Here is a 72,089-nt window from a genome sequence, read left to right as displayed (position 1 = left end):
AGTTGCCTTTTGATGCAGATCAGCAACTCATCTGCTGTATGGCTTTTCTCCCCAAGTTTTTCAAGCTGTAAAACTGCTTGCTGTCGCTTTGCCTTGCATAAGCTAAAAGAATGTGTGGAATCAATAATGTAGCCTGTGCTTGTTGGGAATGAGGTTATGTCAGTTGAGCAGGATCCGGAGAAGGTGTGGGAGAGGACAGATAACTGCTGTGGTGGTGAAAACAGAAGTAGCTCCCTTTCACAGAGGCCTCACCACTGTCCCAGATGCGGTGGTGCATCGCTGCTGCTGAAAACATTCTCTCAATGAGCTGTGAAACTCATGTATTGTCCATAATTGCTACTGCAGGCATCGATTGTGCAGTGCACTTTGGAACTCAAAGACAAGTCAAGAGAGCGGCCTACATGCTCGTGCATGTGAAAACAGTGAGCAGGACATTTTTTGGCAAGAAATAATGGCAGTTTGGTATCTTTCAGTAAAGCTGAGCGCATGCCGTTATCCTTTCTCGAAAGCCAGCAGAATCCACAAGCTTTTAAATAAAACAGCGACTACACCATCAGCAACTTGACAATATATGAGTTTAGTTGGCAAGCAAGCGGATGTGACGCGCCCCCTGGGCTGTGGGGTACTCGGTGCCGAGCCGGTCGTTACTAGGAGAGATGTCACAGTGGCGGTGACCCGGTCCGTGACCCAGGGCGGTCAATCAAAAAGGGGAATATTTACAGGGGATTTATATTTCTTGTATAGAGTTCGTGACGCCACCTGTGATATGCGGCTATATGGAGCCGCCGCTGCGGTGCAGAACCTCTGGAGCTGATGTTAGTGCAGCGGAGTTGGTTCAGCTCTCCACAGGTAGAGCTTAGCTCCAGGCCAGTGTAGATGTTGTAGATGTCGCTGGGCGTTGTAGTGCAGTGTAGTGCAGGGGGTGATGGTGCAGCAGTAATTCACAGAGACAGTGGGGTGCAGTCTTCAGAGTTTACTCACCGCTGTTAAGTTCCTCAGGTTGCACTGTACAGATTACAGCCTCCCACGACGCGCTGCGTTCACCAGGCAGGGGTTCAGCAATCCCTCAGGTAATTCCAGAGCACTTAATGGGACCCCTTTCTATGTGCCTTCCTCAGCCGTCTTCCTGTGCTGGCTCTCACCCTCCTGCCCTGCGCCTCACAATCAGTGTCCCAATCCGGTAGCTTCAGGTCTTGTCGGGCGACCTGCAGTCCCCTGGACCCTCTGTGGCCACCTTTTCGGCAATGTAATTGTGGCTGTGGCCACTGCACCTTGCAAGTACAGCAGCCTCCAGTGTCTAGCTGAGCCTTGTAGTTCTCCACTAGTTTAGGGGCCGGTCCCCTCTGCGGCTTGATCCTTCCACACCAGGTAGATTCTGGCGTACGGGTGGCCTCCAGCACTGCCCGTACCCCAAGGATCCCCTCGATCCTCTTGGAGCCTTCCTTCCTGCTCCACTCCTCTCCTTAGTCCTGGGCCACTCTGCTAGGCCCACTCTGGAGCAGAGCTCGTGCAGAGCTCCTGCTCCCCTCACTTTCCTCCTCCAACTGAACTCACTCTCTCAAGATGGCTTCCCATTTTATACAACTCCTTCACAAGTGCTCCCCTGATCTGCTTCCTCCACCCACACCCACTACATGGTTCCCCCTCACTTGGTTCCCCTCCACTTCAGCCAGGGACCAGGGACTGTGCTCTCCCTTAGGAGCAATCTCGCCCTGCCCTACTGAAGTGGATGTGTTGGATGCAGGTGTTAGGGTCCCGGACAGCACTCTATCCTTACCTGAGAGTGGGATACCACACCTCTGGGTGAGATGCAGTACCTCTGTGGCGACTGAACCCGTAGGGGCGCCACATACCCCCTTGGTAAAACACAGCACGTCCGCGGGCTGGAAGAGAGTAAAAACAGGGTATTTTAAAGACATGCAAATCTTACATGCATCACATTTATTGACCATGAACATAACATTTCTTCCCTTTATGGGAGGCACTTTTTCTTGAACGTTACTGGTCATGTTATTATCAAAATATTATAATACTTTTTAAAGAACACATTTTTCTTCTTTACACTCATAAAACATTTTTCATATAAAACATTTTTAGCAGGTTACAGTATGATCTGCAACCGGGTGTCCATTTTCTTCAGCAAGGTGCAAACTAGCAAACATGAGCATGAGGGACCCGTCCGAAAACCCTCAACGTAGGCCCTGGGTGTGGCTGCAGGGCATAGGTGATCCAGGTGTTGGACCACTTCTTCGGCCACGCCAAACGGGTTTTTGTTCTGAGGTCATTCGTTGCATAAAACCAATAAGGGGCACTTTAAGAAGTGCAATTATTTACAACTAAAAGATTTTAGGGAGATCACCGTCCTCTACCTCAATGTCTTTATACCCTTACCGGGTACACTTATAAAACCTGTAAAGGCACACACAAACAAATAAACTTTTGCAGTTCACTTTGAAAACGCAACTTTTCTGTTTTACCCCTATGGGTAACTATATACAGTTTCTGTAACTTAGCCAGTTCAACAATGGGGGGCTCCCTCCGGGGAGGAAACTCCTGGTTCCTACAGGCTGACCCAGCCGGGTCTTCTGCCTTGTGCTGCGGGGGCATGTCTCTCTTCTTTGCCACTCGGTACACCTGGAGGGCATACCACCCGCTCTCGCCCTTGTGGCGGGTAAATGTGACATAATCGCCGGGGTATAGGTCTCGGCCGGGATGCCCCTGTTGGAGGTGGGGTTCTACATCCAGCCGGTTGACGAAAACGTCCCGATCAGTGTGGGGCTCTCTTACAAAGCCCCACCCGGCGTCTAAATCAAATTTAACTATGATCCCCTCCAGACGGGGACTGGGTGTGGTGGACTTTGCCTGGCGGGCCCGGGCCTTGGCCGCCATGTTTCGGGCCTCCATAAGTTCCACCGCACCTGCCGGTCGTGATGCTCCTTCTCCAACTGCAGGAGCTCCCTCCTGCAGTGCTCTTCCCTCCGGAGGGCCTGGGTCTGCGTCTCTCACGGGAACCCCATGATGTCCCCCTTCCGGTTGTCCCACCAGAACTCCTCTCCTCCTGGGCAGGCAACCGGGGGTGCAGGTGTGGGCGTCAGAGGGAGTCCCTGCTGGTCTTCATTCCTGGCGGACCAGTCGTAAGTGGGGCCCCCATATGCCCACTCAGGTGCGGGAGCAGGTGGCTCTGGTAGGGGGCCCAGGAGCAGGTCAGCTGAGCAGGCGCCCGGGTATGGAGATTCCGCCAGAGAATCAAGGACCTGGTCGGCGTAGCAGGCACCCGGTGTAGGAGACTCTGGGCCTTGGAGCAAGTCTGGGGAGTGCGCGCCCGGGTACGGAGGCTCCGCCAGGGGGCCCAGGAGCAGGTCAGCGCTGTCTGTGCCCGGGACAGGCAAACTCTTCTTACCTGCTCCCGCGGCCGCTCCTGTGCTGCTCTCTGCCTCCTGGTCCTGGTTAGGCTCCGCCGGGGCTGGGGCGCTGCCGGTGGAGTCCGGTACTTGCTGCCGTCTGGTCCTCATTTTCTCCAGCAGCTCCTTCTTCCAGCCGGCGAAGGCTGCTTGCTGGGCCTCTCCCACCCGCCGACTTAGCTCGCACATCTCGGCGTGGAGAAACTCCGCATCCTCCAGGGATAGCTTGTAGACCACCTCCTCTAGGGTAAGAGGTGTCTCGATCTGCTGCAGGCCGCAGGCTGAAGTTCCAGGCTCACCTCCCTCTATCTTGCCGGCCGGGTGCGGTCTGTCTGGTCTGCTTGAGACCACACCCTGTCTCACAGTTTTCTTCTTTCCTCTACCCTTTCGGGGTCGGTCCCATGGCTGCTTGCTGTCTGCCACACCTGGGGGCAGCTCCCCCCACCTTGATGGACACATCTACATACATGGTCCTTGCTGCTTGGGGTGTGCTCCGCTTTTGGCGCCATTCTGGGACCCGGCCCACGATGGGAGGTTCTATGTTGTCCTTGATAACGCACATAATGGCGCCCGTTCTTCTGGGGTGGGCGCCACATTCAGTATAGAACACAGTCTCTAGGCGCACAATACCCGTTGATAACGGGTGGGTTCATATCCTGTTCGTGACGCCAAAGAATAGATGCGCCCCCTGAGCAGTGGGGTACTCGGTGCCGGGCCAGTTGTTACTAGGAGAGATGTCACAGTGGCGGTGACCCGGTCCGTAACCCAGGGCGGTCAATAAAAAAGGGGAATATTTACAGGGGTTTATTGTTCTTGTATAGAGTTTGTGACGCCACCTGTGGTATGCAGCTATATGGAGCCGCCGCTGCGGTGCAGAACCTCTGGAGCTGATGTTAGTGCAGCGGAGTTGGTTCAGCTCTCCACAGGCAGAGCTTAGCTCCAGGGCAGTGTAGATGTTGTAGATTTCGCCTGGCGTTGTAGTGCAGTGTAGTGCAGGGGGTGATGGCGCAGCAGTAATTCACAGAGACAGTGGGGTGCAGTCGTCAGAGTTTACTCACAGTTGTTAAGTTCCTCAGGTTGCACTGTACAGATTACAGCCTCCCACATCGCGCTGCGTTCACCAGGCAGGGGTTCAGCAATCCCTAAGGTAATTCCAGAGCACTTAACAGGACCCCTTTCTATGTGCCTTCCTCAGCCGTCTTCCTGTGCTGGCTCTCACCCTCCTGCCCTGCGCCTCACAATCAGTGTCCCAATCCGGTAGCCTCGGGTCTTGTCGGGCGACCTGCAGTCCCCTGGACCCTCTGTGGCCACCTTTTCGGCGATGTAATTGTGGCTGTGGCCACTGCACCTTGCAAGTACAGCAGCCTCCAGTTTCTAGCTGAGCCTTGTAGTTCTCCACTAGTTTAGGGGCCGGTCCCCTCTGCGGCTTGATCCTTCCACACCAGGTAGATTCTGGCATACGGGTGGCCTCCAGCACTGCCCGTACCCCGAGGATTCCCTCGTTCCTCTTGGAGCCTTCCTTCCTGCTCCACTCCTCTCCTCAGTCCTGGGCCACTCTGCTAGGCCCACTCTGGAGCAGAGCTCGTGCAGAGCCCCTGCTCCCCTCACTTTCCTCCTCCAACTAAACTGACTCTCTCAAGATGGCTTCTCATTTTATACAACTCCTTCACAAGTGCTCCCCTGATCTGCTTCCTCCACCCACACCCACTACATGGTTCCCCCTCACTTGGTTCCCCTCCACTCCTGCCAGGGACCAGGGACTGTGCTCTCCCTTAGGAGCAATCTCGCTGTGCCCTATTGAAGTGGATGTGTTGGATGCACGTGTTAGGGTCCCGGGCAGCACTCTATCCTTACCTGAGAGTGGGATACTGTGGCGCCCTGCTACGCACAGGTGCCACAGAACCCAGTAGTTTGCATGGATGGACTTCTCCACAAGAGGCCCTCACACATTCACACACCTCCACCCTACTACCTCAGACCACCAGAGGGAGCCCTGATAGGGATATATATAGGGAGTGTGGAGCCAGGCAGCTGGGTGTTCAGATTAGTGTTTAGTCTGAGAGCGTGCTGACACTGAGAGCAGCGAAGATGCAGCTCGTCTACTGCTGCTGTAGTGAGGGCCCTGAGTGTGGCCGACGGCAAGGAGGAAAGGAAAGAGAAGTTGAGGGGGCAGAGGAGCGTACCAGGCTCACCCCAAAATATACAATGGACACCGGGTCCGCGCCTACAGGGACCCTTTATACCCAGTAGGGACCACTGGATACCTGGAGGACTACAAGTCCCAGGCCGACCAACGCTGACTACTGTACCAGGGCTAGGAGTCACGGAGGCCCCAGCGACCAGGGAGAGTGATCTCCAAGAGAAGGCCCTGCCACCAGGTCAGCAGGTGCAAGAGAAAGAGACAGTAATTGTTAGAACCTTGCTGTTAGGTTTTTTTTCCTTTGCTGGTCACATGACCTTGTTGGCCTATTTAATCCTGCTCCGCCCTTCTGGCTTTGCTGGACTTCATTGTATATCTACTTTCTAGCTAGCCTGTGCTCTGTATCTAACTCTGTTAGTTTGCTTGGTCTACGGACCTCTAGGTTCTATCTATTTTGTTTGTTCGTCTGTCTGCTGCTATTTCTGTTAGGAGGTGTCCCATATTCCTCCCAGTCCTTAGTACTTGTAGGGATTCCCTCCCCAAATCTATAGGTCTCCGTACAGACTAGATTAGGACTTTAGCAGGTCTGATCGCAGGATCAGGTTCCCTGTTACATCGTAGGGATTCAGCTGAGTCTTATAGTAGGGACACATCTCCTCTCTTTCCTTAGCTTTGGTAGCAGAACATAACAGTAAGTCCAGCCTGTAAATTCTCTAAGGAAAGATTTTTTTTTGTTCCATCATGGTGTCGGTTCAGGATTTGGCTAAACACCTGCAGGGACTCTCTCTGGAAGTGGCCGAGCTCCGTCAGCACGTGAGTAACTGTCCTGGAGCATATTTCTTGGAGCCTAAGGTATGTTTGCCGGATTTATTTTTTGGTGAACATCGAGAATTTTTTTCATTTAAAAATGCTTGCTTATTGTATTTTCGTTTGAGACCCAAGTCCTCTGGGGATGAATCCCAGCGCGTAGGGTTCATAATGTCACTTTTGCGCAAAGAGCCTCAGGAGTGGGCCTTTTCTTTGCAACCTAGTGATACATGCTTCAGATCAGTGGATAGTTTTTTTTCTGCTTTAGGACTATTATATGATGATCCTGACCGTGTGGCATCAGCTGAGACTGAGTTGAGACGTTTAAAACAAGGATCAGGTAATATGGAAAAATATTGTACACATTTTCGTCGTTGGTCCACTCAAACAGGGTGGAACGATTCTGCTCTGAAAAGTCTATTTCTTGCTGGGCTCAGTGAAAAGGTTAAAGACCTGCTAATTGCTTATCCTACACCTGAGGATTTGCAACAGGCTATGCAATTAGCTATACGGGTGGACAGAAGACTGCGTGCTAGGGTTAATGAGAGCAAATCCTCTGCTATGTCAGTTTCTGGTTATGATAATGTGTGTACTAACAGTGGTGAACCGATGGAGATTGGATCGGTGGCACCTCGCTCTCAAGAAAAACACCGTCGTTTTTCAGAAGGCTTGTGTTTCTATTGTGGAAAATCTGGTCATTTGATTAAAGGCTGTGAGCTTCGTATGAAGAAAGAAAAAAAAATGGTCAGTCACGCCCGTATTGCCTGTTTAAATTCCAAGGGTATATTTTTAGCTGCTTCCACGATTGCTCAGGAAAAATTAATGGAATTTCGGGTGCTTGTTGATTGCGGGTCTACACTGAATGTTATTGATGGGGGATTCGTGGAAAAACTCAATTTAAAACCTGAACCTTTATCATCCCCCATTGCTGTGGTTTCTGTGGATGGCTCCCCTTTGAAGAATATTACTCTCAAGGTCAGTGAATTTCCTCTCACTATTAATGGTGTTCACCATGAGAAATTGGATTTGGTAGTGTTGAATAACTTGCCTTCTCCAGTAATATTGGGTTTGCCCTGGTTAAAATTTCACAATCCTGTACTGGATTGGTCTACCAGTGAAATTAAATCCTGGAGCCATAAATGTTATGACAAGTGTTGTAACGGGCGTATTGCAGCTTTGGATAGGGGAGAATTGCCTGTTCCTATTCAGGATTTTTGGAGAGTTTTTTCTGAGAAAGAATCGCAGGTTTTGCCTCCCCATAGAGACTATGATTGTTCTATTGAATTTGTCCCTGGAGCGACTCTTCCTAAAAGTCGTTTATTTAACCTTACTATTCCTGAGAGGAAGGCTTTGGAGGAATACATACAGACAAGTTTGGCCGCCGGTCACATTAGGCCCTCTAAGTCTCCTGTGGCGGTTGGATTTTTTTTTGTAAAAAAAAAAGGACGGCGGTTTACGTCCTTGTCTGGATTTTCGTGAGATTAACAAAATTACGGTACGCAATCCTTACCCACTGCCATTGATTCCTGATCTGTTTAACCAGTTATTGGGGGCCAAGTGGTTCTCTAAAATTGACCTTAAGGGGGCATACAATCTGTTGCGCATGAAGGAGGGTGATGAATGGAAGACTGCTTTTAACACTCCTGTGGGTCATTTTGAGAATCTGGTTATGCCTTTTGGTCTTACTAATGCTCCTGCATTTTTTCAGAATCTGATTAATGACATCCTTAGACCTTTGATCGGTAAAAATGTGGTTGTGTATTTGGATGACATTTTGATTTATTCGCCAGATCTGGAGTCTCATTGGCGGAGCGTGCGTGAGGTATTACAGTTATTAATGGACAATTCGCTTTTTGCTAAGCTGGAGAAATGTGAGTTCGCTGTACAGAGAATTAGTTTTTTGGGCTACATTATCTCCAGCAAAGGTTTTGAGATGGATCCGGTTAAGGTTCAGGCTGTGCAGGAATGGCCTAGGCCTATTGGTTTGAAATCAATACAGAGGTTTTTGGGTTTCGCCAATTACTATAGAAAATTCATAAAAAATTTTTCTAGTATTGTCAAACCTCTGACTGATCTCACCAGGAAAGGTGCTGATGCGGTTCAGTGGTCTTCTGAGGCCATTGAAGCTTTTGTGTATCTCAAGGAGAGGTTCACCTCTGCTCCCATCCTTATGCAGCCTGATGTTACTAGGCCGTTTTTGGTTGAGGTTGATGCTTCCTCTGTGGGGGTTGGCGCAGTATTGTCTCAGGATAACGGGGATGGATTACATCCCTGTGCATTTTTTTCAAAAAAATTTTCGGAGACTGAATTGAATTACGATATTGGTAATCGGGAATTATTGGCTATTAAACTCGCATTTGAACACTGGCGCCACTTCTTGGAAGGTGCGGAATTTCCCGTTCAGGTTCTTACGGATCATAAAAATCTGATATATCTTGACGCTGCCAAGCGCCTGAATGCCCGTCAGGCTAGGTGGGCACTGTTTTTCTCGCGGTTTAATTTCTCCGTTACTTACATCCCTGGTACTAAGAATGTTAAGGCGGATGCCTTGTCTCGCAGTTTTTCTCCCATAGTCGGTGCTGAGAAAGAGGAAAACATTTTACAAGAAGGTGTTGTGATAGCTGCTTTAGACTCCGTTTTGGAAGATGAGATTCTTAAAGCTCAGGAGAATGCCCCATCTAACACTCCTCATGGGAGGTTGTTTGTGCCTGGGACCTTTAGGAGAGATTTGTTTGTTGAGTGTCACGAATCTCGGTTGGCAGGTCATCCCGGAATCTCTGAGACCAAGAGACTGGTGGGTCGCAGTTTTTGGTGGCCTGGATGGCAGAAGGAAGTCATTAAGTGGGTGCGCCAATGTACTATATGTGCTAGATCTAAGTCCTCACATACTCCTGCTGCGGGGTTGCTTTGTCCTTTGGAGGTCCCCAGTGCTCCTTGGACACATTTGGCTATGGACTTTATAACTGACCTTCCCCCCTCTGAGGGTTTTACTGTCATCTGGGTGGTCGTGGACCGTTTTAGCAAGAAGTGTCACTTGGTTCCCTTCGTCAAACTGCCCTGCGCTAAAACTCTCGCTAAGGCCTTTGTCAAGGAAATTGTCAGACTTCATGGCGTTCCTACTGACATTGTTTCTGATAGGGGTCCTCAGTTCGTGGCTCGTTTTTGGCGTGCCTTTTGTGACAGGTTGGGAATTCATTTGTCGTTTTCGTCCGGATATCATCCTGAATCTAATGGCCAGACAGAAAGGAAAAACCAGGATGTTGAGCAGTTCTTGCGTTGTTTTGTGGCAGACAATCAAGAGGGGTGGTCTGAGTTTCTGCCACTTGCCGAATTTGCTCTGAACAATCATACATCTTCTTCTGCTGGTTGTTCGCCTTTTTTTTGTTGTTCTGGGAGACATCCGTCGTTTGGGTCGTTCTCCAAGTTGGGATCTGCCGTGCCTGAGGAGGAGAATTTTTCCGGTGATTTGGAAAGAGTTTGGACGGATGTGCGTGGTAATCTTCAGGAGGCCAACAGAAAATCTAAAGACTACTTTGATAGGAAACGACAGGAGGTTTTGTTCGCTGTTGGTGACATGGTTTGGTTGTCCTCTAGGAATCTGCGGTTGAGGATTCCTTCTAAGAAATTGGGTCCCAAGTTTGTAGGGCCCTTTAAGGTGCTTCAGGTTGTCAACCAATCTGCTGTTAGGTTGGAGGTTCCTACCTCCTGGAGAATTAATCCGGTCTTTCATGTCTCTCTGTTAAAAAAAGCTGTTGTGTCGGATGGTGACGCCTCTGCCTCTGTTCCTCCGGTGGTGGAGGACGGGGAATATGAAATTTCTCGCATCCTTGACTCTAGACGGTATAGAGGTAGTTTGCAGTATCTTGTGGCCTGGAAAGGTTTCGGACCCGAGGATAACTCTTGGGTGAGGTCAGATGATGTTTCCGCGTCCAGACTTATCAGAGCGTTTCACAGGAGATTTCCTGATAAGCCTGGTCCTAGGGGATCCGGAGGATCCTCTTAGAAGGGGGGGTACTGTTAGAACCTTGCTGTTAGGTTTTTTTTCCTTTGCTGGTCACATGACCTTGTTGGCCTATTTAATCCTGCTCCGCCCTTCTGGCTTTGCTGGACTTCATTGTATATCTACTTTCTAGCTAGCCTGTGCTCTGTATCTAACTCTGTTAGTTTGCTTGGTCTACGGACCTCTAGGTTCTATCTATTTTGTTTGTTCGTCTGTCTGCTGCTATTTCTGTTAGGAGGTGTCCCATATTCCTCCCAGTCCTTAGTACTTGTAGGGATTCCCTCCCCAAATCTATAGGTCTCCGTACAGACTAGATTAGGACTTTAGCAGGTCTGATCGCAGGATCAGGTTCCCTGTTACATCGTAGGGATTCAGCTGAGTCTTATAGTAGGGACACATCTCCTCTCTTTCCTTAGCTTTGGTAGCAGAACATAACAGTAATTAAGCCAGGCCTAGCTCCAGGCAGGTCAGAAGCTTAGCAAGTGGAAGCAACGGATCAGGAGGCCCTATACCCGCTCACTGGGGAGAGTCCAGAAGTGAATCATGCCTAACGAGTACCCTGGACCATACCTGCATCTACACCAGTAAAGGTACCGAAGCGAACCCCCGTGTGAGTGTCCGTCATTTCTTCCTGAACCGCCCTGGCCGTCTCTCCCCTGTACCACCATCCATTACCCCACGCTGCCCTGAGGCCCGCTCCACGTGTGGGGAACTGTTCCATCATAAGCTGCCCTAGCATCTGCCTCAGAGGACTGCTCCGCAGCGGCAGCTCCCTTTTGCCGCATTCCACAGGTGGCGTCAGGAACACTTTACAAATCCCCTATAAATAATTCCCCTTTGGGTGACCGCCCTGGGCCACGGACCGGGTCAGCCACCATGATATCCCCCAGCAACCAGAGGCCCGGCTGCCGAGTACCCCACGGCCCTGGGGGCGTGTCATCTTCTGGCGTCATGAACAGGATTCCGTGTCCGTTGCCACCGGGTACTGTGCGCCTTAAAAGACTGAAATACTTACTGTGGTGAACATTTCCCGCCATTATCCGCCATTTTCCTGTTGCCGCGCGGGAAGAAGAAGGGCGTACCTGCTGGAATCGAAGATGCGTAACCGCTGGAAGTGCGCGAATCCCAGGACACGCCCCACCATTGATGTCGAACCAGGAAGCTTCAGGTCCTGGAAGGAGTCCAGTGAACGCTCTGACGTCAGACGTGAGCGACGCAAGGTCCTGGAAGAAGACCGTCGCCCGCGGAGCTGCGGCCTACCTGATTAAAAATGAAGAAGGTAGGCTATGGTTTACTAGGGGGGCACATCCATGGCCGATGACCAGCAAGCCGCCGGAGCACCAGTTAATGCTCCTGATGCCCAACTTGCGCCCGGCGCTGCACAGGCTGCAGCGGCCGCCCCACCAGCAGGGGTCGTGTCTCCGTTGATACCCATGGCCCTGCCGTATATCCCTGGAGCGAAATGGCTTCCCCAGTATGATGGCAAGGCAGACACCCTGTCTGGGTTCAAGAGAAAAATATGCGGTGTACTGGACATGTATTCTATAACTGGTAAGCAGAGAGCCGCTGTTGTGCTGGGACAATTGACTGGTGCCGCAGAGCGGGAAGTTGAAACCTGGCCAGCCGCAGACCAGGAATCAGTATCCACTATCTTTAAGAGACTGCAAACTGTGTTTGAAAACCGCACTGAGACAAATCTCCGGATGAGGTTCTACCACTGTGTCCAGAAACCTGAGGACAGTATCCGGGACTACGCCTGGTGCTTACAGGAAGCCCTGCGGGTCCTAAAACAGGTTAGTCCAGCCAGCATACAAGAAAAAAAAATGCTGACAGAACAGTTCATCCGGGGGTTGAGGTCCCAGGAGGAGAGCAGAACTGTACGGTGGTGGGCTCTAGATCATCCAGACGCCATCTTTGACACCCTCAAGGACACGGCTATTAAGGGTCTACAGCCCCTGGAAACATCAGGAACTGCTATCCAGCGTTACCAGAGTGGGGCCACCCCAGTACCCGCAACACCCACTGCTCCTTCATTAACGGCTGAAGCAAAAACCAAACAGTGCCCCCTAGCGAGCTGGACAGCCTGCGCTCTGAAGTGTGCCAGCTAAGTAAAACCGTGGCCACTGTCCTGAGCACCCTGCAGCTACGATGGAGCCCGAGCCGGAAGGAAGGATCCTACTCGCCGACAGCCCTGAGGATGTCCCCTGGATGAGGAGAAGAAGAAGGACAATGCCACCCCGGAGGAGGACCAACGACCAACGTCGCCCTCCAGGAGAATTCATCTGCTACCGCTGCCACAAGGCAGGCCACACCGCGTGGAACTGTCCTTTAAACGAGCAAACCCTGGGGCCGAGGGCAAACACCCAGGAGTAAATCAACCAGGCCCATAAAGCTGGTACCTTTCCTGTTCATCGTGCTGGACGGCATTGCTACACCTGCGTTACTGGACACCGGCTCACAGGTAACCCTCATACCTGATGTCCTCTACAAAAGGTACTGGTCCGTAGATGAACTCCGCCCGCCAGCCCTGAACCTCTCTGTGTATTCCTCTAACGTCCTTCCTCTTAACCTAGTCGGGGTTAAGGACGTGACAGTGAAGGTGAGGAGAGCGGAACTAAAGGACTAAGGAATGATTGTAGTAGAATCTAACCCTGGTGATACAGACTTATATATGATACTTGGTACAAATATTGTTGGTAACTGTTTGGGAGAAGTGTTGTTTTTGCTCCAACAGATTGCTGACACTGCCAAACCAGGGCAGAGGAAGGTGCTCCAGAGAGAGATTCGAGCCCTCCTGTACCAGCAACAGGTAAAGCTAACAGGTGGTGAGATTGGTAATGTACGGGTGACAGACCCGATACCCATTGTGATCCCCCCTATGAGTGAGATGCTGATTTGGTGTAGGGCAGATATAGGTCTCAAGGGACAGAACTACCAGGCGGTAGTGGAGCCCATTAGCTCGGAGCACCGACCTACACTCTTAACTGCTAGAGGGGTAGTTGATGTACGCAATGGGAGGGTACCCGTACGTCTCCTAAATTGTGGGGAGGATGAAGTTAAATTACCAAGATACGCCACTGTTGCCAGGTTGTATACTGTAAATGATGAGGCCATACACACAGTGGAATCCTTGACCCCACCAGATACAGTGGAGGACAATGACTCCGAAGCTCAGCTGGAGGATTGGTGTCAACAGCTCCATGTTGGGACTGACGCCACTCCTGTCCATCATAAACAAGGTGTATACAGGGTGGTCCAGGAATACGAACAGGTATTCAGCAAACACCCACTTGATTTTGGGAGGATTAAAGGGGTACAACAACATATACCCACAGGTGACCATCCACCCATCAAAGAACGTTACAGGCCCATACCACCAGCACACTACCAGAAAGCGAAGGAAATGTTGCATGACATGAAGAAAGCAGGGGTAATAAGAGATAGCTGTAGCCCCTGGGCAGCTCCCCTGGTCCTGGTCAGGAAAAAGGATGGAAGTATGAGGATGTGTGTAGATTACAGACAGGTAAACCGCATAACACATAAAGATGCATACCCTTTGCCCCGTATAGAGGAATCCCTGGCTGCACTAAAGTCTGCAAATTACTTCTCTACCCTTGACCTCACTAGTGGGTACTGGCAAGTAGCAGTTGCTGAGGAGGACCGGGAGAAGACGGCCTTTACTACCCCGATGGGACTCTGCGAGTTCAACAGTATGCCGTTCGGACTCTGCAACGCCCGTGGAACGTTCCAGAGATTGATGGAGTGCTGTTTGGGACACCGTAACTTTGAGACCATGCTGCTATACCTGGATGACGTGATAGTGTACTCCAAGACGTATGAGGACCATTTGAAGCACCTGGCGGAGGTATTTGAAGCATTGTCCCAGTATGGGATGAAATTGAAGCCTTCCAAGTGCCACCTGCTCAAACGGAAGGTTCAGTACCTGGGGCACGTGGTCAGCTCGGAGGGAGTAGCACCAGACCCGGAGAAGGTCACTGCCATCCAGAAATGGCCGGAACCGAAGAATCTCAAGGAGGTACGTCATTTCCTGGGACTGGTCGGGTATTACCGGAGGTTTGTAAAGGACTACACCAAGAAGGCAGCGCCTTTGCAAAATCTCCTGGTAGGACAGTCCCACAGAGGCAACACCCCCCCCTTCCAGTGGGGTAAAGAGCATGCTGAGTCCTTTGCAGTGATGAAAGAGATCCTGACTGGCGAAGAAATCCTGGCCTACCCTGACTACAGCCAACCTTTCTTGCTGTACACTGATGCCAGCAATGAGGGACTAGGAGCTGTGTTAAGCCAGAAGCAGTATGGCAAAGAGAAGGTGATTGTCTATGCCAGCAGAAAGCTCCGTCCTACCGAGAGGAATCCAGAAAACTATAGCTCCTTCAAGTTGGAGCTCCTGGCCTTGGTCAGGGCCATCACTGAACGATTCAAGCACTACCTGGCCTCCACTAAGTTCACGGCCTATACTGACAACAACCCCTTGACACATCTAGAGACAGCCAAGTTGGGAGCCATGGAACAGTGTTGGATGGCCCGACTGTCAAACTATCAGTTCACCATCAAGTACCGGGCAGGCCACAAGAACGCCAACGCCGATGCCCTATCCAGAATGCCTCACCAGTCGGACACTGAAGAAGAAGAGGATGACCTGGAAGAAATTGAGCTACCTGCCTTCTACAGAAATGGGATGGTCCACGAGCAGCGCACCTCCAGGAGGTATCGTGGTAAGACACTAAACCCTTTACCTCATCACAGTTGGAAGGAGACCCAGGACAGTGACCCGGTTGTCAGCCGTATCAAAAAACTGATAACCCAGGAAGGTTCCTCCCTGGAGAAGGATGCTCCTCCACAAGCCAAGCAACTGTGGAATGAGAGAAGCCGGCTGTTCATCTATAGAGAGAAGCTGTGCCGAAGGTATGTCAACCCTAGAACCCATGAGATGGTATGGCAGATCGTAGTGCCCAGGACAGACATCCAGATGGTGTTGGAGGCCTACCACGATCAAGCAGGGCACTTTGGCTGGAAGAAGCTGGAAACCCTGCTGAAGAGTCAGTTTTATTGGGTTGGAAAGCGGAGTTCCATAGAGAGTTGGTGCCAGGATTGTGGACCCTGTAGCCTCAGAAGAAAAGACTACAGCAGCCAGAAAGCACCCTTACAGTCCATCAAGACAACCCAGCCCCTGGAGATCGTCGCTCTGGATCACGTTAAGCTGTCACCCAGCAGGTCAGGCTACTCCTATGCCCTGATCATGGTGGATCACTACTCCCGGTTCCTGATGGTAGCCCCCGTCAAGGATCTGACGGCAGAAACTGCAGCAAGGACGTTTCAAGCATACTTCTGCAGGCCCCATGGATACCCGGATAAGGTGCTGACGGATCAAGGCCCTGCCTTTGAAGCCGAGCTGTTCAAAGAGTTTTGCCATCTGTATGGGTGTAAGAAGATTCGGACTACGCCGTACCACCCTCAAACCAATGGTCTATGTGAAAAGATGAACAATATCGTCATAGACCTGCTGAAGACCTTACCTATAGAAGAAAGGAATCAGTTGCCAGACAGACTACCTGACCTGGTAGATCTGTACAATCACATACGTGTGAGTTCCACCAATTGTACTCCAGCGTACCTCATGAGAGCAAGACCCGGAAAGATGCCCATGGACCTGGAGCTTGAGGTGGTAGAACCAGAAGCAGACATGTCCACTGAAGACTGGGATACGACCCAACAGGAGCAGTACAAGAGAGTACAGGCCTGTGTCAAAGACAGTCTAAATAGGGTGAGAGATAAGCAGGAAGCACAGTACAACAAGAGTGCACCCGCAGAACCCTTAACACCTGGAGAAGTTGTGCTGAAGCGAAAGAGAAGAAACCACAAGCTTGACGACCAGTGGGAAAGAGAGCCTTACAATGTGTTGGATTCCAGGTTCGATAATAGAAAAACCTGTTTAATCAGTAAAGATGGAGGTAAGACAGTTCCAGCAGTCTCAAGAGACCATTTGAAGTTGTGCCCAGGTCTATTGTAGCCACAGGAAGAAGTACCTCTTATAGTGACTGAAGAACCCAAAGAAGATGTACTCCATACTGTCTTAGGAGATTTCCCGGCAGACTGGCCTCAACTGGATGGAGCTGTAATAATACCCGTGATGCACTTCTACCAGCAGCCAGAAGACCCTCCACTGCAAGTAAGACCTGTAAGTGCCCCAGAAGAGCCTGCTCAGGAAGAATCCCCGGAAGAAGGATCACCAGTAGAAGCAGAGCCAGTAGGCCCAGCAACCAGTGTACTTGCCAGTCCCATCGAGAGGTTAAGACAGTTCTAAAATTTGTCCACATGTAGATCTGACAGGGTAGCAGACAGTGCAAACACAAACATCAACAACACCTCAGTACTACGTAGGTCAACACGCAGTACAAAAGGCCAGGTCCCTGCCAGGTACAAGGAATAAGTAAGAAATACCTGCAGTGTAAATAGTTACCCAGTAGGGTATTGCATATTGTTTATTGTGTAAACTGAAATATATGTGTTTATTTAGTTACCCGTAAGGGTATAAAGACTCGTAGGCTGAGGTCTGTGAGCAGCCCCAAAACTGTTCCTGTACATAGTTGCACTCCCTGGAGTGCCCCTTAAGTGACCACGGAACGAAAACCCATTTGGCGTGGCCGAAGACGTGGTCCAGCACCTGGATTGCTTATGCCCTGTAGCCACGCCCAGGGCCTACGTTGAGGGTTTTCAGGCGGGTCCCTCATATTCTTTCTTCGGTGAAATGGACACCAGGTTAAGGGACTTACTGTAACTTTATTGATGTTATTATAGTTGTTGTTTTTATTATAATTGTTATTATTGTTATTTGTTAACCTGTTTTGGAAAAAAAAAAATGCTTCAGTCCAGGAGTACTGAATTGTACTAGGGGGGAATGTGGCGCCCTGCTACGCACAGGTGTCACAGAACCCAGTAGGGTGCATGGATGGACTTCTCCACAAGAGGCCCTCACACATTCACACACCTCCACCTTACCACCTCAGACCACCAGAGGGAGCCCTGATAGGGATATATATAGGGAGGGTGGAGCCAGACAACTGGGTGTTCAGATTAGTGTTTAGTCTGAGAGCGTGCTGACGCTGAGAGCAGCGAAGACGCAGCTCGTCTGCTGCTGCCGAAGTGAGGGCCCTGAGTGTGGCCGACGGCAAGGAGGAAAGGAGAAAGGAGTTGAGGAGGCAGAGGAGCGTACCAGGCTCACCCCGAAATATACACCAGGTCCGCGCATACAGGGACCCTTTATACCCAGTAGGGACCACCGGATACCTGGAGGATTACAAGTCCCGGGCCGACCAACGCTGACTGCTGTACCAGATCTAGGAGTCACGGAGGCCCCAGCGACCAGGGAGAGTGATCTCCAAGAGAAGGCCCTACCACCAGGTGCAAGAGAGAGAGACAGTAATTAAGCCAGGCCTACCTCCAGGCAGGTCAGAAGCTTAGCAATTGGAAGCAATGGATCAGGAGGCCCTATACCCGCTCACTGGGGAGAGTCCAGAAGTGAATCATGCCTACCGAGTACCCTGGACCATACCTGCATCTACACCAGTAAAGGTACCGAAGCGAACCCCCGTGTGAGTGTCCGTCATTTCTTCCTGAACCGCCCTGGCTGTCTCTCCCCTGTACCACCATCCATTAACCCACGCTGCCCTGAGGCCCGCTCCACCTGTGGGGAGCCGTTCCATCATAAGCTGCCCTAACATCTGCCTCAGAGGACTGCTCTGCAGCGGCGGCTCCCTTTGGCCGCATTCCACAGGTGGCGTCACAAACACTTTACAAATCCCCTATAAATAATTCCCCTTTTGGGTGACCGCCCTGGGCCACGGACCGAGTCAGCCACCGTGATATCTCCCAGCAACCAGAGGCCCGGCTGCCGAGTACCCCACGGCCCTGGGGGCGCGTCATCACCACTCCTCTGGGTGAGATGCAGTACCTCTGTGGCGACTGAACCCGCAGGGGTGCCACAGATGACTGGGAGCATCCGCCCTTCAAGGACAGGAAACCTAAAGATAAAAAGGGGGGTACCTCTCCCCCCATCAGTTGGTTTCCTGTCCTTGACTGGGAACCTACAGTTAAGGGTCCTCGAAAGGGACTAAAGGCCTCAAGGGGCACATTGGCAAGATGGATAAGTGATGCCATCTCTCTGGCATACTCCTCAAGTGGGAAGATCGCTCCAGAAGGAATAAGAGCTCACTCAACTAGAGCAGTGGCAACCTCCTGGGCGGAAAGATGTGATATGTAAGCGGCGACATGGTCTTCTCTCTCTACCTTTTACAAACATTACCGTCTGGATTTAGCCTCTTCCTCTGATCTCACCTTTGGGAGAAGGGTTCTGGAAACAGTGGTCCCTCCCTAGTATACAATTCTCTGCAATTTTCTACGTAGTGCTGTCATGGGGTAGGGAGAAAAACGTAGTTACTTACCGGTAACGGGATTTCTCTGAGCCCATGACAGCACCCGTATATTCCATCCCTGCATGCGTGGTGAGCACACTTATTTGTTATTTTTGTATTAGTCACAGGGTGTTCCTGATAAGCATGACAATAATGATATTTTTTGTTGTAATAACCTGGAGCTTCTCTCGTGCTCTGTAAACAACTGATGCGGAGAGAAGTACCGCCCTTTTTATCTGTAGGTTTCCTGTCCTTGAAGGGCAGATCCCCTCTCTCCGTGGTGCTGTCATGGAGATGGATAATTGATGGAAAAGGAGGAAGTGTATTCTGATTCCAACATGCAGTAGAGGAGGATGACAATCATGATGGTGGTGATGAGGACACCAAACAGGTGCTACCTAAGGGTGTGGCTTACTCTCCCCTTGCAGAGCTTGCTGAGTGCCAAAGAATCATCTGACGGCAACGTGACAAAGAACTCTCACACATCAGAAGCACATATGACAATCGTGACCAGACTTTTCAGGCACTGTAGAGCCTCCTCCACCAACAGCACATGTGGCATTACATGCTTCGGAGCTGACCGTAGTAAAAGCTGATTTGGCCACAGAGGACTTTTTTGACACACGTTACCTGTGCTCTATATCACCAATGCCAGCAACTTCTTCATGTGATGACTTCAACTGGTCGTCAGCCATGTCTGGTTCCCAAGTTTTGTTCAACACAGAATCATCATCTTCACTGTCATTGATAACACTGACATGTGCCTCTGTGTGTGAAATGGCCAGTACTCCTTGCCCCTCCACCACCTGATTTCCACGTTAAGAATTGAATTAGCTCAGAGTACTACTACCACAGACAGTGTCCCAACCACCTTGGCTCACAGAGCCTGCAACACAGCTTGGTGTTTGAATGGTTTTCTTTATCTCTTTCAGCTCCTTGTCTTCCAAGAGCAAAGGCTGACTGTTTATCTCTTCCAAAATTTTATCTGGAGGAAGTTATTCTGGTGTAGTATGTTCCATAGCCACCAGGGTTCTGCAGGTAAGAGGACTATGGGGCAGAACTGAAGCAGGTATCATTGATGGATTGTAAATTCCACAATGTACAGCATGAACTGTTATGGAGGAGGAGGTGGACTGAGGAGAATGCTGATTTCAGAGGATGGTGTCACTGTCAGAGTCTACATCATCATCCTGTGATAGAGATGAGTGATCAGACGTACAGTACAGACCAAAAGTTTGGACACACCTTCTCATTTAAAGATTTTTCTGTATTTTCATGACTTTGAAAATTGTACATTCACACTGAAGGCATCAAAACTATGAATTAACACATGTGGAATTATATACTTAACAAAAAAGTGTGAAACAACTGAAAATATGTACTATATTCTAGTTTCTTCAAAGTAGCCACCTTTTGCTTTGATGACTGCTTTACACACTCTTAGCATTTTCTTGATGAGCTTCAAGAGGTAGTCACCGGAAATGGTTTTCACTTCACAGGTGTGCCCTGTCAGGTTTAATAAGTGGGATTTCTTGCCTTATAAATGGTGTTGGGACCATCAGTTGTGTTGTGCAGGAGTCAGGTGGATACACAGCTGATAGTCCTACTGAATAGACTGTTAGAATTTGTATTATGGCAAGAAAAAAGCAGCTAAGTAAAGAAAAACGAGTGTCCGTCATTACTTTAAGAAATGAAGGTCAGTCAGTCTGAAAAATTGGGCAAACTTTGAAAGTGTCCACAAGTGCAGTTGCAAAAACCATCAAGCGCTACAAAGAAACTGGCTCACACGAGGACCGCCCCAGGAAAGGAAGACCAAGATTAACCTTTGCTTCTGAGGATAAGTTTATCCGAGTCACCAGCCTCAGAAATCGCAGGTTAACAGCAGCTCAGATTAGAGACCAGGTCAATGCCACACAGAGTTCTAGCAGCAGACACATCTCTACAACAACTGTTAAGAGGAGACTTTGTGCAGCCGGCCTTCATGGTAACATAGCTGCTAGGAAACCAGTGCTAAGGGCAGGCAACAAGCAGAAGAGACTTGTTTGGGCTAAAGAACACAAGGAATGGACATTAGACCAGTGGAAATCTGTGCTTTGGTCTGATGAGTCCAAATTTCTGAGATCTTTGGTTCCAACCACCGTGTCTTTCTGCGACGCAGAAAAGGTGAAAGGATGGACTCTACATGCCTGGTTCCCAACGTGAAGCATGGAGGAGGAGGTGTGATGGTGTGGGGGTGCTTTGCTGGTGACACTGTTGGGGATTTATTCAAAATTGAAGGCATACTGAACCAGCATGGCTATCACAGCATCTTGCAGCGGCATGCTATTCCATCTGGTTTGAGTTTAGTTCAACCATCATTTATTTTTCAACAGGACAATGACCCCAAACACACCTCCAGGCTGAGTAAGGGCTATTTGACCAAGAAGGAGAGTGATGGGGTGCTACGCCAGATGACCTGGACTCGACAGTCACTAGACCTGAACCCAATCGAGATGGTTTGGGGTGAACTGGACAGCAGAGTGAAGGCAAAAGGGCGAACAAGTGCTGAGCATCTCTGGGAACTCCTGCAAGATTGTTGGAAGACCATTTCAGGTGACTACCTCTTGAAGCTCATCAAGAGAATGCCATGAGTGTGCAAAGCAGTCATCAAAGCAAAAGGTGGCTACTTTGAAGAACCTAGAATATAAGACATATTTTCAGTTGTTTCACACTTTTTTGTTAAGTATATAATTCCACATGTGTTAATTCATAGTTTTGATGCCTTTAGTGTGAATGTACAATTTTCATAGTCATGAAAATACAGAAAAATCTTTAAATGAGAAGGTGTGTCCAAACTTTTGGTCTGTACTGTATATGACTCGCCCCCTGGGCCGTGGGGTACTCGGCAGCCGGGCCTCTGGTTGCCGGGGGATATCACGGTGGCTGGCCCGGTCCGTGACCCAGGGCGGTCAGTAAAAAGGGGGATAGATATGGGGGGATTTGGACAGTTCGTGACGCCACCTGTGGAATGCGGCTAAGGGGTGCCGCCGCTACGGAGCAGTCCTCTTAGGCAGATGGTAGGGCAGCTTGTGATGGAATGGCTCCCCACAGGTGGAGCAGGCCTCAGGGCAGCGTGGGGTGTACTGGATGGTGGTGCAGGGGAGAGACGGCAGGACAGTCCAGGAGGAAGGATGGACACTCACACAGGGGTAAGCTTCAGTACCTTTACTGGTGATGCTGCAGGCACGGTCCAGGGTACTCCAGGTGAAGGGCGAACTTCTGGACTCTCCCCAGTGAGCGGGTATAGGGCCCCCTGATCCGTTGCTTTACTCTGTAAGCTTTTGGCCTGCCTGGAGCTGGGCCTAGCTTGGTTACTGTCTCTCTCTGCACCTGCTGACCTGGTGGTAGGGCCTTCGCTTTGGCGATCACTCTCCCTGGACGCTGGGACCTCCGTGACTCCTAGCCCTGGTACTTTAGTCAGTGTTTGGTGAACCTGGGACCTGTAGTCCTCCAGCGGTTCTGGTGGTTCTCAACTGGGTGTAAAGGGTCCCTGTAGGCGCGGACCCGGTGTCCGGAATACAGTTAGGTCCATATATATTTGGACAGAGACAACATTTTTCTAATTTTGGTTCTAGACATTACCACAATGAATTTTAAACAAAACAATTCAGATGCAGTTGAAGTTCAGACTTTCAGCTTTCATTTGAGGGTATCCACATTAAAATTGGATGAAGGGTTTAGGAGTTTCAGCTCCTTAACATGTGCCACCCTGTTTTTAAAGGGACCAAAAGTAATTGGACAGATTAAATAATTGTAAATAAAATGTTCATTTCTAGTACTTGATTGAAAACAATTTGTTGGCAATGACTGCCTGAAGTCTTGAACTCAAGGACATCACCAGACGCTGTGTTTCCTCCTTTTTGATGCTCTGCCAGGCCTTCACTGCGGTGGTTTTCAGTTGCTGTTTGTTTGAGGGCCTTTCTGTCTGAAGTTTAGTCTTTAACAAGTGAAATGCATGCTCAATTGGGTTGAGATCAGGTGACTGACTTGGCCATTCAAGAATATTCCACTTCTTTGCTTTAATAAACTCCTGGGTTGCTTTGGCTTTATGTTTTTGGTCATTGTCCATCTGTAGTATGAAACGACGACCAATCAGCTTGGCTGCATTTGGCTGGATCTGAGCACACAGTATGGCTCTGAATACATCAGAATTCATTCGGCAGCTTCTGTTCTGTGTCACATCATCAATAAACACTAGTGACCCAGTGCCACTGGCAGCCATGCATGCCCAAGCCATCACACTGCCTCCGCCGTGTTTTAAAGATGATGTGGTATGCTTTGGATCAGGAGCTGTACTATGCCTTCGCCATACTTTTCTCTTTCCATCATTCTGGTAGAGGTTGATCTTAGTTTCATCTGTCCAAAGAATGTTCTTCCAGAACTGTTCTGGCTTTTTTAGATGTTTTTTTAGCAAAGTCCAGTCTAGCCTTTTTCTTCTTGATGCTTATGAGTGGCTTGCACTGTGCAGTGAACCCTCTGTATTTCATAGAATCATAGAATCATAGAATGGTAGAGTTGGAAGGGACCTCCTGGGTCATCTGGTCCAACCCCCTGCTCAAAGCAGGATTCACTAAATCATCTCAGACAGATGTCTGTCCAGCCTCTGATTGAAGACGTCCATTGAAGGGGAACTCACCACCTCTCGTGGCAGCCTGTTCCACTCATTAATCACCCTAACTGTCAAAAAGTTTTTTCTAATATCTAATCTGTGTCTCCTCCCATTTAGTTTCATCCCATTGCTTCTAGTCTTTCCTTGTGCAAATGAGAATAAAGATGATCCTTCTACAATGTGACAGCCCTTGACATATTTGTAGACAGCTATTAAGTCTCCTCTCAGTCTTCTTTTTTGCAAGCTAAACATTCCCAAATCCTGCAACCGTTCCTCATAGGACATGGTTTGAAGACCAGTCACCATTCTGGTCGCTCTTCTCTGAACTTGCTCCAGTTTGTCTATGTCTTTTTTAAAATGTGGTGTCCAAAACTGTACACAGTATTCCAGATGAGGTCTGACCAAAGAGGAGTAAAGACCGATAATGACTTCACGTGATCTAGACTGTATGCTTCTGTTAATACATCCCAGAATTGTATTTGCCTTTTTTGCTGCTGCATCACACTGTTGACTCATGTTCAGTCTATGATCTATTAGTATACCTAAGTCTTTTTCACATGTACTGTTGCTTAGCTCTATTCCTCCCATTCCGTATATGCTTTTTTCATTTTTATTGCCCAGATGTAGTACTTTGCATTTTTCCCTGTTAAAAACCATTCTGTTAGTTGCTGCCCACTGCTCCAGTTTATTTAGGTCTTTTTGAATCCTCTCTCTCTCTTCTCTAGTATTAGCTATCCCTTCTAGCTTTGTGTCATCAGCAAATTTAATCAGTTTACCCTCAATTCCTTCATCTAAATCATTGATAAAGATGTTGAACAATACAGGTCCCAGGACGGAGCCCTGTGGTACCCCACTTGAGACATTCATCCAGCTGGATGTGAAGCCATTTACAACCACCCTTTGAGTCCGATCACTAAGCCAGTTATGAATCCACCTAACAGTTGCCTGGTCCATTGCATACTTGGTCATTTTTTCAATAAGGATGGTGTGAGATACTTTGTCAAATGCTTTGCTGAAGTCAAGATATACTATATCTACAGCATTTCCCTGATCCACCCAGTCAGTGATTCTGTCATAGAAGGAAATTAAGTTAGTCTGACATGACTTGTTAGTTACAAACCCATGCTGACTCTGGTTAATCACTTCATTCTTATCCAGGTACTTACATACATGTTGTTTAATAATTTGTTCAAAGATCTTTCCTGGTATAGAAGTCAGACTCACCGGCCTATAGTTCCCTGGGTCCACCTTCTTCCCCTTTTTGAAAATAGGAACAACATTTGCTCTTCTCCAGTCTTCTGGGACTTCTCCTGTTCTCCAAGAACTTTCAAAGATTATGGAGAGTGGTTCTAAAATTTCTTCTACGATCTCCTTCAGTACTCTGGGGTGTAATTCATCTGGACCTGGAGACTTGAACTCATTTATGTTAGCTAAATATTCCCTCACAATCTTTCTGTTTACAGATAACTTGGATTCTTCTATTCCTTTAAAAGGACAGTGAAGATCAGTTGATGTTACATTTTCTTTCTGAGAGAAAACAGATGCAAAATAGGAATTAAAAAGTTTGGCCTTCTCAACATCCTCTCTTACCATTTCTCCATTTTCATCCTGTAAAAATCCTATAGCATCTTTGACTTTTCTTTTACTTTTGACATACCCCCAAAATCCTTTTTTATTGCTTTTGACATCTCTTGCAAGCCTTAATTCATTGTCAGCTTTAGCTAAGCTGATACGTGCCCTGCAGGATCTGCAGACTGCATTATAATCTTCTTTAGATATGCCTCCCTCTTTCCATTTAATAAACATTTCTTTCTTTCTTTTTAGCATGTGTTTAAGTTCTGTGTTCATCCATCCTGGTTTCCTTAAATGCTTTCCATTCTTCCTACTTTTCGGGATTGTTAACGATTGTGCTTTGAGAATCTCATTTTTAAAAATTTCCCATCCTTCCTGGACATTTTTGTCCTTAAGGACATCCAGCCATTGGATCCCTCCTATTCTCTTTCTGAGTCTCTTAAAATCTGCCTTTCTAAAATCTAACCTTGAAGTTTGAGTCTTCACATGTCTTCCTCCTCTAGTTATCCAAAATTCTATAATAGCATGATCGCTGCCTCCTAGGGTCCCAGCCACCTTTACCTCCTCAACCATTTCCTCCCTGTTTATAAGGATTAGATCCAAAGTAGCAGATCCCCTTGTTTTCTCCCCTACCTTTTGGAAGATAAAGTTGTCAGCAAGAGAGGATAAGAATTTGCTTGACCTGTTAGTTTTACTTGAGAGAGATTCCCAACAAATGTCTGGATAGTTGAAATCTCCCATGACCACTACGTCATATTTTTTTGAGAACTTGGTCATTTGGTACATAAAGAGTTCATCCATATCTTCAGCTTGCCCAGGTGGCCTGTAGTAAATGCCTACAATGGTGTCCTTTCCGTTGTTCTCACCTTGTATTCTTACCCAAACAGTTTCCACAGAACTCCCAGTCTCTGAAGCTTCAATCTCTGTGCAGATATATGCTTTTCTAACATACAATGCGACACCTCCTCCTCGTTTATCAAGTCTGTTTCTTGCAAATAAGTTGTATCCTTTTAGCCTTTTATTCCAATCATGTGTATCGTCCCACCAGGTTTCAGTGATTCCAATGACATCATATTTCTTTTCCTGCGTTAGTAGTTCCAATTCTCCTTGTTTGTTGCCCATGCTTTGTGCATTTGTATAAAAACATTTTAGTTTGTGATTGGTTTCTCTTCCTCCCATATTTTTATTATTTAAATTGTTTTGTCTTTGTTCTTCCTTTCCACTTCCAGTAGCAGAGATCTCAATAGTATTTGTCAGCTGTATGGCTTTTTCTGGCCTTTTGCTTCCCTTCCCACATTGTTCTAGTTTAAAGCTCTCCTGATGAGTGTAGCAAGGCAACTTCCAAATACATGTTTTCCAGTCTTCGTAAGGTGCACCCCATCTCTAGCAAGTAGTCCATCGTATAGTAGTCCATCGTATTTACTTTCATGCAGTCTTCTCTTTATAGTAGATTTGGATATTGATACGCCTACTTCCTGGAGAGTGTTGTTCACTTGGTTGGCTGTTGTTTAGGAGTTTCTCTTCATCATGGAGATTATTCTGCGATCATCCACCACTGTTGTCTTCCGTGGGCTCCCAGGTCTTTTTGCATTGATGAGTTCACCAGTACTTTCTTTCTTTCTCAGGATGTACCAAACTGTAGATTTTGCCACTCCTAATATTGTAGCAATTTCTCGGATGGGTTTTTTCTGTTTTTGCAGCATAAGGATGGCTTGTTTCACCTGCATGGAGAGCTCTTTTGACCCCATGTTTACTTCACACCAAAACCTTCCAAATGCAAGCACCACACCTCAAATCAACTCCAGGCCCTGAATGTGTGAGGGCCTCTTGTGGAGAAGTCCATCCATGCACCCTTCTGTGTTCTGTGGCACCAATGCGCAGCAGGGCGCCACATTCCCCCCTAGTAAAACTCAATACTCCTGGACTGAAGCATTTTTGCAAAACAGGTTAACAATAACATTTCTTCCCTTTATGGTAGGCACTTTCTTGAACGTTACAGATAACATTATGAACGAATATTTAAAAATCAAGTTCAGAGTTTGTCAAGTAAATGGTGTCCATTTCACCGATGAAGGAACATGAGGGACTCGCCTGAAAACCCTCAACATAGGCCCTGGGCGTGGCTACAGGGCATAGGTGATCCAGGTGCTGGAACACGTCTTCCGCCACACCAAATGGGTTTTTGTTCAGTGGTCACTTAAAAGGGCACTCCAGGGAGTGCAACTATGTACAGGACAGTTTTTGGGCTGCTCACAGTCCTCAGCCTACTAGTCCTTTATATATACCCTTACGGGTAGCTAAATAAACACATATATTTCAGTTTATACAATAAACATTATGCAATACCCTAGCTATTTATACTACAGGTATTTTTAACTTACTCCTTATACCTGACAGGGAACTGGCCTTTTGTACTGCGTGTTGACCTACATAGTACTGGGGTGTTGTTGATGTCCGTGTTTGCATTGTCCGCTACCCTATCAGATCTACGTGTGGGTAAATTGTAGAACTGTCTTAACCTCTCTATGGTGCTGGCAAGTACTCTGGTTACTGGGCCTTCTGGCTCTGCTTCTACCGGTGATCCTTCTTCCGGGGATTCTTCCTGAGCAGGCTCTTCTGGGGCACTTACAGGTTCTACTTGCTGTGGAGGGTCTTCAGGCTGTTGGTAAAAGTGGATCACAGGTATTATCACTGCTCCTCCTAGTTGGGGCCAATCTGCCGGGAAATCTCCTAATTCAGTATGTATTACTGCTTCTTTAGGCTCCTCCGGTACGATGAGAGGCACTTCTTCCTGGGGCTTTAGCAGACCTGGACACAACTTCAGATGGTCTCTAGATACCGTTGCAGTCATTCTTCCTCCGTCCTTGGTAATTAAACAGGTCTTCCTGTTATCAAATCTTGAATTTAACACAGTGCAGGGTTCCCTCTCCCACTGATCATCAAGTTTGTGGTTTCTTCTTTTTCTCTTTAGCACAACTTCTCCAGGTGCTAAGGGTTCTGCTGGCGCACTCTTGTTGTACTGTGCTTCCTGCTTGTCTCTTAACCTATTCAGACTGTCTTTGACACAGGCTTGTACTCTCCTGTACTGTTCCTGTCGCGTCGTGTCCCAGTCCTCAGTGGACATATCTGCTTCGGGTTCTACTGCACCAAGCTCCAGGTCCATGGGCAACTTTCCGGGTCTTGCTCGCTTGAGATATGCTGGAGTACAATTGGTGGAACTCACAGGTATGTGGTTGTACAGATCTACCAGGTCAGGTAGCTTGTCTGGCCACTGGTTTCTTTCTTCTAGAGGTAAGGTCTTCAATAGGTCGATGACGATGTTATTCATCTTTTCACATAACCCATTGGTTTGGGGGTGGTACGGTGTAGTCCGGATCTTCTTACACCCGTACAGATGGCAGAACTCCTTGAACAATTCAGCTTCAAAGGCAGGGCCTTGATCTGTCAGCACCTGCTCCGGGTATCCATGGGGCTTGCAGAAGTATGCCTGAAAACGTCTTCGCCGCAGTTTCCGCCGTCAGATCCTTGACGGGGGCGACCACTAGGAACCGGGAGTAGTGATCCACCATCGTCAGGGCATAGGAATATCCTGACCTGCTGGGTGACAGCTTGACATGATCCAGGGCCACGATCTCCAAGGGTCGAGTTGTCTTGATGGGTTGCAGGGGTGCCTTCTGGCTGCTGTAGTCTTTTCTTCTGAGGCTACAGGGTCCACAATCCCGGCACCATCTCTCTATGGAACTGCGCATTCCAACCCAATGAAACCGACCTTTCAGCAGGGTTTCTAGCTTCTTCCAGCCAAAGTGCCCCGCTTGATCGTGGTAGGCCTCCAACACCATCTGGATGTCTGTCCTAGGCACTACGATCTGCCATACCATCTCATGGGTCCTCGGGTTGACGTACCTTCAGCACAGCTTCTCGCTATAGATAAACAGCGGGCTTCTCTCATTCCAAAGTTGCTTGGCTTGTGGAGACGCATCCTTCTCCAGGGAGGAACCTTCCTGGGTTATCAGTTCTTTGATACGGCTGACAACCGGGTCGCTGTCCTGGGTCTCCTTCCAGCTGTGGTGAGTCAAAGGATTTAACGTCTTACCGCGATGCCTCCTGGAGGCTCGTTGCTCGTGGACCATTTCATTACGGTGGAAGGCAGGTAGCTCAATCTCCTCCAGGTCATCCACTTCTTCTTCAGTGTCCGACTGGTGAGGCATCCTGGACAGGGCATCTGCGTTGGCATTCTTGCGGCCTGCCCGGTACTTAATGGTGAACTGGTAGTTTGACAGCCGAGCCATCCATCGTTGCTCCATGGCTCCTAACTTGGCTGTTTCCAGATGAGTCAAGGGGTTATTATCAGTGTAGGCAGTGAACTTACTGGAGGCTAGGTAGTGCTTGAACCGCTCGGTGATGGCCCAGAGGGTATGCATCTTTGTGTGTTATGCGATTTACCTGTCTGTAATCTACACACATTCTCATGCTTCCATCCTTTTCTTGACCAGGACCAGGGGAGGTGCCCAGGGGCTACAGCTATCTCTTATTACCCCTGCTTTCTTCATGTCGAGCAACATTTCCTTCGCTTTCTTGTAGTGTGCTGGTGGGATTGGCCTGTAACATTCTTTGATGGGTGGATGGTCACCTGTGGGTATATGGTGTTGTACCCCTTTAATCATCCCAAAGTCAAGTGGGTGCTTGCTGAATACCTGTTCGTATTCCTGGACCACCCTGTATAGACCTTGTTTTTGATGGACAGGAGTGGCGTCAGTCCCAACATGGAGCTGTTGACACCAATCCTCCAACTGAGCTTCGGAGTCATTGTCCTCCACTGTATCTAGTGGGGTCAAGGATTCCACTGTGTGTATGGCCTCATCATTCACGGTGTACAACCTGGCAACAGTGGCGTACCTTGGTAATTTAACTTCATCCTCCCCATAATTTAGGAGACGTACGGGTACCCTCCCATTGCGTACATCAACCACCCCTCTGGCAGTTAAGAGTGTAGGTCGGTGCTCTGAGCTAGTGGGCTCCACTACCACCTGGTAGTTCTGTCCTTTGAGACCTATGGCTGCGCTACACAAAATCAGCATTTCACTCATCGGGGGGATCACAATGGGTATTGGGTCTGTCACCCGTACATTACCAATTTCACCACCTGTTAGCTTTACCTGTTGCTGGTACAGGAGGGCTCGTATCTCCCTCTGGCGCACCATCCTCTGCCCTGGTTTGGCGGTGTCAGCAATCTGTTGGAGCGAAAACAAAACTTCTCCCAAACAGTTACCGACAATATTTGTACCAAGTATCAAGTCTGTATCACTAGGGTTAGTTTCCACTACAATCAGTCGCTGGTCCTTTAGCTCCGCTCTCCCCACCTTCATTGTCACATCCTTAACCCCTACTAGGTTAAGAGGAAGGCCGTTAGAGGCATACACGGAGAGGTTCGAGGCTGGCGGCTGGAGTTCATCTAGTGTCCAGCAGGGCAAGTGTCGCGATGCCATCCAGCACAATGGACAGGAAAGGTCTTCCTCCCACAGACTGATGGTACCAGCTTGATGGGCCTGCTTGATTTACTCCTGGGTGTCGGCCTTCGGCCCCAGGGTTTGCTCGTTTACAGGACAGTTCCGCGCTGTGTGGCCTGCCTTCTGGCAGCGGTAGCAGATGAATTCTCCTGGAGGGCGACGTTGGTCGTTGATCTTCCCATGGGGTGGCGTTGTCCTCCTCCGGGTTGGCGTTGTCCTCCTACGGGGAGGCGTTGTCCTCCTTCTTCTTCTCATCCAGGGGACATCCTCAGGGCTGTCGGCGAGTAGTATCCTTCCTTCCGGCTCTGGCTCCTCCTGTAGCTGCAGGGTGCTCAGGACAGTGGCCATGGTTTTACTTAACTGGCACACTTCAGAGCGTAGGCTGTCTAGCTCGCTAGGAGGCACTGTTTGCATCTTTGTTTCCGCCGTTAGTGAAGGAGCAGTGGGTGCTGCGGGCACTGGGGTGGCCCCATCCTGGTAACGCTGGATAGCAGTATCTGTTGTTTCCAGGGGCTGCAGCCCCTTTTTAGCCATGTCCTTAAGGGTGTCAAAGGTGGCATCTGGATGGTCTAAGGCACACCACCGTACAGTTCTGCTCTCCTCCTGGGACCTCAACCCCCGAATGAACTGTTCCGTCAGCATGTTATTTTCACTTTGTATGCTGGCTGGACTAACATTTTTCAGGGCCCGCAGGGCTTCCTGTAAACGCCAGGCGTAGTCCCGGACACTGTCCTCAGGTTTCTGGACACAATGGTAGAACCTCATCCGGAGATCTGTCTCAGTGCGGTTTTCAAACACAGTTTGCAGTCTCTTAAAGATGATGGATACTGATTCCTGGTCTGCGGCTGGCCAGGTTTCAACTTCCCGCTCTGCGGCAGCAGTCAATTGTCCCAGCACAACAGCGGCTCTCTGTTTACCGGTCATAGAATACATGTCTAGCACACCGCATATTTTTCTCTTGAACCCGGACAGGGTGTCTGGTTTGCCATTATACTGTGGAAGCCATTTCGCTCCAGGGATATACGGCATGGCAATGGGTATCAACAGGGTCACGACCCCTGCTGGTGGAGCGGCCGCTCTGGCCTGTGCAGCGCCGGGCACAGGTTGGGCATCTGGAGCGTTAACCGGTGCACCGGCGGTTTGCTGGTCATCGGCCATTGTTGCGCCCCCCTAGTGAACCGGAGCCTACCTTCTTCACTTTCTTTATCAGGTATGCCTCAGCTCCGCGGGTGACGGTCTTCTTCCAGGACGTTGCGTCGCTCGCGTCTGACGTCAGGGCGTCCTCCGGGCTCCTTCCAGGACCTGACGCTTCCTAGTTCGACGTCAGGGGCGGGGCGTGTCCTGGGCTTCGCGTGCTTCCAGCGATTACTGCCCTCTGATTCCCGCGGTTGCGCCCCTCTTCTTCCCGTGCGGCGACAGGAAAAATGGCGGACAATCACGGGAAGTCTCGGGAATGGCGGGAAACCTTCACCACAGTGAGTATTACAGTCCTTTAAGGCGCACAGTACCCGGTGGCAACGGGCACGGTATCCTGTTCGTGACGCCAAAGCTGACGTGCCCCCTGGGCCATGGGGTACTCGGCAGCCGGGCCTTTGGTTGCCGGGGGATATCACTGTAGCTGGCCCGGTCCGTGACCCAGGGCGGTCAGTAAAATGGGGGATATTGATAAGGGATTTAAAGTGTTCGTGACACCACCTGTGGAATGCGGCTAAGGGGGTGCCGCCGCTGCGGAGCAGTCCTCTGGAGCTGGTGTTACGGCAGCAGAGATGTTGTGGCTCTCCACAGGTAGAGCTAGCTCCAGGGAAGTGCAGGGGAGAGACGGCAGGACGGTCCCGGAGGAAAGACAGACACTCACACGGGGATAAACTTCAGTACCTTTACTGGCGATGGTGCAGGCACGGTCCAGGGTACTCCGGACGAAGGGCGCACTTTTGGACTCTCCCCAGTGAGCGGGTATAGGCCTCCTGATCCGTGGCTTTCCTCGCTAAGCTTCTGACCTGCCTGGAGCTAGGCCTAGCTTGGTTACTGTCTCTCTTTGCACCTGCTGACCTGGTGGTAGGGCCTTCTCTTGGAGATCACTCTCTCTGGACGCTGGGGCCACTGTGACTCCTAGCCCTGGTACTGTAATCAGCATTTGTTGAACCTGTAGACCTGTAGTCCTCCAGGGGTTTCGGTGGTTCCTACTGGGTGTAAAGGGTCCCTGTAGGCGCGGACCCGGTGTCCGGTATATATATCGGGGTGAGCCTGGAATGCTCATCTGCCCCCTCGCTACTTCTTCCTTCTGCTCTCGCCTTCGGCCCACTCAGGGCCCTCACTAGGCCTTCACACGTGCTGTAGGCCTTGGCTCGCCTAAGCACAGCAGCCAGCTTGCTGCCTCTTCGCTACTCTCTGAGTGTCAGCACGCTCTCTGCTCAACTCTGAGCTCTGTCCCTCTCTGTGTCTGAGAGACTAACTAACTAACTGAGCTGCCTGGCTCCACCCTCCCTATATATATCCCTAACGGGCTCCATCTGCTGGTCTGAGGTGGTAGGATGGAGGTGTGTGAATGTGTGAGGGCCTCTTGTGGAGAAGTCCATCCATGCACCCTTCTGGGTTCTGTGGCACCAAAGCACAGCAGGGCGCCACATAAACTCAGCCATGCATGCCACACTGCTAACAGGCAAGACTTCCATGTCCTCCTCCTCCTCCTCTCGGTCCTTTGGCCATCCATGCTGAACAGATGGTATGACAGTTGTGCAGGTAGTACCGTGTATAGCACATGAAACTATCTCCTGTTCTTCCTCCTCCTCCTCTTCTTCATTGTCACCCAATCCACGTTGGGATGAGATGAGGCTGGGCTGTGTGTAATCACCCTGTATGGTTCCTTGCTCCATCTAATCGTGCAGAAAGCATTTCAGAAGACAGAGAAGCGGGATGGTGATGCTAATTATGGCGTCATCGCCGATCACCATCTTAGAATCATAGAATCATAGAATGGTAGAGTTGGAAGGGACCTCCTGGGTCATCTGGTCCAACCCCCTGCTCAAAGCAGGATTCACTAAATCATCTCAGACAGATGTCTGTCCAGCCTCTGATTGAAGACGTCCATTGAAGGGGAACTCACCACCTCTCTTGGCAGCCTGTTCCACTCATTAATCACCCTAACTGTCAAAAAGTTTTTTCTAATATCTAATCTGTGTCTCCTCCCATTCAGTTTCATCCCATTGCTTCTAGTCGTTCCTTGTGCAAATGAGAATAAAGATGATCCTTCTACAATGTGACAGCCCTTGACATATTTGTAGACAGCTATTAAGTCTCCTCTCAGTCTTCTTTTTTGCAAGCTAAACATTCCCAAATCCTGCAACCGTTCCTCATAGGACATGGTTTGCAGACCAGTCACCATTCTGGTCGCTCTTCTCTGAACTTGCTCCAGTTTGTCTATGTCTTTTTTAAAATGTGGTGCCCAAAACTGTGCACAGTATTCCAGATGAGGTCTGACCAAAGAGGAGTAAAGACCGATAATGACTTCACGTGATCTAGACTGTATGCTTCTGTTAATACATCCCAGAATTGTATTTGCCTTTTTTGCTGCTGCATCACACTGTTGACTCATGTTCAGTCTATGATCTATTAGTATACCTAAGTCTTTTTCACATGTACTGTTGCTTAGCTCTATTCCTCCCATTCTGTATATGCTTTTTTCATTTTCATTTTTATTACCCCACTTGAGACATTCATCCAGCTGGATGTGAAGCCATTTACAACCACCCTTTGAGTCCGATCACTAAGCCAGTTATGAACCCACCTAACAGTTGCCTTGTCCATTCCATACTTGGTCATTTTTTCAATAAGGATGGTGTGAGATACTTTGTCAAATGCTTTGCTGAAGTCAAGATATACTATATCTACAGCATTTCCCTGATCCACCCAGTCAGTGATTCTGTCATAGAAGGAAATTAAGTTAGTCTGACATGACTTGTTAGTTACAAACCCATGCTGACTCTGGTTAATCACTTCATTCTTATCCATGTACTTACATACATGTTGTTTAATAATTTGTTCAAATATCTTTCCTGGTATAGAAGTCAGACTCACCAGCCTATAGTTCCCTGGGTCCACCTTCTTCCCCTTTTTGAAGATAGGAACAACATTTGCTCTTCTCCAGTCTTCTGGGACTTCTCCTGTTCTCCAACAATTTTCAAAGATTATGGAGATTCTAAAATTTCTTCTACAATCTCCTTCAGTACTCTGGGGTGTAATTCATCTGGACCTGGAGACTTGAACTCATTTATGTTAGCTAAATATTCCCTCACAATCTTTCTGTTTACAGATAACTTGGATTCCTCTATTCCTTTAAAAGGACAGTGAAGATCAGTTGATGTTACATTTTCTTTCTGAGAGAAAACAGATGCAAAATAGGAATTAAAAAGTTCGGCCTTCTCAATATCCTCTCTTACCATTTCTCCATTTTCATCCTGTAAAAATCCTATAGCATCTTTGACTTTTCTTTTACTTTTGACATACCCCCAAAATCCTTTTTTATTGCTTTTGACATCTCTTGCAAGCCTTAATTCATTGTCAGCTTTAGCTAACCTGATACGTGCCCTGCAGGATCTGCAGACTGCATTATAATTAGAGATGAGCGTTGTTCTACTCGAACTGTTCGCCAATCTCAAATTCGAGCTGTTTTGGGCGGTGTTCGAGCCGGTCGGCGAACATGAACAATTTGAGAAAAATTCGGCTGTTCGAGGTTATGTTCGATAACTGTTCGTGCACCAAAATCATAACTGGATTTTTTCTCAGTAATGATGAAAATTAATGTTAATACGCAGTTTGAGTGTACAGCGGGGCGGGGGGAGGGGTAGGGGATGGATCTCTGCAGGAACCATGAAGATCTCCATTTTTTTTTCTCTTTCCCGCATTTGCAGTGGGGAGGTGCAATCTGTCAGCCTATCAGCAGCGCACACACGGAGCGAAGTGCTTTTTTTCACACAAGCAAGGGCATGTGTGATTGGCAGTGTATGTCACATGTCCTTGCCCTATAAGACCAAGCCATTTTCCCCGTCGCCACCATTTTCTCACTGCTGCAGCTGCGTGTTAGACGGCACCGCTGTTGCTGTGTGCGCTATACCTTGTTAATTTCAAGCCAATTTTCGCACAAATATACAGATAGCTTGGGAGTAGGGAATAGTTGTGATTGCAGTCCTTTTAAGGACTAGGTTACAGCATTTCCTACGACTTTTATCAGGCAGGTCTGTGCTCTTAAATAGATAGATTGTGGGAGTAAAGACTAATTGTAATTGGAGTCCTTTTCAGGACTAGGTTACATCAGTTCCTATCAGTTTTTGCCAGGCAGGTCTGTGCCAGTGCTGTGCAAGTTTTTTTCACAGCATTTGGCTGAATCTAGCAAAGCTAATCCTTTTTGGCCTATTGCAGAGTGTGTTAGTCAGTGGAGTAGCCTATCTGTGTTGCAAGATATACCACCTGTGTATAGAATACCAATTTTTTTACTGCACCTAGTGAAGTAAAATCTTTTGGGCATAGCATCATTCTATTAGTCCATCTATACTGACCTCCATCAGGTTGCAAACTGAATATAATTTTTTTCTGCATCTAGCTCTGAAAAAATATTTGGGCTTCTAGCAGTGTGTGGGACTTGGTCTATTAGTCCATCTATACTGACCTCCATCAGGTTGCAAATTAAAAATAATTTTTTTCTTCATTTAGCTCTGAAAAAATATTTGGGCTTCTAGCAGTGTGTGGGACTTGTTCTATTAGTCCTTCTATACTGACCTCCAGCAGGTTGCAAATTGAATATAATTTTTTTCTGCATCTAGCTCTGAAAAAATATTTGGGCTTCTAGCGGTGTGTGGGACTTGGTCTATTAGTCCATCTATACTGACCTCCATCAGGTTGCAAATTAAAAATAATTTTTTTCTGCATCTAGCTCTGAAAAAATATTTGGGCTTCTAGCAGTGTGTGGGACTTGGTCTATTAGTCCATCTATACTGACCTCCATCAGGTTGCAAATTAAAAATAATTTTTTTCTTCATTTATCTCTGAAAAAATATTTGGGCTTCTAGCAGCGTGTGGGACTTGTTCTATTAGTCCATCTATACTGACCTCCATCAGGTTGCAAATTAAAAATAATTTTTTTCTGCATCTAGCTCTGAAAAAATATTTGGGCTTCTAGCAGTGTGTGGGACTTGGTCTATTAGTCCATCTATACTGACCTCCATCAGGTTGCAAATTAAAAATAATTTTTTTCTGCATCTAGCTCTGAAAAAATATTTGGGCTTCTAGCAGTGTGTGGGACTTGGTCTATTAGTCCATCTATACTGACCTCCATCAGGTTGCAAATCGAATAAAAAAATTTTCTGCATCTAGCTCTGAAAAAATATTTGGGCTTCTAGCGGTGTGTGGGACTTGGTCTATTAGTCCATCTATACTGACCTCCATCAGGTTGCAAATTAAAAATAATTTTTTTCTGCATCTAGCTCTGAAAAAATATTTGGGCTTCTAGCAGTGTGTGGGACTTGGTCTATTAGTCCATCTATACTGACCTCCATCAGGTTGCAAATTAAAAATATTTTTTTTCTTCATTTAGCTCTGAAAAAATATTTGGGCTTCTAGCAGTGTGTGGGACTTGTTCTATTAGTCCTTCTATACTGACGTCCAGCAGGTTGCAAATTGAATATAATTTTTTTCTGCATCTAGCTCTGAAAAAATATTTGGGCTTCTAGCGGTGTGTGGGACTTGGTCTATTAGTCCATCTATACTGACCTCCATCAGGTTGCAAATTAAAAATAATTTTTTTCTGCATCTAGCTCTGAAAAAATATTTGGGCTTCTAGCAGTGTGTGGGACTTGGTCTATTAGTCCATCTATACTGACCTCCATCAGGTTGCAAATTAAAAATAATTTTTTTCTGCATCTAGCTCTGAAAAAATATTTGGGCTTCTAGCAGTGTGTGGGACTTGGTCTATTAGTCCATCTATACTGACCTCCATCAGGTTGCAAATTAAAAATAATTTTTTTCTTCATTTAGCTCTGAAAAAATATTTGGGCTTCTAGCAGTGTGTGGAACTTGTTCTATTAGTCCTTCTATACTGACCTCCAGCAGGTTGCAAATTGAATATAATTTTTTTCTGCATCTAGCTCTGAAAAAATATTTGGGCTTCTAGCGGTGTGTGGGACTTGGTCTATTAGTCCATCTATACTGACCTCCATCAGGTTGCAAATTAAAAATAATTTTTTTCTGCATCTAGCTCTGAAAAAATATTTGGGCTTCTAGCGGTGTGTGGGACTTGGTCTATTAGTCCATCTATACTGACCTCCATCAGGTTGCAAATTAAAAATAATTTTTTTCTGCATCTAGCTCTGAAAAAATATTTGGGCTTCTAGTAGTGTGTGGGACTTGGTCTATTAGTCCATCTATACTGACCTCCATCAGGTTGCAAATTGAATAAAAAAAATTTCTGCATCTAGCTCTGAAAAAATATTTGGGCTTCTAGCGGTGTGTGGGACTTGGTCTATTAGTCCATCTATACTGACCTCCATCAGGTTGCAAATTAAAAATAATTTTTTTCTGCATCTAACCCAGCCAATAGTTTTGGCCTAATACCACAGTTTGGCCACTCAGCTCTGCTCGGTTACCATCCATTGTTTTTTTGTGCAAACAACTCCAGAGTTGTGAATTAGTTAACCACCAAAATGAGTGGAAAAAGGCCTGCTGCTGGTGGAAAGGGGAATAGGCGTGTTGGGAAGGGGAAAAAAGGTTGTGTCCGTGGGGTAGGTGCAGAAGAAAGACCATCTTCCAGCCAAACTAAAATGTCTACTTCTTTTAGCGGACAATGTGATAAGATCCCTTTCTTACGGCCACGCCAATCGCTACAAATTCCAGATGAGGCACAAAAACAGCAGGTGCTTCAACGGATATCAAGTGCTCCTTTAAGTGGGCTCTCCTCCACATCAACTTCAACATCACAAATACTCCAGTCCTCAAAGGTGTCACCCAAATCGCACTTGCTTCCTCACAGCTCCCAAATCTCCAGCTGCCCGTCTGAGTATGAGGTAGAACAGATGGTTGAGTCTGCAGAGCTGTTTACTCATACTATAGCCTGGGAATCAGAGGTCGACTCCAGCGCTTCTGTGAATCCAGACGAGGAAATGATCTGCACTGATGCCCAGAATCTTTATGAGTCGGATCCAGGACCAGACGCAGAAGGTTCTGACCATAATGTAGACCCTCATTCCCAAACTGTAACTCCTGTTGGTGGAGACAATGAGGAAGACGATGATAAGACTCAAATACCTGATTGGAGCGACAACTTTAGTTTTTTGTCAGGGCAGGAACAGGTTGGCTCTGAGGACGACGGGTGTGATAACGCACAGGGTGATGATGATGAGGTCGGAGATCCCACTTACTGTCAACCCACAGTCAGCCAAGAGATGAGGTCAGCAGAGGAGGTGGAGGAAGATGCTAGTGACGACGAGGTCAGGTTGCGCCTTCCTGGACAGAGACGTAGTACTGGAAGCACGTCAACAACTGCATCCTCAAACACAACTCTGCCTCTCACCACAAGTCGTGGTGGCTCTTCAGGTCGCATGGGTGCTAAGCCTTGCATAGCCTGGGCATTTTTTCAGATCGATAAAGATGACCCAACTCGTGTTATCTGTAACATTTGTCAGCAAAAGCTAAGTAGAGGCCAAAAAATACATAGTTTGAGTACTTCATGCATGAACCGGCACATGGACATGAAGCATAAGTTGCAGTGGGAAGCTCAGTGTGCTACAATGCGGTCTAGCCGGCCGGGCCAACCACCGTCTGCCATATCTTGTGCATCCGCGGCCTCTTCATCCTCTGTGACTGGGGGGACAGCAGTCACACCTGTTTTGGGGCGCAGACCTGCCACCTCTTTACCCGCAACAGCCAGCGTGATTGGCAGGTCATCATTTTCTTTGGAGGTGGTAACACCAGCTGGTCTTGAGCGCTGTCCGACATCGATAGCACCACCTTTGGATCAAGGCAACCTAACATGTCCGCCTGCATCTTCCTCACAGACCGGCAGTTTGCCGGGGACACCCTTATCAACCCCGTCTAAGCACAATAGCCAGCCCTCGGTCCCTCAGATGTGGACAAGTAAAAGACCATTTCCTCCTAGCCATGAGAAAGCTAAGAGGTTGAATTTCACCATCTGCAAGCTCTTGGCTACAGAAATGCTGCCTTTCTGCCTGGTGGACACAGAGGATTTTCGAGACCTTATGTCCGTCGCAGTGCCCCAGTACCAGATGCCCAGTCGGCACTACTTCTCAAAGAAAGGTGTGCCTGCGCTCCACCAGCATGTCGCACACAACATCACCGCTTCTTTGAGAAACTCTGTGTGTGACAGGGTGCATTTCACCACAGACACTTGGACGAGTAGGCATGGACAGGGGCGTTACATGTCGCTGACTGGGCACTGGGTAACTATGGTGACAGCAGGACAAGGGGCTGCTGTCCAAGTCTTGCCGTCCCCACGAGTTGTGCGTCAATCCTCTTTATGTCATTTTTCCTCCACTGCTTCTGCCTCCTCAACCTCCTCTCGGTCTTCCACCTGCACCCAAAGCCTGTCTGGTCATGCCACAAGCTTTCTAACTGCGCAGAAGGGATCCTGCACACCTCCTTACTATGCTGGCAGTAGGGCTCAACGTCATCAGGCGGTTTTTACATTGAAATGTCTGGGAAATGTGAGTCACACAGCTGAGGAGTTGTGGTCAGCTCTGGAGAACCAATTTCATGAATGGTTGTCTCCACTGGACCTGAAACCAGGGAAGGCCGTGTGCGACAATGCTGCAAACCTGGGTGCGGCCCTTCGCCGGGGCAATGTCACACACGTGCCTTGTATGGCTCACGTGTTGAACCTGGTTGTCCAGCAATTTTTAGCCCACTATCCCAGACTAGATGGCCTTCTGCAGAGGGCACGGTCGCTGTGTGCTCACTTCCGCCGTTCGCATCCCGCAGCTCAGCGACTTACATCTCTACAGAAGTCGTTGGGCCTGCCACTTCACCGGCTAAAATGCGATGTGCCTACCCGGTGGAATTCAACTCTGCACATGTTGCAGCGACTGTGGCAGCACCGACAAGCCCTGGTGCAATACGTTCTGACGTATAGCCTGGGCCAACGAGATTCAGAGGTGGGGCAAATCACGCTGGAGGAGTGGTCTCAGATCAGGGACCTATGCACCCTTCTGCACAGTTTTGAAATGGCGACGAAGATGTTTAGTGCTGACGATGCCATTATCAGCATGACTATTCCGGTGATTTACATGCTGGAGCACATGTTAAACAGAATTCGGAGTCAGGTGGTGGCACAAGAGGAGGTGGAGGAAGTAGAGGAGGAGGAGTTGTATGCGGAAGGGCTAACATCTGCAAGGTCCAGACGGTCGGCAGCACCAGGGCGGCAGGCATGTGAGGGTGGGGGAGATGATTTTACCAGGGCGCATGGTAGCAGCCAAACTAGTGAGGAAGGTGCAGGAGCCCAGGAAGAAGTGGAGGACGAACTGATGGAAGACTCATCAGATGAGGGAGACCTTGATCACATTTCTGTTGTGCGAGGTTGGGGGGAGAGGACAGAGGAAGGAAGCATGATTGTTACCTCGCCACCAACACAACAGGGACTTGGTGCTCCTGGATGCGCAACACACATGAGTGCCTTCTTGCTGCACTACCTGCAACATGACCCTCGAATTGTGAGAATTAGAAATAATCCTGACTACTGGGTTGCCACACTGTTAGATCCCCGGTACAAAAGTAAATTTGCAGAAATTATTCCTGCCATAGAAAGGGATGCACGCATGCAGGAGTATCAGCAGAGACTGTTGTAGAATCTTACATGTGCTTTTCCACAAAATACCAGTGGTGCACGTAGTGAATCTCACAGTTCCAACTTGCCAACCGTGGTCTGTATGGAATTGTTCAATAAAGGGCCCAAAATTAAGATAACATAGATGGGAGAGGTCTCTATGAATAGGAATTCCTAAGTATTTGATACCCTGTGAGGGCCAGGCAAAGGGAAAGTTGGACTGGATGGAATCCTATATGGATTTAGGGAGGGAGACATCGAGGGCCTCAGACTTCGCTGCATTGATTTTAAAATTTTACCATGTAACAAAGTGATCTATTTCAGCCATAACAGCAGGGATGGATATATGTGATTGAGTGATATATACTAGGACATCATCAGCAAATAGAGAGCACTTGTACTCGGTGCCTCCCACCTCAATCCACCTAATATTGGGGTTATGGCGAATTGATGAGAGCAGGTGCTCCGTCACTAGGATGTATAAGAGAGGGGACAGAGGACATCCCTACCTTGTCCCATTGGTGATTGTGAAAGGTGATGAAAATGTTCTGACGCACCCCCTGGGCCTTGGGACACCCGGAGCCGGACCCTTTTTGGTGGATGCTGGTGGTTGTAGTCTTCGTGGCGGCGATCCGGTTCCGTGGCTCAGGGCGGTCAAACCAGTGGCGGAACTATTTATGTGGTTTTGATGTTTAAATGTCCGACTACGCCACCCGTGGATTGCGGTCAGAGTGAACCGCCGCTACAGGGCAGACCGCTAAGGCTGGTGTTGTGGGTGCAGCAGAGCGTAGCATAACTCCCCACGGGAGGAGTATAGCCTCAGGGCAGTGTATGCGGAGGATGGGGGTGATGGTGCAGGGCAGCAGCAGTAACGACACGGAGTCAGTGATGCAGTTCAGGGCCTTTACTCACAGTTCTTATTATCCAGACCACGTCTGCAGGTAACGGCTGCCCACGTCGTACTGTGCTCACCAGGTGAGGGGCTCAGACAACTCCCAGATAACTTTGGAGCGCTTCACAGGACCCCCTTTGTGTGTCCTTTGTCTGGCCTTTCTTACCAACACTTCTGTCCGGCTGCCTCGGGCCTCCTCTTGGTAAACTTGGCGCCAGTTTCCCTGACCCTATGTGGTGCCTTCCTAGCGGGTGGAGCAAGGGGCTGCGCCACATAAAATGTCAGAGCCTCCGGTTTCTAGCTGAGGGTCGTTTCCTGCCTCCACTAGTTCGGGGACCGGTCTCCCCCTTTGGCCTGACCCCTCCACGCAGGTGGATTCGGGCGTGCGGTGGCGACTCGCCCGTCCGCACCCCTGGGATCCCTTCATTCCTCGTTCCTGGAGCCTTCTCCGCTCCTCTTCCTTCCTTCTCCCTCTTGCAGGCCTGGGCCTCTGTTACTAGGCCCGCCTCCGGAGCAGAGCTCATGCAGAGCCCCTGCTCCCTGCCACTTCTGCTCAGACTTCTCTGCACTGAACTAAGATGGTGCCCACCTTTTATACTCCCTTCTCAATGCACCCAGGAACTGCTTCCTCCCTGCTCCTGCACTGCAGGGTTCCCCTTCCTCAGTGTTCCCTCCCCCCACTCCAGCCAGGGACAGGGACTGTCGTGCCCATCTCAGGGGCATATTGGTCGCCCTGCCCCACGGCAATGTGGTGTAATGCATGCAGGTGTTGGGTCCTGATCCACACTCCATCCTTATCTGAGAGTGAGATATCACACCTCTGGGTGAGGTGCAATACGTCTGTAGCAACCGAGCCCTCGGTGCTACAGTTCCATTTATCTTCAGCCTAGGTGACGTATTGTGATACAGGGCCGTGATTTTGGCTATAAAAGGGTCCCCTAGACCCCTACCCCAAGCTTTTTAAGAGAATCATATATGGCGTGCCAGGAGACTCTATGGAATGCTTTCTCAGCATCCAACGAGAGTATCTACTTACAAATTTTTAACTGCATCTAGCCCAGGAAATACTTTGTGCCTAGTAGCAGTGTCTGCTAGTCAGCAGATTATCCCGGCTGTTAAGCAAGCTACACCACCTGTAGTTTGGACACTTAATTTTTTCAAAGGAAATGCTTCGGGACCACGGGATACTTAGTGAAGAGCATCAGGAGGCACCCCAAGGCATAGGGGCTGGGACTGGCACTAGGATGCCTTGCGGTGGACAGCCGAGCTCGATCCTTATAAAAGCTTTTTAACTGCAGCAGCTTTAGTGGACGCTACTGGAGCTGGAATTACGCGGCTGCTGGCATGAGACTTGCCCTCCAATAGATCCTTGTAAATGGATTTAAAGTGTATTCATTCAAATTAGAGGGACAATTTAAATTAAAAAGCTTAGAGCTGCCTCCACCACAGGGGGGCTCTCTCGACCCACCAGCGGACAGGCACCAGTATTGGGAGAGGGGGGCTGGCCGTCAGGGTTCACCGCGGCTCTGGCACAAACCCGGCGACACGGAGGTGGCACGGGCAGGAGCGGACTGGCCGTCTCGGCTTCTCACTTTTTGGATTTTAGAAGGGCATGACATGCCTATATCTGTGTCTCCCCCTCCTTTTACTCCTCCACCTCTTTTCTTTTCGCATGACTATATGTACTTGTCACTTTTCCATGTGTTAGTTGTGTCTTCTGAGCAGTTTGTCAGCTTTTGGACACCTTTGAAGGTGTTTTCTATGTGTTTCTATGTGTTTTTGTTTGCCTGCCATTGGTTTTAACGGTGTTCGAAGGTGTTCGACGAACAGTTCGACGAACAGTTCGGCGAACACACGGGTGTTCGACGAACCGAACCGAACTCGAACACTGCGGGGGTGGCTCAACACTAATTATAATCTTCTTTAGATATGTCTCCCTCTTTCCATTTAATAAACATTTCTTTCTTTCTTTTTAGCATGTGTTTAAGTTCTGTGTTCATCCATCCTGGTTTCCTTAAATGCTTCCCATTCTTCCTACTTTTCGGGATTGTTAACGATTGTGCTTTGAGAATCTCATTTTTAAAAATTTCCCATCCTTCCTGGACATTTTTGTCCTTAAGGACATCCAGCCATTGGATCCCTCCTATTCTCTTTCTGAGTCTCTTAAAATCTGCCTTTCTAAAATCTAACCTTGAAGTTTGAGTCTTCACATGTCTTCCTCCTCTAGTTATCCAAAATTCTATAATAGCATGATCGCTGCCTCCTAGGGTCCCAGCCACCTTTACCTCCTCAACCATTTCCTCCCTGTTTATAAGGATTAGATCCAAAGTAGCAGATCCCCTTGTTTTCTCCCCTACCTTTTGGAAGATAAAGTTGTCAGTGTAGCGCTGGCGTCCCTGCCCTCTGCTAGGCAGGGACGCTGCTCCCCTCACCGCTCTGCTCCGTGCCCGGCATCCTCCGCCCGCTCTGCTGTCAGCGCGCGCTCCGTCCCGGCGTCCTCCTCCTGCTCTGCTCTCAGCGCGCGCTCCTTCCCGGCCCCTGTGCTTAGGGCGCGCGCGCGCGCGCTCCCCTCCTCTTAAAGGGGCCGCGCGCGCCGCCCTAAAGAGTCCCCGGCCAATGGCCGGAGGACTTCATCATATATAAGGCACCTCCTCCAAAATGGAGGTGCCCGAGCAATGTTGTTTGCACCTGTGTCTCACCTGTGCTTCAGCCCTCAGGTCCCGTTGCCAGTTACCTGCCAGTTACCTGCCAGTTTCCTGCTAGTTACCTGCCAGTTACCTGCCTGATTCCTGCCTGAATACTTGTTACCTGTCTGCCAGTCTGAGGTCCGACGGTCTGCCTTACTACTCCTGTCAGTCTGTCTAAAGGACCAGCCTGCCCGCTCACCTGGGAGCGCATATCAGCTACCTGCCTGCTTGCCTGAGGTCCGACGGTCTGCCTTACTACTCCGGTCAGTCTGTCTATGGACCAGCTTGCCCGCTCACCTGGGAGCGCTTCTCCGTTACCTGCCTGCTTGCCAGCCCGGAGGTCCCGTTGTCACGTGCGGTGACCACCAGCTATTCCAGAGACTCTTGCCCGCTCACCTGGGAGCGCTTCTCCGTTACCTACCTGCCTGCCAGCCCGGAGGTTCCGCCGTCACGTGCCGTGACCACCTGCTATTCCAGAGACTCTCGCTTGCTCACCTGGGAGCACACATCTACCATCTGCCTGCTAGCCTACCCGGAGGCTCTGCCATCACAGGTCGTACCTACCCCTTACCCAGAGACTGCCCTGATCACTTGCCGTAACTCCCTGTCCGTTCACCCAGAGACTGCCACCCGCTCCCTTACAAGGGCCGCCCCCTTGTATAGTAGCTCAGAGGTTCCGCCTCCCGGACCCGTTACAGTTTGCTCGGGCCATGGAACCCGGTGGCACCCAAGCTCCCTCGCTCTCGGACCTCTGTCTTGAACTGTCCCGTCAGAGGTCCCAACAGGAGACCATCCTGGGTCACCTGCGGAATGTTAATACTCGCCTGAACACTCTGTCTGATCCACCAACAACCTCCGCCAGTACCATGGTATCCTTTTCCGGACCCCGGCTCTCTGCACCTCCTCGCTTCGGAGGCGACTCCGTCCTGGCTCGGGGCTTCATAAATCAGTGCACCCTGCATTTTGAACTATTATCCCACCAGTTTAACTCCGACCGAGCCAAAATTGCCTTTATCATGTCCCATCTCACCGGGGAGGCCCTGGCCTGGCTAAATCCTCTATGGGAGAGAGGAGATCCCCTGGTGTCCGACTTGCCTGCCTTTCTCATGGCTTTCCGGAAAGCCTTCGACGAACCCGGACGGAGGACCTCATCCGCATCTTCTCTGCTTCGCCTCCGTCAGGGAAGCCTCACCGTGGGCCAATATGCCATACGGTTCCGTACCCTTGCCTCGGAGCTGGCCTGGGATAACGAAGCCCTGGTATCCGTCTTCTGGGAGGGTCTGTCCGGCCGTATTAAAGATGAACTTGCTGGTCGGGACATACCTACCACTCTCGATGATCTAATAACCCTTGCCACCCGGATTGACCTACGGTTCCAGGAGCGTGCCAAAGAGGTCACCCGTGAGAGAAGGATTCCACGTCTAGCTCCTACTTTCCAGGAACCCGTCATTCCTTCCGTTTCTCCACAGGTACACTCTCCTGAGCCTATGCAGGTCGACCAGACCAAGATGGTCAAATCCCGTCAGGATTTCCGCCGTGCCGAGGGGAGCTGCTTCTACTGTGGCAGTAAGGAGCATCTGATCCGTGCCTGCCCGGAGAGGTCGGGAGAACGCCTGTATCTAGGTTCACTCAGAGGGGTCGATCTAGACAAAAATAAATCCTCTCCATCCCTGCTGTTGTCAGTCTCAATCATCTGCGGGGAGAATCGTTATTCCGAACTAGCCCAACTTGACTCTGGAGCAGCCGGAAATCTTATTTCACAGTCCCTGGTGGAGAAATTCCGCATCCCCACCAAACCTCTGGCTGTACCCTTGTCTGTTGTTGCCGTGGATGGGGGCCTCTTACCTCGCCCCATCCAATTCATCACCGAATCCATTACTCTGCAGGTGGGAATGCTGCATTCAGAGAGTATCTCCTTTCACGTTCTGCCTGGTCTCCCTCACGCCCTCTTGCTAGGTCTGCCTTGGCTCCAGAGACATGCACCCATGCTTGACTGGCAAACCGGAGAAGTCCTTCACTGGGGACAGGCCTGTCATAAAACCTGCCTGGTTCCCGTCCATTCCGTCCGTCCCTCTCCTATCCCAGCTAATCTACCTGGACTTCCGATTCCTTATTGGTCTAGTACTGATGTCTTTGTTAAGGAGGAGGCAGAGACATCACCACCTCATAGACCATGTGACTGCCCCATCGATCCCGCCAGAGTAATGCAGGTGGCTCCCGTGAGTCTAAATTGTCTCCCTCCTGGTAAGACGTTCGTATCGGTACCTGATCGGGAGAGAATCCTACACTGGGGTCATTCGTCTAAACTAGCTGACCACGCCGGTCGGAAAAAGACCCTCCAGCTTATTACCCGACACTACTGGTGGCCTAACCTGCACAAGGATGTTATGGACTTTGTTTCTGCCTGTGTGTCCTGCGCCCGCAACAAAGTTCCGAGACACCTGTCGGCCGGCCGCCTTCTTCCTCTGCCAGTACCTGCTGCCCCCTGGCAGCATTTAGCGATGGACCCTCCTCAATTCCGTCCTGGGGATAAAGTCTGGCTCTCGTCCAAATATGTCCGACTCAAGATCCCTTCCTATAAGTTAGGGTCTCGGTTCATCGGCCCACTGGTGGTCATCGGTCAGATCAACCCGGTAGCCTATAAATTGAAACTCCCGGCCAACTTACGGATCCCTAACTCCTTCCATGTATCTCTCCTCAAACCTGTGGTACTTAACTCTTTTTCTAAGTCTACAGGTACGCCTCCTGCTCTGGTTTCTGCTGAGGACAAGTTTGAGGTAGAGAACATTCTTGCCAGCAAAAGGGTAAGAGGAAAGACCTTTTTTCTGGTAGATTGGAGGGGGTTTGGTCCTGAGGAGAGAACGTGGGAGCCCCGGGAGAACATCCATGCCCCTCTCATCCTAGCTAAATTTCTGTCTGGCCTAAAAAAGGGGGGGCCTAAAGGGGGGGGTACTGTAGCGCTGGCGTCCCTGCCCTCTGCTAGGCAGGGACGCTGCTCCCCTCACCGCTCTGCTCCGTGCCCGGCATCCTCCGCCCGCTCTGCTGTCAGCGCGCGCTCCGTCCCGGCGTCCTCCTCCTGCTCTGCTCTCAGCGCGCGCTCCTTCCCGGCCCCTGTGCTTAGGGCGCGCGCGCGCGCGCTCCCCTCCTCTTAAAGGGGCCGCGCGCGCCGCCCTAAAGAGTCCCCGGCCAATGGCCGGAGGACTTCATCATATATAAGGCACCTCCTCCAAAATGGAGGTGCCCGAGCAATGTTGTTTGCACCTGTGTCTCACCTGTGCTTCAGCCCTCAGGTCCCGTTGCCAGTTACCTGCCAGTTACCTGCCAGTTTCCTGCTAGTTACCTGCCAGTTACCTGCCTGATTCCTGCCTGAATACTTGTTACCTGTCTGCCAGTCTGAGGTCCGACGGTCTGCCTTACTACTCCTGTCAGTCTGTCTAAAGGACCAGCCTGCCCGCTCACCTGGGAGCGCATATCAGCTACCTGCCTGCTTGCCTGAGGTCCGACGGTCTGCCTTACTACTCCGGTCAGTCTGTCTATGGACCAGCTTGCCCGCTCACCTGGGAGCGCTTCTCCGTTACCTGCCTGCTTGCCAGCCCGGAGGTCCCGTTGTCACGTGCGGTGACCACCAGCTATTCCAGAGACTCTTGCCCGCTCACCTGGGAGCGCTTCTCCGTTACCTACCTGCCTGCCAGCCCGGAGGTTCCGCCGTCACGTGCCGTGACCACCTGCTATTCCAGAGACTCTCGCTTGCTCACCTGGGAGCACACATCTACCATCTGCCTGCTAGCCTACCCGGAGGCTCTGCCATCACAGGTCGTACCTACCCCTTACCCAGAGACTGCCCTGATCACTTGCCGTAACTCCCTGTCCGTTCACCCAGAGACTGCCACCCGCTCCCTTACAAGGGCCGCCCCCTTGTATAGTAGCTCAGAGGTTCCGCCTCCCGGACCCGTTACAGTCAGCAAGAGAGGATAAGAATTTGCTTGACCTGTTAGTTTTACTTGAGAGAGATTCCCAACAAATGTCTGGATAGTTGAAATCTCCCATGACCACTACGTCATATTTTTTGGAGAACTTGGTCATTTGATACATAAAGAGTTCATCCATATCTTCAGCTTGCCCAGGTGGCCTGTAGTAAATGCCTACAATGGTGTCCTTTCCGTTGTTCTCTCCTTGTATTCTTACCCAAACAGTTTCCACAGAACTCCCAGTCTCTGAAGCTTCAATCTCTGTGCAGATATACGCTTTTCTAACATACAATGCGACACCTCCTCCTCGTTTATCAAGTCTGTTTCTTGCAAATAAGTTGTATCCTTTTAGCCTTTTATTCCAATCATGTGTATCGTCCCACCAACTTTCAGTGATTCCAATGACATCATATTTCTTTTCCTGCATTAGTAGTTCCAATTCTCCTTGTTTGTTGCCCATGCTTTGTGCATTTGTATAAAAACATTTTAGTTTGTGATTGGTTTCTCTTCCTCCCATATTTTTATTATTTAAATTGTTTTGTCTTTGTTCTTCCTTTCCACTTCCAGTAGCAGAGATCTCAATAGTATTTGTCAGCTGTATGGCTTTTTCTGGCCTTTTGCTTCCCTTCCCACATTGTTCTAGTTTAAAGCTCTCCTGATGAGTGTAGCAAGGCGACTTCCAAATACATGTTTTCCAGTCTTCGTAAGGTGCACCCCATCTCTAGCAAGTAGTCCATCGTATAGGTAATTCATTCCGTGATCCAGAAATCCAAATCCTTGTTGACGGCACCATCGACGTAGCCAGTTGTTCACCTGTAGAATCTTATTCCACCTCATTGTTCCATGGCCATCCACTGGGAGGATGGATGAGAAGACCACCTGCGCTCCCAATTCTTTCACTTTCTTGCCTAAGTCTTCAAAGTCACTGCAGATGGTTTCCAGGTCCTTTCTTGCGGTGTCATTTGTCCCCACATGTATTAGCAGGAATGGGTAGTGATCTGTAGGTCTGAAGAGTCTTGATATCCTGTCAGACACATCTTTAATTTTTGCTCCTGGAAGACAGCACATTTCTCTTGAGGTTATGTCTGGTCTGCAGATAGCGGCCTCTGTTCCTCTTAACAGGGAATCCCCCATGACCACCACTCTCCGTTTTTTCTTCACAACATTCTTCTTTCTCCATCCAGGAGGATTCTGAGGGCTTACAAGGTTATTCATTGCTGGCAAAGTCTTATCTTGCTGTATTTCTTCATGGTTCTCCTGCGTGAGAGCCTGGTACTGGTTCCTGAGCAGTATGGGTGCTGACTGCCTCTCGATCCTCCTGCTTCTGTGGGTCACATGCTTCCATTCCTCTGTTTCGTCAGGTGCAGTTAGAATTTCTTCTCTTTCTGAATCATGAAGAGATAATTCTGCTCTGTCTAAGAACTCTTCACCTTCCTTAATGATTTTCAAGGTAGTTAACCTCTCTTCTAGATTTCGCAACTTTTCCTCCAACAGGGACACAAGCTTGCATTTCTGGCATGTGAAGTTTGGCTTTTCCACTGGCAAGTCTGTGAACATGTAGCAGGATATGCAGCTCACCAAATGGCTCCTGGACTCTTCCATGTTCTTACTGTTAATGTTCTGAAAACAGTGAAAAAAGCTTAAAAAAAAAGCTTCAAAATGCGCGCGCCAGTAGGCGCGCGGTTTACCGATGTCCTCTATTCAGCTCCAACAGCCAAAATCCAGTGTTGTTTGAGCTCGCGGAGACTCTTCACTTACCCCAAAATGCAGTGGGAATATGCAAATTATCTCCTCAGGACTCCTCCCCTGGTTTACCGATGTCCTCTTTTCAGCTCCAACAGCCAAAATCCAGTGTTGTTTGAGCTCGCGGAGACTCTTCACTTACCCCAAAATGCAGTGGGAATAGGCAGATTATCTCCTCAGGACTCCTCCCCTGGTTTACCGATGTCCTCTTTTCAGCTCCAACAGCCAAAATCCAGGGTTGTTTGAGCTTGCGGAGACTCTTCACTTACCCCAAATTGCAGTGGGAATATGCAAATTATCTCCTCAGGACTCCTCCCCTGGTTTACCGATGTCCTCTTTTCAGCTCCAACAGCCAAAATCCAGTGTTGTTTGAGCTCGCGGAGACTCTTCACTTACCCCAAAATGCAGTGGGAATATGCAAATTATCTCCTCAGGACTCCTCCCCTGGTTTTTGTTGTTGGAGTCCTTAAAGTTTTGCAGGATGGTACATATGTCTGACATCCATGTCCACTCCTGAGGTCTTATGTGTCGAGTCTGAACTGAATACCGACAGCCTTGTTGATGCTGGTACTCAACAACTGCCCTCTTCTGCTCAGAAATCCTTCCCAACATCTGCAGTGTAAAGTTCCAACGTGTGGGGACATCACACATCAGTCTGTAAGACAGAAGCAGCAAACGCTGCTGAAACACGGCAAGGGTGACGGAAGCTGTAGGTGACTTTCTAAAATGGGCACACAGGCGGCGTACTTTAACAAGCAGATCTGGCAGCTCTGGGTAGGATTTGAGAAACTGCCGAACCACGAGATTAAGAACATGGGCCAAGCATGGTACGTGTGTGAGCTCGCCTCGCCTCAGAGCCGCCACCAGGTTCCGGCCATTGTCATACACGACCATGCCTGGCTGTAAGTTCAGCGGTGTGAGCCACATATCTGCCTGCTCTTTCAGAGCTGTCTACAACTCTTCAGCATTGTGTGGTTTGTCACCTAAGCATATTAGCTTTAGCACAGCATGTTGCCGCTTGGCCGAGGCAGTGCTGCAGTGCTTCCAGCTTGTGACTGATGTGGTCATTTCGGAGATGGAGGCTGAAGAGGAGGAGGAGGCTGAGGAGGAGGAGGTGCAGGAGCTGTAGACTGTGGGGGCAACTCTGATTGACCGAGTGCCCGCAATCCTTGGCGTCGGGAGGACGTGTTCCGTCCTAAGGTCCGACTGGGTCCTGGCTTCCACTATGTTAACCCAGTGTGCCGTCAGCGAGATGTACTGTCCCTGCCCACAAGCACTTGTCCACGTGTCCGTGGTTAGGTGGATTTTCCCGGTAACTGCGTTGTTGAGGGCACGGCTAATGTTTTGGGACACGTGCTTCTGTAATACGGGGATGGCACACCGGGAGAAATAGTGGCGGCTGGGGACCGAGTACCGAGGGATGGCCGCAGCCATCAGGTGAGTGTGCAACGACAGGTGCAGGGCAGAAGGCATCTTCGCATGCACCATGGACAGGGGATTGGCTTGCATGCACATCAGCGAAAGAAGCAGTGATGCCACCCGCAGACACTGTTCATGGACCCTGAGGTTCGGCCCACAAAGTCGGGAGCTTTGCTGGCATGTGCCTGATCATGCTGGTGGTGGTCAGGCTGCTAGTTTTGCCACCCCTGCTGATGCTGGCCTGGCAGGTGGTGCAAATGGCCTTTTTGGGGTTATCAGCAGAGTCTTCAAAAAACAACCAGACTCGGGAAGACCTAACAGTTGTACTGGCAAATTCCTTCATGTTGGTGTTACAGGGAACGGTTGCCTGCCTTCTGTCTGCGGCCAACACACTGCTTCTTCCTGCCTGTTGGGGTGCTCTGCCTCCCTCCCCCTGTGTGCTGCTGTCCTCGCTCTGCATGTCCTCCTGTCAGGTTGGGTCAGTTACTATATCATCCACCACCTCATCTTCCACTTCCGCACCCTGGTCCTCCTCCTGACTTTCTGGCAATTGTGTCTCATCATCATCCACCTCTTGTGACACTTTCCCGCAGTCGCCTTCGTGTGACTGTGGCTGCTCAAATATTTGGGTATCGCTACATGCGATCTCCTCTTGCCCCACTTCAAGTGGACCGGGCAAGAGGCCCGAATCTATAAATGGAGAAGTAAACAGCTCTTCGGAGTGTCCAAGTGTGGGATCAGTTGTCTCCGAGCACTCGGCATGGTGGGAGGAAGGAGGATCATGGTGAAGAATAAGCAGTCCAGACTCACGGCTGCTTAGACTTGACAGTGTGGAAGACAGGGTGGTGGTGGTGGTGGTGGCAAAGTGACTTGAAGCATTATCCGCTATCCAACCAACAAGCTTTTGACACTGCTCTGGGTTCAATAGTGGTGTGCTGCGGTCCCCTAGGAATTGGGACAGGAAGGTCGGGTGAGAAGATGTGGGTGTTTGTTGTGGCACAATTTCAGCTTACCCACGGCCTCGGCCTCTGCATGCACCATCACGTCCCTTGCCACGCGCCTTGCCCATTTTAAATGGAGGACAATATCTTCCATGCTCACTACAAGTGGCTGAATTTGGAGCGAAGTTACAGTTATATGAAAAGTTTGGGCACCCCTATTAATCTTAAGCTTAATGTTTTATAAAAATTGGTGTTTTTGCAACAGCTATTTCAGTTTGATATATGTAATAACTGTTGGACACAGTAATGTTTCTGCCTTGAAATGAGGTTTATTGTACTAACAGAAAATGTGCAATCTGCATTCAAACAAAATTTGACAGGTGCATAAGTATTGGCACCTCACCAGAAAAGTGACATTAATATTTAGTAGATCCTCCTTTTGCAAAAATAACAGCCTCTAGTCGCTTCCTGTAGCTTTTAATGAGTTCCTGGATCCTGGATGAAGGTATTTTTGACCATTCCTATTTACAAAACAATTCCAGTTCAGTTAAGTTTGATGGTCGCCGAGCATGGACAGCCCTCTTCAAATGATCCCACAGATGTTCAATGATATTCAGGTCTGGGGACTGGGATGGCCATTCCAGAACATTGTAATTGTTCCTCTGCATGAATGCCTGAGTAGATTTGGAGCGGTGTTTTGGATCATTCTCTTGCTGAAAGATCCATCCCCTGCGTAACTTCAACTTTATCACTGATTCTTGAACATTATTGTCAAGAATCTGCTGATACTGAGTGGAATCCATGCGTCCCTCAACTTTAACAAGATTCCCGGTGCCGGCATTGGCCCCACAGCCCCAAAGCATGATTGAACCTCCACCAAATTTTACTGTGGGTAGCAAGTGTTTTTCTTGGAATGCTGTGTTTTTTTGCTGCCATGCATAACGCCTTTTTGTATGACCAAACAACTCAATCTTGGTTTCATCAGTCCACAGGACCTTCTTCCAAAAAGAAATTGGCTTCTCCAAATGTGCTTTTGCATACCTCAGCCGACTCTGTTTGTGGCGTGCTTGCAGAAATGGCTTCTTTCGCATCACTCTCCCATACAGCTTCTCCTTGTGCAAAGTGCGTTGTATAGTTGACCGATGCACAGTGACACCATCTGCAGCAAGCTGATGCTGCAGCTCTCTGGAGGTGGTCTGAGGATTGTCCTTGACTGATCTCACCATTCTTCTTCTCTGCCTTTCTGATGTTTTTCTTGGCCTGCCACTTCTGGCCTTAACAAGAACTGTCCCTGTGTTCTTCCATTTCCTTACTATGTTCCTCACAGTGGAAACTGACAGGTTAAATCTCTGAGACAGCTTTTTGTATCCTTCCCCTGAACAACTATGTTGAATAATCTTTGTTTTCAGATCATTTGACAGTTGCTTTGAGGAGCCCATGATGCCACTCTTCAGAAGAGATTCAAACAGGAGAACAACTTGCAAGTGGCCACTTTAAGTAGCTTTTCTCAGGATTGCATACACCTGGCTATGAAGTTCAAAGCTCAATGAGGTTACAAAACCAAAAAAGTGCTTTATTAAGTCAGTAAAAAGTAGGTAGGAGTATTTAAAACAAGAAAATGATAAGGGTGCCCATACTTATGCACCTGTCAAATTTTGTTTGAATGCAGATTGCACATTTTCTGTTATTACAATAAACCTCATTTCAAGGCAGAAACATTACTGTGTCCAACAGTTATTACATATATCAAACTGAAATAGCTGTTGCAAAAACACCAATTTTAAGAAAACATTAAGCTTAAGATTAATAGGGGTGCCCAAACGTTTTCATATAACTGTATATGTAATCTGTGTGATGGAGAAACCACAGTTTTAAATACCTGGCCTGTAGGTAACTATTGTCAACAGCAAACTGGTGTCAATTGCTTCACTGACACACTGAAACAAATTTTTAATGGAGGCCAGAAATGGCAGTATTTTCTGAAAACATATATGAGATCCGTGTGATGGAGAAAACACAGTTTTGAATACCTGGCCTGTAGGCAACTGTTTTGAACAGCAAATTGGTGCCAATTGCTTCACTGACACACTGAAGCATATTTTTAGTGGAGGCCAGAAATGACAGTATTTTCTGAAAACGTATATGAGATCCGTGTGACGGAGAAAACACAGTTTTAAATACCTGGCCTGTAGGTAACTATTGTCAACAGCAAACTGGTGCCAATTGCTTCACTGACACACTGAAACATATTTTTAATGGAGGCCAGGAATGACAGTATTTTCAGCGCAATTATATGGGATCCGTGTGACGGACAAACCACAGTTTTGAATACCTGGCCTGTAGGTAACTATTTTGAACAGCAAACTGGTATCAATTGCTTCACTGACACACTGAAACAAATTTTTTATGGAGGCCAGAAATGGCAGTATTTTCTGAAAACGTATATGTGTTCCGTGTGACAGACAAACCACAGTTTTGAATTCCTGGCCTGTAGGTAACTATTTTGAACAGCAAACTGGTGTCAATTGCTTCACTGACACACTGAAACAAATTTTTAATGGAGGCCAGAAATGGCAGTATTTTCTGAAAACATATATGAGATCTGTGGGACGGAGAAAACACAGTTTTAAATACCTGGCCTGTAGGTAACTGTTTTGTACAGCAAATTGGTGCCAATTGCTTCACTGACACACTGAAACATATTTTTAATGAAGGCCAGAAATGACAATATTTTCTGAAAACGTATATGAGATCCGTGTGACGGAGAAAACACAGTTTTAAATACCTGGCCTGTAGGTAACTGTTTTGAACAGCAAATTGGTGCCAATTGCTTCACTGACACACTGAAACATATTTTTAATGGAGGCCAGAAATGACAGTATTTTCAGCGCAATTATATGTGGTCCGTGTGACAGACAAACCACAGTTTTGAATACCTGGCCTGTAGGTAACTATTTTGAACAGCAAACTGGTATCAATTGCTTCACTGACACACTGAAACAAATTTTTTATGGAGGCCAGAAATGGCAGTATTTTCTGAAAACGTATATGAGATCCGTGTGACGGAGAAAACACAGTTTTAAATACCTGGCCTGTAGGTAACTGTTTTGAACAGCAAATTGGTGCCAATTGCTTGACTGACACACTGAAACAAATTTTTAATGGAGGCCAGAAATGGCAGTATTTTCTGAAAACGTATATGAGATCCGTGTGACGGAGAAAACACAGTTTTAAATACCTGGCCTGTAGGTAACTGTTTTGAACAGAAAATTGGTGCCAATTGCTTCACTGACACACTGAAACATATTTTTAATGGAGGCCAGAAATTACAGTATTTTCTGAAAACGTATATGAGATCCGTGTGACGGAGAAAACACAGTTTTAAATACCTGGCCTGTAGGTAACTATTTTGAACAGCAAACTGGTGCCAATTGCTTCACTGACACACTGAAACATATTTTTAATGGAGGCCAGGAATGACAGTATTTTCAGCGCAATTATATGTGATCCGTGTGATGGACAAACCACAGTTTTGAATACCTGGCCTGTAGGTAACTATTTTGAATAGCAAACTGGTATCAATTGCTTCACTGACACACTGAAACTAATTTTTAATGGAGGCCAGAAATGGCAGTATTTTCTGAAAACGTATATGAGATCCGTGTGACGGAGAAAACACAGTTTTAAATACCAGGCCTGTAGGTAACTGTTTTGAACAGCAAATTGGTGCCAATTGCTTGACTGACACACTGAAACTAATTTTTAATGGAGGCCAGAAATGGCAGTATTTTCTGAAAACGTATGTAGCGTCGGCGTCCCTGCCTCCTGCTAGGCAGGGAGGCCGTTCCCCTCACCTCTCCGCTCCGTGCCCGGCGGCTTCCTCCCGCTCTTTGTGCTTAGGGCGCGCGCGCTCCCCCTCTCTTAAAGGGGCCGCGCGCGCCATCCTAAGGAGTCCCCGGCCAATGGCCGGAGGACCTCACCATATATAAGGCACCTCCTCCAAAATGGAGGTGCCCGAGCAATGTTGTTGCAAAGCCTTTCAACTCTGCTTCAGCCCTCAGGTTCCGTTACCAGATACCTGCCAGTTACCTGCCAGATCTCTGCTTGATACCTACCTGATTCCTGTCTATCTGCTTGCTTTCCTGCGGTCCGACAGTCTGCCTTCCAACACCTGTCAGTCTGTCTATGGAACTGCCCGCCCGCTCACCTGGGAGCGCTCACCTGCAACCTGCCTGCTAGCCTACCTGGAGGCTCTACCATCACTTGCCGTGACAACCTGCCTGTCCCGAGACTCCTGCTCGCTCACCTGGGAGCGCTCACCTGCTACCTGCCTGCTAGCCTACCTGGAGGCTCTGCCTTCACTTGCCGTGACCACCTGCCTTTCCCGAGACTCCTGCTCGCTCACCTGGGAGCACTCACCTGCTACCTGCCTGCTAGCCTACCTGGAGGCTCTGCCGTCACTTGCCGTGACCACCTGCCTGTCCAGAGACTCTTGCCCGCTCACCTGGGAGCGCTCACCTGCTACCTGTCTGCTAGCCTACCTGGAGGCTCTGCCGTCACTTGCCGTAACCACCTGCCTGTCCAGAGACTCTTGCCCGCTCACCTGGGAGTGCCCACCTGCTACCTGTCTGCTAGCCTACCTGGAGGCTCTGCCGTCACTTGCTGTGACCACCTGCCTGTCCAGAGACTCTTACCCTGCTGTCACTTGCCGTGACCATCCGCCTGTAAAGAGACTGTCCCCGTCACTTGCCGTGACCTCCTGCCCTTCTACCCAGAGGCTGTCCCCGTCACTTGCCGTGACCTCCTGCCCTTCTACCCAGAGACTGTCCCCGTCACTTGCCGTGACCTCCTGCCCTTCTACCCAGAGACTGTCCCTGTCACTTGCCGTGACTACCTGCCCGCCTTCCCTGGGAGCCACCCGCTTCCTTACAAGGACTGCCCCTTTGTATAGTTGCTCTGAGGTTCCACCTCCCAGACCCGTTACAGTTTGCTCAGGCCATGGAACCCGGTGGCACCCAAGCTCCCTCGCTCTCGGACCTATGTCATGAACTTTCCCGTCAGAGGTCCCAACAGGAGTCCATCCTGAGCCACCTGCGTAGTGTTAACTACCGCCTGGACACACTGACTACCTCTTCGGGACCTGCTTCCAGTCGCACGACACCTACCCCGGCAGCGTCGCTGCCCATCAATTCCATGGCATCTCTTCCCGGTCCCCGCCTCACCGCCCCGCCTCGTTTTGGCGGAGATCCCTGTCAGGCACGGGGCTTCATTAACCTGTGCACTCTGCACTTCGAACTGTTGGCACACCAGTTTTCCACCGACCGCGCCAAAGTAGCCTTCATCATGTCCCATCTCACGGGGGAGGCGCTGGCTTGGCTAAATCCTCTATGGGAGAGAGGAGACCTCCTGGTGTCCAACCTGCCAGCCTTTCTCACGGCTTTCCAGAAGGTCTTCGACGAACCAGGACGGAGGACCTCATCCGCCTCATCTCTGCTACGCCTCCGCCAAGGAAGTCTCACCATGGGCCAATATGCCATACGGTTCCGTACCCTTGCTTCGGAGCTTGCCTCGGATAACGACGCCCTGGTGTCCGTCTTCTGGGAGGGTCTGTCCGGCCGTATTAAAGATGAACTCGCCGGTCGGGACATTCCTACCACTCTCGATGACTTAATTACACTTGCCACCCGGATTGACATCCGGTTCCAGGAGCGCACCAAAGAGGCCACCCGTAAGAGGAGGTTTCCACGCCTTGCCCCTACCTTCCAGAGACCCGTCACTTCCTCTATTACTCCCCCAGCGCGCTCACCCGAGCCTATGCAGGTCGACCAGACCAAGATGGTCAAGACCCGTCAAGAATTACGCCGTGCCGAGGGGAGCTGCTTCTACTGTGGCAGTAAGGAGCACCGGATCCGTTCCTGTCCGGAGAGGTCGGGAAACGCCTGTGTCTAGGATCGCTCAGAGAGGTCGCCCTAGACAGAAATAAACCCTCTCCATCTCTAATGCTGTCGGTCTCTATCATCTGCGGGGAGAACCGTTATTTTGAACAAGCTCAACTTGACTCTGGAGCTGCCGGAAATCTCATTTCTCAGTCCCTGGTAGAGAAATATCGCATTCCCACCAAACCTCTGGCTGTACCCTTATCTGTCGCCGCCGTGGATGGGGGCCTCTTACCTCATCCCATCCAACTCATCACCGAATCCATAACTCTGCAGGTGGGAATGCTGCACTCTGAGAGCATCTACTTCCATGTTCTGCCTGGACTCTCTCATGCCCTCTTGCTAGGCCTACCTTGGCTCCAGAGACACGCACCCGTGCTTGATTGGCAGACCGGAGAAGTTCTTCGCTGGGGACAGGACTGCCATAAGACTTGTTTAGTTCCCGTTCATCCTGTTCGTCCTTCTCCTACCCCAGCCAATCTACCCGGCCTACCGGTTCCCTATTGGTCTTTTGCGGACGTCTTTAATAAAAGAGAAGCAGAGACGTTACCCCCTCATAGACCATACGACTGCCCAATTGACCTGATGCCCGGCGCTACTCCTCCCCGTGGGCGTATTTACCCTTTGTCCGCTGCTGAGACCCGGTCCATGTCTGAATTTATTGAGGAGAATCTGGCCCGGGGATTTATCCGGAAATCTACCTCCCCGGCGGGAGCAGGCTTTTTCTTCGTCAAAAAGAAGGACGGCTCACTCCGTCCCTGTATAGACTATAGAGGCCTTAACCAGATCACAGTGAAGAATAAATACCCCCTTCCGCTCATTCCTGAATTATTTGACCGTCTGAGGGGGGCTAGAATCTTCACCAAGCTGGACCTCCGTGGGGCGTATAATCTGGTCCGTATCCATCAGGGGGATGAATGGAAGACGGCATTCAACACCTGGGACGGCCACTATGAATAACTGGTAATGCCCTTCGGTCTCTGTAACGCTCCCGCCGTCTTTCAAGAGTTGGTCAATGACATCTTCCATGACCTTCTCTACTCCTGCGTGGTGGTGTATCTGGACGACATCTTGGTCTTCTCTCCGGAACTTCTCACTCACCGGAGGGACGTTCGTCAGGTCCTGCTCAGGCTCAGGCAGAACCACCTCTACGCTAAATATAAGAAGTGCCTCTTTGAGCAGACCTCGCTTCCGTTTCTGGGCTACATAATCTCTCAGACTGGCCTACAAATGGACCCTGAGAAACTGTCTGCCATCCAGAAGTGGCCCCGACCAGAGGGGTTGAAGGCTATTCAGCGGTTCCTGGGCTTCGCCAACTACTACCGCCTCTTCATTCCGCACTTCTCTTCCCGGACTGCCCCTATCCCGGCGCTCACCCGTAAGGGCGCTAATCCCAGAGAATGGCCGCCCGAAGCAGAGGAGGCCTTCCTTTCCTTAAAACGAGCTTTTTCCTCCTCCCCTGTGCTGCATCGTCCGGACGGCAACAAACAATTCTTCCTAGAAGTCGACGCTTCCTCCTCCGGAGCCGGAGCGGTACTTACCCAAAAGTCGTCTTCCGGAAGAATGGTAACCTGCGGCTTCTTCTCCAAACTCTTCTCCTCTTCTGAGCGCAATTATTCTATAGGAGACCGAGAATTGTTGGCCATTAAGCTGGCACTGGAGGAGTGGCGTTACCTGCTCGAGGGGGCTCTTCACCCGATAATAATTTACACGGACCACAAGAATTTGGCTTACCTCCAGAGTGCCCAGAGACTTAACCCGTGCCAAGCCCGGTGGTCCTTGTTCTTCGTCCGCTTTAATTTCATTCTTCATTTTCGCCCGGCTGACAAAAACATCAAAGCTGATGCCTTATCCCGATCCTTTTTGGTCTCTGATCTTGAGGAGGAGCCTAAACACATCATCGACCCCACCAAAGTAATGCAGGTGGCCCCCGTGAATCTAAATCGTCTTCCACCTGGTAAGACGTTCGTAACTGTACCTGATCGTGAGAAGGTTCTACACTGGGGACACTCATCCAAGCTAGCTGGCCACGCTGGTCAGAAAAAGACCCTCCAGCTTATTACCCGGCATTACTGGTGGCCTACCCTGCACAAGGACGTAATAGACTTTGTTTCAGCCTGTGTGTCCTGCGCCCGCAACAAGGTTCCGAGACATCTGCCAGCCGGCCATCTCCTTCCTCTTCCAGTACCTGCTGCCCCGTGGCAGCATATAGCTATGGACTTTATAACGGACCTCCCTTGTCTCTGCCGGTTGTACGGTCATATGTGTGGTCGCTGACCGCTTTTCCAAAATGGCTCACTTTATTCCCCTGCCGGGTCTCCCGTCTGCATCAGAGTTAGCTATAGACTTTATCCATCATGTCTTCCGTCTTCATGGTCTTCCTCTCCACATCGTATCCGACCGAGGGGTTCAGTTCACCTCTTGTTTTTGGCGAGACATGTGTAAACTGCTGGGGGTCACCTTGAACTTTTCTTCTGCTTATCACCCACAGTCCAATGGCCAAGTAGAACGGATCAACCAAATTTTAACCAGTTACCTCCGGCACTTTGTTAATGCTCACCATTCCGACTGGGTGGATTTTTTACCGTGGGCCGAATTTTCTTACAATAATCACGAGAGCGAATCTTCCTCCAAATCCCCGTTTTTTGTAGTCTTCGGTCAGCATCCTCGGATCCCGTTTCCAGTCTCCACCTCGGTGGACAATCCGGCTGCGGAATCTCTCGTTAACGAATTTTCCTCCATTTGGGAAAGTACCAGATCTGCACTTCTTCAGTCATCCGAGCGGATGAAAAAACAGGCTGACAAAAGACGTCTGGATCCACCACAATTCCGTCCTGGAGATAAGGTCTGGCTCTCGTCCAAATATGTCCGGCTCAAGATTCCTTCCTACAAGTTAGGGCCTCGGTTCATCGGCCCACTGGAAGTTATCAAACAAATCAACCTGGTGGCCTATAAATTGAAACTCCCGGCCAATTTGCAGATTCCTAACTCCTTCCATGTATCTCTACTCAAACCCGTGGTACTTAACTCTTTTTCCAAGTCTACAGGTACGCCTCCTGCTCCGGTTTCCGCTGAAAACGAGTTTGAGGTAGAGAACATTCTGGCCACCAAAAGGGTAAGAGGAAAGTCCTTTTTTCTAGTGGATTGGAAGGGGTTTGGTCCTGAGGAGAGAACATGGGAGCCCCGGGAGAACATCCATGCCCCTCTCATCCTTGATAAATTTCTCTCTGGCCAAAAAAGGGGGGGCCTAAAGGGGGGGTACTGTAGCGTCGGCGTCCCTGCCTCCTGCTAGGCAGGGACGCCGTTCCCCTCACCTCTCCGCTCCGTGCCCGGCGGCTTCCTCCCGCTCTGCTGGCAGCGCGCGCTGCTCCCGGCCTCTGTGCGTAGGGCGCGCGCGCTCCCCCTCTCTTAAAGGGGCCGCGCGCGCCGTCCTAAGGAGTCCCCGGCCAATGGCCGGAGGACCTCACCATATATAAGGCACCTCCTTCAAAATGGAGGTGCCCGAGCAATGTTGTTGCAAAGCCTTTCAACTCTGCTTCAGCCCTCAGGTTCCGCTACCAGATACCTGCCAGTTACCTGCCAGATCTCTGCTTGATACCTACCTGATTCCTGTCTATCTGGTTGCTTTCCTGCGGTCCCACAGTCTGCCTTCCAACACCTGTCAGTCTGTCTATGGATCTGCCCGCCCGCTCACCTGGGAGCGCTCACCTGCTACCTGCCTGCTAGCCTACCTGGAGGCTCTGCCGTCACTTGCCATGACCACCTGCCTGTCCCGAGACTCCTGCTCGCTCACCTGGGAGCGCTCACCTGCTACCTGCCTGCTAGCCTACCTGGAGGCTCTGCCGTCACTTGCCGTGACCACCTGCCTGTCCCGAGACTCCTGCTCGCTCACCTGGGAGCGCTCACCTGCTACCTGCCTGCTAGCCTACCTGGAGGCTCTGCCGTCACTTGCCGTGACCACCTGCCTGTCCAGAGACTCTTGCCCACTCACCTGGGAGCGCCCACCTGCTACCTGTCTGCTAGCCTACCTGGAGGCTCTGCCGTCACTTGCCGTGACCACCTGCCTGTCCCGAGACTCCTGCTCGCTCACCTGGGAGCGCTCACCTGCTACCTGCCTGCTAGCCTACCTGGAGGCTCTGCCGTCACTTGCCGTGACCACCTGCCTGTCCAGAGACTCTTGCCCGCTCACCTGGGAGCGCCCACCTGCTACCTGTCTGCTAGCCTACCTGGAGGCTCTGCCGTCACTTGCCGTGACCACCTGCCTGTCCAGAGACTCTTGCCCGCTCACCTGGGAGTGCCCACCTGCTACCTGCCTGCTAGCCTACCTGGAGGCTCTGCCGTCACTTGCCGTGACCACCTGCCAGTCTAGAGACTCTTACCCTGCTGTCACTTGCCGTGACCATCCGCCTGTCAAGAGACTGTCCCCGTCAATTGCCGTGACCTCCTGCCCTTCTACCCAGAGGCTGTCCCCGTCACTTGTCGTGACCTCCTGCCCTTCTACCCAGAGACTGTCCCCGTCACTTGCCGTGACCTCCTGCCCTTCTACCCAGAGACTGTCCCTGTCACTTGCCGTGACTACCTGCCCGCCTTCCCTGGGAGCCACCCGCTTCCTTACAAGGACTGCCCCTTTGTATAGTTGCTCTGAGGTTCCACCTCCCAGACCCGTTACAACGTATATGTGTTCCCTGTGACAGACAAACCACAGTTTTGAATACCTGGCCTGTAGGTAACTATTTTGAACAGCAAACTGGTGTCAATAGCTTCACTGACACACTGAAACAAATTTTTAATGGATGCCAGAAATGGCAGTATTTTCAGCGCAATTATATGCGATCCGTGTGACGGACAAACCACAGTTTTAAATAGCTGGATTTTTAGCGCTGTAATACGGAAAGGACGTGGCTGTATTCTGCAGTGCCAACAAGCAAATGGTGCAGAAAAACAGTGTTCTCTGGATTTCTTTTTAAGCAAATAATGAGGATTAAGATCCAAAAAAAAATTATTCCTGGCCCCTGAGACCTGGGCCTATGTCTAGAAATATCTAACAGCAGCAGCAGACAAAACTGGAATGGAGCCTCTTGTGCTATGTGCACTGCAGTCTGCTATATACCCTGCCTGCCTGCCTATGTACCCTGCCTGCCTGATATCTCTGCAGATGGATTAGTCCTCAGAAGGACTGTTTGTTGAGATGGATATGTGTCTCTAATATAGTCTGGTACACCTACACTAGCTAGAAAAAAGCAAATCTCTCCGTGACACAGCAGCACCTCTCCCTACACTGTCTGATCCGGAGTGACTGTGATGAGCATGGCGGCGCCAGGTCTGATATAGACCTGATGACGCTGTGCGGCCAGCCAATCACTGTAATGCCACACCCAACATGGCTGCGGCATTACAATAAGTGGCAGGCAATCCCTGCATGTTCATTGGCTCTCTAAAGAGCGCCAAACATGCAGGGAGGGGACCCGAGCTCCCGCCGAGTAGTAGCGAGCATGCTCGCTCATCACTAGACAGGAGAGCTTGCTTATGTGTACCTTGTTGGCACAGTAAACCATGGTTTAATATATCCACACAGGAACACATAAATATAAATGCACCAGATAAAATTCCCTTGAAATTAAGAAAACTATAAACTTTCTGGCTTTGCTACTCAGTTAACAACTTTATTAAACTTCCTAATACACCATAACAACATGTCTAGATTCAATTATAGAGAACAAGGAGAATTTTCTTCTGTTCCTTTCAGCAACTAATTGCAGAAAAGCAGGTTATCCGGTTTTCTCTTTTTGGCCGCTTCAACAGCACCACCTAGTGGATATAACTGTCATCACATCCCCAATTGTTTTTATGTTAAAAAAATAATAATAATAATAATAATAATAATACATATTTTATATTTTAAAGCTTATTTCTTGTATATTTATTGCTGGCAGCAAATGGAGATATTAACCCTTTCTCGACATATGACGTAAACTTACAGTACAGACCAAAAGTTTGGACATCAAGAGAATGCCAAGAGTGTGCAAAGCAGTCATCAAAGCAAAAGGTGGCCACTTTGAATAACCTAGAATATAAGACATATTTTCAGTTGTTTCACACTTTTTTGTTAAGTATATAATTCCACATGTGTTAATTCATAGTTTTGATGCTTTCAGTGTGAATGTACAATTTTCATAGTCATGAAAATACAGAAAAATCTTTAAATGAGAAGGTGTGTCCAAACTTTTGGTCTGTACTGTATATCATATGTCATGTCCCGACATCTTTCCAGACAAATGATGACTGATATAATCAGTCATCATTTACCTTTAACGGCGGGTGAAGTGGACTTCCGGCTGTTAACCTGTTAAATGCCGCTGTCAATCTCTTACAGTGGTAAATGACACGCGTCGGCAGGGGGGCGCGTCATTCCATCTGCCCATCATTGCGTCTGCTGTTGACCCCCATGCCAGCGTTTAGCTTCCATTCACAGAAGACAGTGAATTTTTCTATACACTACAGTGCTGCAGCTCTGCAATGTATAGTACAAGAGATCAGATGATCGCAGCTTAAAGTCCCCTAAGGGATTATTAAATATAGCAAAAAGTGAAAAAAATGTTTTAAAAAATATGAAAAAAAATAAAAACACACAAAAATTCAAATCACCCCCATTAAAAATAAAGCAATTATAAAAAGAAAAAATACACATATTTGGTTTCACTGCACGCATAAAAGTCTGATCTATCAAAATATAAAGTAAATTAATCCGCTCGGTAAACAACGTAACAATAAAAAATCAAAACACCAGAATTATGTTTTTTTTGGCTGCTGCAACATTGAAAAAAATGCACTAAAAAAGGCGATAACATATATACCCCAAATGGTATCAATAAAAACATCAGCTCAGGATGCAAAAAACAAGCCCTCACCCAGCCCTAGATCCAGAAAAGTGAAACAGTTACAAGTCTCAGAAAATGGCGACACAAGCAAATTTTTTTTTACAAAATTAAGATTTTTTTTCACCACTTAAATAAAAAATAACTTATACATGTTTGGTATCTGTGTACTTGTACTGACCTGGGGAATCATATTGCCAGATCAGTTTTACCATATAGTGAACATGGTAAAAAAAAAATCATCATCATCTGTAAATTAATAGTTCTCTAGAACCATCATCAGTTCATGAATACATCACCAGAACCACCATCAGTACATGAATACATCACCAGAACCGACATCAGTACATGAATACATCACCAGAACCAACATCAACACATGAATGCATCATCAGAATCACCATCAGTACATGAATGCATCATCAGAACCATGATCAGTACATGAACACAAGAACTATCATCAGTAAATAAATACACCAGGACATGAATACATCACCAGAACCACCATAAGTACATGACTACATCAACAAGCTTAGTACAGGAATCAATTGTAATGTCAAGTCAGACCCATATACATGTGTTTCACATGAACATAGTATGTCCTTAACAATTCTAAGGTGATGCTGGGAGTTGTTATCAGTCATTATCAGACTGTGGACTATACAGGAACCACAGACCTGAAGTAAGTATTAACAAGTAAACATTTACATCCAGGTACTGTATAGGTGCAATCTTCTCTGAAGGGAGTTGTTCTTTCTTTTCATCCCCATCTTGTCCAGACACCATGATGACTTTTCGCATCTACATCTCGTCTCTGCAGACATCCCTCTTCTCCAGTCTTCTGCAACACATCCCCAAACATTGCCCTTAAAAATAAGAGTGTTATTAAAATGCCCTCTGCATAAACATTTCTGTCCATACTATGACTTAAATAAGCCTTCTATGGTATATGGCCACCACACGGTCCATCTTAATGAGCTATAGCCACCACACTGCCTACCAGTATCAGCTATAACCGCCACACTGTCCACCCTTATGAAACACAGCCAATATTATGGCTGTTCCCTCTCTAGTTTTCCCTTACACGCTCTATATTACATAGTTACATAGTTTATAAGGCCGAAAAAAGACAAGCGTCCATCCAGTTCAGCCTATTTCTTGTGCACTGCAGCTATTCCGCAGCATTGATCCAGGGGAAGGCAACAAAAAAACATGCGGCATAGGCCAATTTACATCATTGAGGAAAAATTCACTTCCCGACACCAATCTGGCAGTCAGATTAAATCCCTGGATTAATTAACTAAGCATAACATGTAATTTTATTGTTCTCAAGAAAGGCGTCCAGGCCTCTCTTGAACTCTTTAAGTGAGTTGGACATCACCACTTCCTCTCCCAGAGAGTTCCAGAGTCTCACGGCTCTGACCGTAAAGAATCCCCTTCTATGATGGTGCAGGAACCTCCTTTCCTCCAGACGCATAGTGTGCCCCCTCGTCTTTGTCACCATCCTTGGTATAAACAGGTCATGGGAGAGATCTCTGTACTGCCCCCTGATGTATTTATACATGTTTATGAGGTCTCCCCTAAGCCTTCTCTTTTCCAATGTAAATAGGCCTAATTTTGACAACCTCTCTGGGTATTCTAGTCCCTCCATTCCCTTTATTACCTTAGTCGCCCTCCTTTGTACCCTCTCTAGCTCCAATATGTCTTTCCTGAGCACAGGAGCCCAGAACTGTGCACAATATTCTAAGTGCGGCCTTACCAGCGCTTTATACAGAGGAAGAACAATGTTCTCATCATATGCCCCTATTCCTCTTCTGATGCATGCCATGACTCTATTTCCCTTCGCAGCTGCTGCCTGACACTGGGCACTCCAATTTAATTTGCTATTAACCAAGACGCCCAGGTCCTTCTCAATGTCAGATTTCCCCAACGGTTTCCCATTTAATATGTATGGGTGACTGCTGTTTTTCTTTCCCATGTGCATGACCTTACATTTATCGGCATTGAACCCCATTTGCCATTTTTTGGCCCAACTCCCCAATTTATCTAAATCCTCCTGTAGCTGTGCCCTATCCTCATCTGTATTAACTACTTTACAAAGTTTAGTATCATCTGCAAATATTGCTATTTTACTATGCAACCCTTCCACTAGATCATTAATAAATATATTAAATAATATAGGGCCCAAGACAGACCCTTGAGGCCCCCCGCTAGTAACCCTGACACACCCTGAGCTTACTCCATTGATAACCACCCTCTGCTTTCTATCACTCAGCCAGCTATTTACCCACTTGCACACATTATCCCCCAGACCAAGCATTCTCATTTTATATACCAACCTTTTGTGTGGCACGGTATCAAACGCTTTGGAGAAGTCAAGGTATACAACATCCACTGACTCTCCCCGGTCCAGCTGTGAGCTCACCTCCTCGTAGAAGGCCATCAGGTTTGTTTGGCAGGAGCGATCCCTCATGAATCCATGTTGATATGGAGTTAGACAGTTATTATCATTAAGATATTCTACAATAGCATCTCTAAGAAATCCTTCAAACAATTTACCCACAACAGACGTTAAGCTGACTGGTCTATAGTTCCCAGGGTCACTTTTAGACCCCTTTTTGAATATTGGTACCACATTTGCTTGGCGCCAGTCTAGTGGGACAGTCCCTGTCCATAAAGAGTGCTTGAATATAAGATACAGCGGTCTGTCTATCACATTACTTAATTCTTTTAGTACCCGGGGGTGTATGCCATCTGGGCCTGGTGACTTGTCTATTTTGATATTATTTAGGCGTTTCTGAACTTCCCCCTGGGTTAGGTGGGTGATATTTAGCGGAGGGTTTACTTTATCACTCTGCATTTCCTCCGATAAATTGTTTTCTTTTGTGAAAACAGTGGAGAAGAAGCTATTGAGTAGGTTTGCTTTACCCTCATCGCCCTCTATGATTTTACCCAGGTTATTTTTCAATGGGCCAACTCCATCAGTTTTAATCCTTTTACTGTTTATATAGTTAAAGAACAGTTTGGGATTCGTTTTACTTTCCTTGGCAATTAGTCTCTCTGTCTCCTCTTTTGCTATTCTTATTTGTTTCTTACAGATTTTGTTTTTTTCCCTATAAGATATTAACGCTTCCTCGCTGCCTTCTTGTTTAAGTTTACCGAAAGCCCTTTTTTTGTTTTTCATTGCCCTCTTAACTTCCTTATTTTGCCACATTGGCTTCCTCCTATTCCTAGCCCTTTTATTCCCATAAGGTATGTACCTTCTACAGTGACTATGTAGGACTGTTTTGAAAATTTCCCATTTTCTATCCGTGCTCCTATTACTAAAGATACTATCCCAGTCTATAAGGTGAAGGGCATCTCTTAGCTGATCAAACTTTGCCCTCCTGAAGTTCAGTGTTTTTGTGACTCCCTTGCTGGGCACCCTACTGAAGCACATGTGGAATTGTATAATGTTGTGGTCACTATTTCCCAGGTGCCCCCCGACCTGCACCTCAGTTATTCTGAGGTGCAGGTCGGGGGGCACCATACTGTATCCCCGCCACGCTAACCTCTCTCTATACTGTTCCCCCATTTAAGGCTGCCCCCTCTCCATATTAATTCTGTGCCTCCTCTTCACACTATGCCTTCATACTGCCCATGAAACTGCCCTCTCCAAACTGTACCCCCTTCTCACACTGTCCCCCAACACAGTATGAAGGTCATCACAGCCGCCTATACAGTATGATATACACAACAGGCCCCCCAATATACACTATGATGTAAACCACAGCCCTCCATTATATAGTATTGTCATCACTACAGTCCCCTATATATAGTATGATGGCCTCCACATAACCCCATACAGTATTATGGCCCCCAGTCACCAATACAGTGTAATTGGCCCCAAAGCCCCTTTTATACACTATAATGCCCCCCACAGCATCCCAACCAGTATGAAATCCACCACAGACCCCTATACAATATAATGTCCCCCACAGAGCACTATACAGATTGTTCACTATAGCCCCCAATATAAAGTCCCCAACAGTCCCCAATACAAAATGGTCATCACAGACCCCAGAATGAACCCTACAGTCCCCTCTACAGTATGGTCATCACAGCCACCTTTACAGTATGATTTCTCCACATCCCGGAGTATTATGTCCCCCACAGTCTTATACAGTATGATTCTCCCCCACAGTCCCCTCTATAGTATGATGTCCCGGGTCCCATAGCCATCTATACAGTATGATGTCTGCACAGCTCAGGTATGTCCCCCACAGGTCTCCCACATAATCTGATGTCCCCCACAGCCAGCCCCCACATATAATCTGATGTCCCCCACTGCCAGCCCTTAGTATAATGTCTTCACAGCCAGCCTCCACTTTAATCGCTCCCATAGCCAGCCCTTAGTGTAATGTCCCCCACAGCCTGCCCTTAGTGTAATGTCCCCCACAGCCAGCCCCTAGTATAATATTCCCCAGAGCCAGCCCCCAGTATAATATCCCCCACAGCCAGCCCCTAGTATAATAACCCCCACAACCAGTCTCAAGTATAATGTCCCCCACAGCCAGCCAGCATATGTTTCCACAGCCAGCCCCCAGTATAATGTATCCTGCAGCCAGCCCCCAGTATAATGCGCCCCACAGCCAGCCCTTAGTATACTGTCCCCTACAACCAGTCCCCACCATAATGTTCCCCACAACCAGCCCTTAATATAATGTACCCCACAGCCAGCCCCCACTATAATACCTCCCATTGCCAGCCCTTAGTATAATGTCCCTCACAGCCAGCCCTTATTATAATATTCCCTACAGCCAGCCCTTAATATAATGTTTCTACAGCCAGCCCCTAGTATAATATTCCCCACAGCCAGCCCCTAGTACAGTATTCCCCACAGCCAGCCCCTAGTATAATATTCCCCACAGCCAGCCCCTAGTATAATATTCCCCACAGCCAGCTCCTAGTACAGTATTCCCCACAGCCAGCCCCTAGTACAGTATTCTGAAACCAGGGGAGGAGTCCTGAGGAGATAATTTGCATATTCCCACTGCATTTTGGGGTAAGTGAAGAGTCTCCGCGAGCTCAAAGAACACTGGATTTTGGCTGTTGGAGCTGAAAAGAGGACATCGGTAAACCGCGCGCCTACCGGCGCGCGCATTTTGAAGCTTTTTTTTTAAGCTTTTTTCACTGTTTTCAGAACATTAACAATAAGAACATGGAAGAGTCCAGGAGCCATTTGGTGAGCTGCATATCCTGCTACATGTTCACAGACTTGCCAGTGGAAAAGCCAAACTTCACATGCCAGAAATGCAAGCTTGTGTCCCTGTTGGAGGAAAAGTTGCGAAATCTAGAAGAGAGGTTAACTACCTTGAAAATCATTAAGGAAGGTGAAGAGTTCTTAGACAGAGCAGAATTATCTCTTCATGATTCAGAAAGAGAAGAAATTCTAACTGCACCTGACGAAACAGAGGAATGGAAGCATGTGACCCACAGAAGCAGGAGGATCGAGAGGCAGCCAGCACCCATACTGCTCAGGAACCAGTACCAGGCTCTCACGCAGGAGAACCATGAAGAAATACAGCAAAATAAGACTTTGCCAGCAATGAATAACCTTGTAAGCCCTCAGAATCCTCCTGGATGGAGAAAGAAGAATGTTGTGAAGAAAAAACGGAGAGTGGTGGTCATGGGGGATTCCCTGTTAAGAGGAACAGAGACCGCTATCTGCAGTCCAGACATAACCTCAAGAGAAATGTGCTGTCTTCCAGGAGCAAAAATTAAAGATGTGTCTGACAGGATATCAAGACTCTTCAGACCTACAGATCACTACCCATTCCTGCTAATACATGTGGGGACAAATGACACCGCAAGAAAGGACCTGGAAACCATCTGCAGTGACTTTGAAGACTTAGGCAAGAAAGTGAAAGAATTGGGAGCGCAGGTGGTCTTCTCATCCATCCTCCCAGTGGATGGCCATGGAACAATGAGGTGGAATAAGATTCTACAGGTGAACAACTGGCTACGTCGATGGTGCCGTCAACAAGGATTTGGATTTCTGGATCACGGAATGAATTACCTATACGATGGACTACTTGCTAGAGATGGGGTGCACCTTACGAAGACTGGAAAACATGTATTTGGAAGTCGCCTTGCTACACTCATCAGGAGAGCTTTAAACTAGAACAATGTGGGAAGGGAAGCAAAAGGCCAGAAAAAGCCATACAGCTGACAAATACTATTGAGATCTCTGCTACTGGAAGTGGAAAGGAAGAACAAAAACAAAACAATTTAAATAATAAAAATATGGGAGGAAGAGAAAC

This window comes from Phyllobates terribilis, unplaced genomic scaffold (genome assembly GCF_046119375.1).
Source record: "Phyllobates terribilis strain yellow unplaced genomic scaffold, ASM4611937v1 Scaffold_1__5_contigs__length_1240528914, whole genome shotgun sequence".
NCBI classification, from domain to species: domain Eukaryota; kingdom Metazoa; phylum Chordata; class Amphibia; order Anura; family Dendrobatidae; genus Phyllobates; species Phyllobates terribilis.
The sequence above is the reverse complement of the archived record's forward strand: the minus strand, read 5'-3'. Positions refer to the sequence as shown.